Raw genomic sequence first — 72,089 nt, 5'->3', positions numbered from 1 at the left:
TATTTCCATAATGAAGAGCTCACAGCTCATGCCAAAATAACCAACAATAATATTTTTCCACAATAAAGAGCTCACAACTCCATCACAATGAGCACGAAAATCTCACAAAATATTCGGGAACAAATAACTCAACAAAATAATATTTCAAAATTTTAATACGTTGCTTCAATACCAAATTTAAAATGTCAAATAATTCATATTAATGATATTTAATTTACAGAAAATCACCCTTCAAATAATGCACATAATAAAAGAAACCAAGTTTCAACTAAATAGGTAAAACAATTAGCAGAAAAAGGTCAAGCAAATTTAAAGTATAAACATTTAAATCAATGATGAAGAATATAACAAGGTAAAATTATTTAATTAATATGCAACATCGATCTACACAATTTAAAGACATAATCTTTCACATTTAGCCCGTGTACACACTCGTCACCTCGTGTACACGACTTTCAACACATTTTAATTTATCACTTCAATACCAATTCTAGGGAAAATTTCCCCCACAAAAGGTTAGACAAGTCACTTACCTCGACTTGCTCCAATTTAACCAAGTAGTATGCCTTTTCCTCGATTGTTCGACTCCGATCGACTCGTATCTAGTCATAATTAATTCGATATAGTCAACAAAAATTATAGAATCAATTCCATAAGAAAATACTACATTTTTCAATAAAAATCCGAAATTAATTCAAAATTCGCATGTGGGGCCCACATCTCGGAATACGGCAAAAGTTACGAAATATGAACGCCCATTCAACCACGAGTCTAACCATACCAAAATGACCAAATTCCGATAACAATTCGACCCTCAAATCCTCAAAGCTATCCAAGAGGGTTTTCAAAAAGTTTCAACTTACATCATCAATTAACTAATAAAAACAGCGACAGATTTGGGTAATCTAACCAAAATTGAGTTAAGAACACTTACCCCGATGTTTTCTGTAAAAATCTCCCAAAACTCGCCTCAATTCGAGCTCCAAATCGTTAAAAATGGAAAATGGGAACGTAAACTCTCTGCCTAGGCTTTTACTTTTCGCGATCGCGAACATCCACACGCGATCGCGAAGCACAAATTTCCACTGCCCAAATTAACTCTACGCGATCGCTTATATCCTCACGCGATTGTAAAGTACAGAGTTCCCAGCTCTACGGGATCGCATCCCTCTACACGCGATCACATAGAGCAAACGTGTGACCTCCATTTCTGCTCTGTTACTCTACGCGAACGCGACCTTCTTCACGCGTTTGCGAGTCACAAAATACCAAAGATACACGATCGCATCCCGCTTTACGCGATCTCCAAGAACAAAACTCAAAAGCCCTCAATTAACCCTACACGATCGCATATCTTCTCACGCGATCGCGTAGAAGGAAACCAGAACTTGTAGAAACCAAAACTTCATCTATTAAGCCCAGTCCAAAAATGATCTGTTAGGCATCCGAAACTCACCCGAGCCCCTCGGGACCTCAACCAAATATACCAACAAGTCCTAAAACATCATACGGACTTATTCGAGTCTTCAAATCACATCCAACAACATTGAAACACGAATCACACATAGATTCAAGCCTAATGAACTTTGAAACTTTCAATTTCTACAAACGACGCCGGAACCTATCAAATCAAGTCCGATTGACCTCAAATTTTGCATGCAAGTCATAAATGACATAACGGAGCTATGAAAACTTTCGAAACTGAATTCCGGCTCCGGTATCAAAAAGTCAACTCCTCGGTCAAACTTTCAAACTTAAATTCCTATTTTATCCATTTCAAGCCTAATTTAAATACGGACTTCCAAATAAAATTTCGAACATGCTCCTAAGTCCAAAATCACCATACGGAGATGTTGAAATCATCAAAATTCTATTTCGGGGTCGTTTTCTCAAAATATTGACCGAAGTCAAACTTAGCATTTTAAAGCCAACTTAAGGAACCAAGTGTTCCGATTTCAACCCAAACACTTCCAAATCTCGAACCAACCATCCCCGCAAGTCATAATTTATGAAAGCACATATGGGGAGTTTTATTTAGGGGAACAGAGTTCTAAAAGTCAAAATGACCGGTTGGATCATTACATTACGACACATATTTGGTGGCATTGAAAATACGGCTTTAACTTTCTAGAGGCGCTTAGCAAAGCGAGCACCAATTTTTCTAGGTAAGGATACTTTGTTTCGGCCTCGCCTAGAGTTATACTAAGATAATAGATAGGAAATTGCGTACATTCCTCTTCCCGGACTAAGACCCCACTTACCACTACCTCTGATACCGCTAAGTACAGGTACACCTGTTCATCCGCCTTCGGAGTGTGGAGCAAGGGTGGACTCGAAAAGTACCGTTTGAGTTCTTCAAAATCTTGTTGGAATTATGGAGTCATCCAAGAAATATTCTTGTTCTTCTTTAATAATGATAAGAACCGATGGCTCTTATTGGAAGACCTCGATATGAACCGGCCTAGGGCGGCTATGCGCCCGGTTAGCCTCTGAACGGCCTTGACACTGTTTACCACGGTGATGTCTTCTATAGACTTGATTTTATCGGTATTGATCTCAATCCCTCGGTTGGACACCATGATTCCAAGGAACTTTTCGGATCCGACCCCGAATGCACATTTCTCCGGGTTCAGCTTCATATTGTATTTCTTCAGTATGTCAAAGGTTTCCTGCAAGTGTTTCAAATGGTCCTCTGCTCGTAGGGACTTAACTAACATGTCGTCAATATAAACTTCCATTTATTTTTCTATTTGTTCTTCTAACATCCGGTTTACTAGGCGTTGATAAGTGGCACCATCATTTTTTAGTCCAAACGACATTACGTTATAACAATAGCTGCCGAATTTAGTGATAAAGGAAGTTTTTTCTTGATAGCCCAGGTCCATCCGGATATGGTTATACCCGGAATAGGCATCGAGAAAATTGAGTATCTTGGGGCATGCCTTGTTCAAGTCTTTGTAATCTATGCACATTCTTAATTTATTTCCCTTTTTAGGCACTACTACTACGTTAGCCAACCAATCCGGGTACTTAAGTTTCCAAATGCAACCTATTTTAAGGAGTTTGAATACCTTATCTTTGATGAGTGCATGTTTTACTTCGGACCGAGGCCTCCACTTCTGCTTAACCGAGTGGAACTTCGGATCCAAGCATAGCTTATGGGTGGTTATTTCTGACGGGATCCCTGTCATATCAAGATGGGACCAAGGAAACAATCTATGTTGGTTATAAGGAGTTTAATGAGTTTTTTCCTGAGCTCGGGATTAACCCCGTGCCCAGGTATACCTTCCAATCGGGCAAGTGTTAGATCAATATGACTTGCTCCAGCTCCTCGACCGTTGATTTGGTGACGGCAGAATCGTCATGGGTGATGAACGACCTAGAAACTCCGTAATCATCATCCTCGCCTGCTTCTTGCTTCTCCGGTTCGGTCGGGGCCGGTGTCGGTGATAGCTATTTAGTTTCTTCCTTCCTAACCAGATTCGTGTTCTTTGATGCCAAGAGTGCGGACATCGAGATCACATCATCGACCGCGAATATTTCTTTTGTGACTGGTTTCTCTCCATAAACCGTCTTGATCCCTCCCGGTGTGGGGGAACTTCAGTGCCTGGTGTAGTGTCGAGGGTATTGCCCTCATGTTGTGAATCCATGGCCTTCCGAATAGAACATTATATCTCATATCCCCTTCAATCACATAAAACTTCATTTCCTGAATGATCCCGACGGTGTTCACCAGGAGGGTTATCTCCCATTTAGTAGTTTCGCATGCCATGTTAAATCCGTTTAAAACCCGGACTGCAAGCACTATTTGGTCTTGTATACCCAACTGCTCTACGACCCTCAATCTGATGATATTGGCCAAGCTACCTGGATCAATTAACACACGCTTAACTCGAGATTTATTTATGAGTACAGATAATACCAGTGCATCATTATGCGATTGCACGATGCCTTCAGCGTCCTCATCGTTGAAAGAGATGGTCCCCTCTGGTATATAATCTCGGGTTCCTTTTTCCCTTGTAATGAACACCTTAGTGCGCTTTAGCATTGGCCCCTGGGGAGGTCGATTCCACCAATGATCATGTTAATGACATGCTGAGGTTCCTCTTGTCCAGTCTATTTGTTGGAGTCCCTATTCCTAAAGTGATTTTTGGCTCGATCACTCAGAAATTTTCGGAGGTGCACGTTATTGAATAATCGGACCACTTCTTCTCTTACTTTTTGGTATTCTTCGGTCTTGTGGCCATGAGTGCCATGATATTTACACATCAGGTTAGGGTCTCTTTAGGTAGGATTGGACTACAATGGTCGAGGCCACTTGGTATCTTTGATGTGCCCGATGGCAGATACAATGCTGGCGGCATCAATATTTAAGTTATATACCAATAATCTCGTTACCTCCCTGGTCCCGGGTGGCCTGTCGAAACTGTTTTTACTCATGAGTCATCGACTATTGTGGCCTTGATAGCTTCTTTTTTCATTTCTTGTAGGGTTACGCCCGGATTCGCTACCCCTTCCGTTATATGGTTGATACCGATTTATGTTCGGTCTTGATTCATGATCAACGGCTCTTTTAGACATGTCATTAGTTATGGTGCGATAAACGGACCTGGAGGGGGTCCCGAGCTGCTCATCCTCGAATCTGATTTTTGATTGGTACCTGTTATGGATGTCAGCCCAAGTTACTGCCGGGTACTCTATCAAATTCTATTTCAGTTGCTGTGAAGCCAATGAGCTTTGGGGGTTGTGTCCTTGAGTGAACGACTGAACGACCTAATCGTCCGCAACTGGAGGTAGGTCCATTCGTTCCATTTGAAGCCTCGACAGGAATTCCCTGAGCATTTCGTTATCTCTTTGTTTAACTTTGAAAAAGTCTGATTTTCTGGTCTCGACCTTAATGGCTCCGGCGTGAGCTTTTACAAAAGCATCTGCAAGCATTGCAAAAGAATAAATATAATTAGGGGGTAAGTTGTGATACCATATCATTGCTCATTTTGACAGTTTTTCTCCGAATATTTTCAGCAAAACGAACTCGATTTCGTCATCTTCTAAGTTGTTTCCCTTGATGACACACGTGTAGGAGGTCACGTGTTCATTTGGATCCGTTGTTCCATTATACTTCGAAATTTCGGGCATACGGAACTTCTTCGGGATTGGCTTTGGTGTCGCGCTATGGGGAAAAGGCTTTTGGACACATTTCTTGGAATCCAGGCCTTTCAATATCGGAGGTGCTCCTGGGATTTGATCAACTCTTGAGTTATAGGTCTCCACTTTTTTGTCGTTGGCTTCAATCTTCTTCTCCCCCGATTCCACCCGCTTTATCATATCCTCAAGCATCTTTATTATCTCGGGGTTGGTCCCGGGCTCAACTTCACCCAGCCTTTCCATGACTTGTTCATCTCTTCGGGTATTTTCCCGGGATGGTTCAGGCTCAACTCTGCTAGGGGCGCGACTTTGGTTCTGTAGCTGGGCTATCACCGCCTGTTGAGCTTGTAACATTTTGAAGATCAGCCGTAAATTGATTCCGTCGCTTTCACTGTCATGCGTACCTCGAGTTGTTGATCGGGCTCTTCCGCGAATGCTATTCTCGGGGTCGATCGACAGGTTTACATCGATGGCTAGTGAGTTGGTATCGATTGGGTCCGCAACTGGGACTCCATTGGGGTCAACAGGGGGCACCTCAATGCTAGGTACTATATTGTTGTTTTCGCCATGGTGGCCAGACTTAGCGTCAACATTCAAGTAAGCAGATTGAGAGTTTGACATTCTTAAGTTGACCTAAAATTAAAATCTCAAAGAACAAGCGTAAAACAGAGTGTCTTATGGAAATTTGTATCAAATTACCACTATTATCCTTAGCTCCACAGTAGGCGCCAAACTGTTTACCCTTAAAAATGGATAGCAATTGAATTTATACGCGATTTTAAAGATATGTGAACTAATTCAATATAAGTTATTAATATCGTTAGATGAGTAAATTAAAGATGGAATAAATTATCAAACCAGTAGTAAGACCGAGTTCGAGCTCGGTTATGATCCAAACAATTAGCCTGCCTTCGATTTTGAGCCAAACACTTATGAAAAGCTATGAACAAAACTAAGAACTTAGAATAATCTTTAGAAGCAGAGGAAATAAATATATATTGCCTTGATATGCGTGTTACAGTGTGTCTAATTAATACTCAACTTTTCCTTTATATAGTAGGGGAGTTTTACCCTAAATACAATTCTAAGAAAGTTAAAAATCTTCTTTTTCACTAATCAGTGATCTACTATTGATATGGGTCGGGATTCACGCCGTGATATCCGGTTGGACACGGATATCACAGCCCTTTGTTAATCGTGCGTGGTCATTTGGTAATGCTCTCTGGGGTCTTGGAACTCGAACTAGACCTGGGGGCATGGTCTCGATGGCTCCGAGGGCAGATATTTTACTCGGGCCTTGATGCGAGAGGCTCCTGGCTTCGATTTCGATTCCTTGCAGTCATGTCTTTGTTTCGTTTGCCTCACCGGGAAATCGGGGTACTCATTAGTCTCGGTTTTACCCATATACAATGTTAATTAATATGAAAAGAATAATAGTTTAAAAAAAAGAGTTGTACTTAGGAATACTGAAACGTGATTAGGGGTCCAGCTATTAGGTTTAGGACTGACTCAAGATACCAATCTCTATTCTTTTTGTAAAATAAGCAGAATATCAAATTGGATCGGATCTTTATGCCTCACCTCACCTGAACTCAAAGATTTTCTGTCCCAATATATACTACTGAATCACTGATGGAATTAAGTGGCAAATGTTGGATTATCTGGCTCAATTGTTTTACTATTATAATAAAAAACTGTAACTAGCTAGATCTCATCCCCGGAAAAAAGAAAAACGTATTATATATTAAAAAAATAAAGAAAATCACAGTAATAAATTGTATGATGTGAGTTCATGTGAACTTAGTAATTCACTCGAGCTTTGTATATGTATTAAAAAATCTAATCAAAATCTAAAAATAAATATTTAAATGTGAATCAATTACTACAATATTGTATATATTAACTTGAGGTACGTGTAGGAAATCACGAACTTTAAATTTTGAATCCATCTATGATAATGTTCAACTAGTATATGAGTGTCATGAATTATGTAATTAGCTACGTCAAGTGTGTAAGCTAACCTTCCAAAACATTAGATTGTTTCATTAATCAAGGACAAGAACATTGTCATGTAACTTCGATAGACTGCAGTTTTGCATATCATATCAAAAATATTTATAACATGTTTCATGTGCCTAGTCTGTTATTTGACAACATCTGCTCTTAGTTAAATATCATCATCTTTCTATCTTCCTCACTTTCTTTATCTTTTTCCCAAAAATCTCTATTCGTGATCTCAATTCTCAACCACGAAATCAAAATCCTCATTATAATTTGACTTGTATCCCTTAATGCACTAAAACTGGCTTAATAAATAGGAGTAGTAATTTTCAATAGGAAATGCAAAAAATATAAATGAAGTTTAATGTAATTTAACGCAAGGGAGATCCAATCTAACAACACTACTTCATAGATCCTTAAACATAAAATAGATGGTATATTGTTTTTCATTTGGCAATACGCTCTAACTCTAGTACTAATATAAAGTAAATATTCAAAAGATAATTAATTTATACTGGTTACACAAATGGAATAAACTATTTCAATGGAGAAGAGATATCATGGAGTTGGTCTAGCTAGCTAGCTCCTTCAATTTGATGTTGTTTCTGTACATGCTTATAGCAAGTTTGACTAGATTTTAGTAGAAAGTAGATAAATTTCATGTAAAGTAAATTTACTATTTTGTAAATTTTACGTTGCTTTTTCTTTCTTTATTTGTGCATATAATGGGTTTTTGCTTTTGAATGTGGTAAAAAGTAACCCGAATTTCGCATTATGATATTCCTAAAAAGGTACGAACGAATATAACGTGGAGAAGGTTAAGGAAAAAAGTCAACAAAGTAAAAACAAAAACCAAAACCTATAAAACAGGACTATCTAAGCAAGACATGGATATAGATAGCAGATTATGATTTAAATGACTCATTCCGTCCTAAATTATCTGTTACTTTTTGTTTCTGGATATTCAAAAATATGTGAACTTTGAACAATATTTTAACCTATATTATTTTATCATATTAACATGAGAAGAATCACAAATTATATATAATTACACAAATTATATATAGTACTTCTCGTAAAGTTTTTTAATATAAATTTTACTTTTAAAATATTGAATTGATATAATTCAATTTAGTTTCTGTCACGATCCGGAATTTTCCCCTTTGGGACCGCGATAACGCCTAACATTTCACTTGCTAGGCAAGCCTACGTTAGAGAATCATTAAGCCAATTTTTATTCAATTCAATACATAAAGTCAAATAAGCTGAAACGTAATGAAACGAGTGCGGAATAATATAAATGCTATAATATTTACTACAACCCGGATCTGGAGTTACAATTCACGAACTTCTAGGATTTACTACAAGTAAAATTTGAAAGAAATACAACTGTTTGAACGAAAGAAACAGTAAAAACATGGGAAGATAGATGGGGACTTCAAGGTCTGAGAACGCCAACAGATCTACCTTGAGTCTCCAATGAATCAGTTCGAGCTGTTACGCCTCTCGATCAGCTGGGACCAATGCCAAAATCTGCCCAAGAAGTGCAGAGTGTAGTATGAGTACAACCGACCCCATGTACTCTATAAGTGTCGAGCCTAACCTCGACGAAATAGTGACGAGGCTAAGGCGGGTCACTCACACTACAACATGTACGCAATATATATAATAAAGACAGAAAAAGGGGTATAGAGAGCGAAATAAAGCAGTAATTTGAAAATAATGGCTACAACTTCAGGAAATAAGCGAGAGACATTCAGAATTACCAATCCTTAAGTTCAAGAGAAAGTATCGTGAAACTAACACAGCTCAGGGAAATAAAAACACATAGGTTGTTGCGGCGCGCAACCCGATCCCACCGTACATCACATAATCCTCCCTTATTTCCTCGTAACAACATTAACAACAATGAGTATATATATGTGTGTTGCGGCGCGCAACCCGATCCTACCATATCATAATATCGGTATCATAATTCACCCTTATTTCACCAAAACAATCCACCCTTATTACACTTGTTGCGGCGTGCAACCCGATCCCACCATATTAATATCAAGTACTCAAGGTGCACAGTAAAATTTACAACTCAAATCACGCAAACCCTTTACAATCCATAAATACCAAACTAAACCAAATAGGAAACCTGGTACAACATGAGGATCTACATAAGTAATACTACATAGCGAGACCAATCCAGAAATTTACAACTAGGGAGTGCAAATAAACAAACTTGAGCAAATAGTAGGAGATTATGAAACTATGAAAAGATCTAATATCATAAACAGGAGAAGACATTGATTAACAGGTAGCAATTAGGCATGGAAACACATTTAGAGCATATAACAATTAAGGTAGGGAAGGAGATAATTAAAGAAAAGCGGAAAAAACAGGGAAACAAATAATTCGGCGGTGCATAAGCACTCGTCACCTCACATATACAGAGCTCACATGAAATTCACATAACACATAATCCGAAGTCCTAATTCCCTCAAGTTAAGGTTAGACACAACACTTACCTCGCTCTAAAGGCCACTCAATGCTCAATCACAGCTTTTCCTCTAGAATCCGCCTCCAACCCACTCGTATCTAATCACAATTGACTCAATAATATCAAATATTGCTAAAGGAATCAATTAAAATGCATAAATTTAGATTTCCCAAACTTTCCCCTAAAAAGTCAAAAATCGACCCTGGGTCCGCTTGGTCAAAACCCGAGGTTCGGACCAAAATCCATTTACCCATTCACCCCCGAGCCCGATTATGTAACTAGTTTCGAAATCCGACTCAAAATTTAGGTCTAAATGCCCAATTTGCAACCCCCCCTCTAATTCTTCCTAAATCCCTAGTTTTCTACCATGAAAGAACAAAGATTAGGACTAGGAATTAATGGGTGATGTTAGAAATGGAAGAAAATGAGTTAAAGAGTATAAACCTATGAATTGATATTGAGTTTTCTCTTCAAAATCGCTCTTAGGCCGAGTTCTAATGGAAGGGTTATGAAATTTTTGGAAAATCATGCTACTGTTATGTTTAATGTCACATGCGTCAGGCCTTCTTCGCGTTCGCGAAGGGCCTGCCGCATTCGCGATGAGCAGCGGCCCGAGTGGCTTTCACGTTCGCGAGTCCTCCTTCGCGTTCGCGAAGGATGCTCCCCCCGGCCTTCGCGTTCGCGTGCCAATGCTCACGTTCGCGTAGAAGAATTACTGACTCCTCCCCCAAGTCCCTAAAGCTTCGCGTGCTTGAGAAGCTGGTCGCGTTCACGAAGGGTAAGACCCACATTGCTTCAGATTCGCGACCCAGCTACCGCGTTCGCGATTAAGAAAATCACCCTCCCCCAGTTTACTCTTCGCGTTCGCGAGAGTACCTTCACGAACGCGCAGAAGAAGACACCAGATAACAGCTGAAGCACAAAAAAAAACAGATTTTCTAAGTTTCAAAACACCCGTAGCCTATCCGAAACTCACCCGAGCCCTCGGTGCTCCAAACTAATTATGCAGACAAGTCCAAAAACCTCATACGTCTCACACCTCCTTTTTCCCGAACGGGGATATTAGGGGAGTTTTTCCAATTAAAGTGGCAATATCCGAGATGGGATTATTTATTAAATTCAGAGTCGCCACTTGGAATAAGTTATGGTGTCTCAAGTCACCGGTTTATTTTAAATCTCAAATCGAGGAAATTTGACTCTATTTATAATCCGCGAACACAGAAGACTGGGTAAGGAATTCTGTTAACCCGGGAGAAGGTGTGAGGCACTCCCGAGTTCCGTGGTTTTAGCACGGTCGCTCAACTATTAATAATTGGCCTAAGTATCTGATTTAATACATGTTTTAAAAGTCTATTGTGTATTTTTTACTTTTTAACCGCTTTTAATTGTTTATGGAATTATTTCTGGAACAAGTCACGATGTCATACACTTATCATTTTGGCACACGTCGCAAACCGTACCACATGACATTTACCCGCGACTTACGACATGCTTATTTTTTTATTATTATTTGAAGTTGTAAGGTCGAGTCACGTGAAACACACGCTCTAATTGGGGTTTACGTATCATGACTATGCCGCGGGAGCCGTACCCATAGTCACGATGATTGATTATTCGTTCCTAAAGCAAACTACAATATTCATTGGTATTTCTTTCTATGATCGGGATTAAGTGTGAAGTCTAGAATTCATGGATCTTCATATGTGGAGAGTAGTTCATTATTTTAGATTATTAACAAAGTTATTTTGGAGAAAAGCATTAGAATTACTAGAATTGCTTTGGTAGTCATTTTTATATAAAAAAAAACTCATATGCACATACAGTGATTTCAAAGAGACTTTACAATGTTTCAAAGAGTTTGGGCTTCTGTAACAAATCCACCGGTACAGAGTGCTAGCCATGGTAACCCAGACAAACACAATTCATGGTCTAAGTACTCTGTTCAACTCAAAATCACGGGGATTCAGCAATTGGCATTTATGAACTACAAGGTCCCCCAATCTAAAACTAATTTCATGTTCCTGTTATATGCTAGATAAAAGAGCTAGTTGACTTTTAGGAAATCTATGCAAACAACAGTCACCCGCGTACAAATTTCGCTAATCACTAAAACCCCAAAATATAGTCATTACAGGTTCATTTCATACTAATTTTGCATAACAAAAAAAAGACAAACAGAATTTCAAAGTTCAAAATCCAAGGAATTCGAACAATGTCCAAATAACACATACGATTATTTATGAATTCACCTCATGTCCTTATTTCTCAGTGTACTCGGTCTTTGACAGACGAAGCATTTTAAAATGACGAGGAGTGGAGACAGCTTCATCGTTATTTACATATTGGTTGATTACAACCATAAATGAACAAGCAATAAATCTATGTTTCTTCTTATGTAAACTTTAAAACAGAATACGTAAATAGGGATACAAAATACCAAAAGCAGAAACAAAGCAACAAAGCTTTAGAGCTGAACGAAACTAATTCCATTAACTTCATTATCCACATGCGTCTTCCATCAGAGATACATTTCCCATCCAACTAGCAATCCAAAGTTCAAAGAAATACCTGGACTGGAACAAAAGCAATAGGAAAATGAGACATTAGTTTTGGCAAAGTCCAGCTTAGAGCAACAAAGATAAGTAAAGGAAAAAATAAATCTTTGAAAAGAAACTAGGCAGAAGCAACAACAAGCGAAAACAGCAGCAGAAAACCAACAACACAATAGCTTCAAACTCAAACCCAGAAATCCAGAAAATGACCCAAAATCCGTATGATATGAGAGTAGAAAAAGATGAAAAAATACAGAGTCAATTCTGTGTGTGTATCTCTGTGAGTGAATATGCAAAATCCCCTTTCTTTTTTTTTTGTCCTCCCTTTAGAATGTGAGGAAGAGTCCTCTTTTATAGAAGGTAGGAGTGTCCTTTGTATGAGGGAGAGGGAGTGTGTGATTATTCTGTCAGCGTGAATTCAGGAAAAAATAACCGAGGGGAGGGAATCTTTTTTAACTGAAAAGTGCCAGCTGCCACTTCTAGAAGCAGACTATCTGCTTAGGTTTGGGCCAAATGTTATGACCTAAATGGCCCAAGACCAAGCCTAGATCCGACATTAAAGAAAATAGCCCATAAAAGAAATGAAACAACAAATGCCATATTTCAAATAAAATCAGAGATTTGACTAAGTACTTAACTTTTAATTAATCTAAATCAGTTTATTAGTTGAACAAAAATGAGCATGCAATTAACAACGAAGCTTAATCAACCAACTGGAAAAAAGAAAAAGAAGAAAAAACTACAAAACAAAAATAAACAAGAAAAACAGAGAGCCGGAATAAATGAGGAAAAAGAATACTAATTTAAACGCTAAAGAAATGAGTAAACGAAACAACCCGACGGGCAACGGGAACGATGAACTCTAGCCGCGAATCGATGAAAGGACCGGACTCCGGTAACTTCGAAACGGGTCGAGACTAGCCTAGAAAAAATGCTCTCAACAAGATTACTCGATGCATGTGAGTCTTGAACTAAAATAAACAGAAACACCAAAGTAATTTAGAAATAACCCAGACTGGGGTTTTTCTGGAATTTTAGATCTAAGATTCGCTAATTTTGGGGGGGGGGGGTTGATGAAATTGATGGGGGATTAGGGATTAGAAGGGTATGAGGGTTATAGGGTGCGAGTTTGAGAGGATTTGGAGTGGTGCCGCCGGCGTGGGGATTCTGGGCAGCTAGGGTTTATAGTGAGTTTGAGAGAGAGAGAGAGAGAGACGAGGGGTTTGGGGGCAGCTAGGGTTTGGGTGAGCGAAAGAAAAGAGAGAGAAATGGGAGGGGTCTGAAGGGTTTGGGGGGAGGGGGATCCGACAGATATAAGGGTTGGGGGGGAGAGTTACAGGCCGTTCGATCAAAGGAGATCAACGGCTGAGATCGTTGTTAACGAAACGACGTTGTTTCGGTTAAGTGACAAGGGTGGGCCGGGTGAGGGGGTTTGTAGGTGTTGGGTTGGGCGAATTTCGGGTAATTGTTTGGGCCAAAATTGTTTTGGCCCAAATTTGAGACCAAAACGGGTTTTCTTTCTTTTCCTTTCTTTTTTCTTGATTTTAAATCCTAATAAAATTAATTAAAACCTAAATTAAGTCTTAAATCAATCTAATTTGTAGTAATAAACCTAGTTATCTATTTTACCATAATTAATTAATTTAGACTAATAAAAGAAGAATTACTAATTTGTAATTTAAAGCTAAAAAAAATGTAAAAACGACTCATATTTTTCGTGATTTTGTTTAATAATGCAGTTAACTCATGCAATTAAATCCTAAATGCAACTAGACCTAAAATGTTATGCACGAAATACTTTAGATATTTTGGTATTTTTCTTATGATTTTAGCATGTTAAATATGCAACTAAATGCAAGCCACTTTTAGCCAAAATTCTTACAAATTCTATAAAACTAAAAATAATTAAGAAAAAAGAAAAAAAAAGAAAAAAAAATCTATTTGTGAATTTCTATAGGAATATTTTAGTCCGGCAAAAATCACGTGCTCACAGCTGCCCCTCTTTGCTTGGAAACACGAAGAGTTTTCGGGCAAAGATACATTGAGCAAATACGAGCGATTTTTGACCGTTTGTATACTCCATGGAAGCATTTTGAAAATGTTTGACCGAACCTTGCTTCCGAGGTTTCCTACATATCCTCGGCTATGAAGGAATCAGGTTAGTGTAGTTCTGGAAGTTTTGGTAGCTGGAACTACCGAGAAGTTGTGATTTCACTGTTGCTGATGCTGCTGCTCTTTCTTGCTGAGCTCCCTATTACACCAAAGTCAAAATGAAAAAGAAACTAACTGAGTCTATCAGCTACGAGTTACAAGATTCCTATCTATGAGTCCTCTGAAGCGTGATCTTGAGTCTTGAATGGTTCTTCATGCGGACTTTTGACTTGAACCTTGATGCTTACTAACTGCAGGTGCTAGTTCTTTCTTCTTCAGCTTTTCGGATCAAGATGGGACATGCAAAGCTTGCGACTTCAATCATGTCTTGAGCAGCCCATATCTTTTCATCTACTTCTGCATTTTGGATTTACTTCCTCTCTTTTTTCTTTTTATTCTGGATTGAGACTTCTTCCTTTGGTCATCTCGGAATGTCAGCTCGTATTCTTGAGGTGAGCTTCTGCTACTTCTAACTTGAATTGAATCCTCAAATGGCTTCGCTCGTTCTCCAGGTGGGCGCCTGATGACTTAAAACTCAAAATAAATTCCCTCATTCTCCAGGTGGGCGCATGATGTTGACTTAAAACTTGAAATGAATTCCCTCGTTCTCCAGGTGGGCGCTCGATGACTTAAAACTTTAAATGAATTCCCTCGTTCTCCAGGTGGGCGCCTGATGTTGACTTAAAACTTGAAATAAATTCCCTCATTCTCCAGGTGGGCGCCTGCTGACTTAAAACTGAAATGAATTCCCTCGCTCTCCAGGTGGGCGCCTGCTAACTTAAACAACTTGAAGTGGATCCCCTCATTTTCCAGGTGGGTGCCTGATGTTGACTTAAACTTGAAATGAATTCCCTCGTTCTCCAGGTGGGCGCCTGCTAACTTAGAAACTTGAAATGAATTCCCCCGTTCTCCAGGTGGGCGCTTGCTAACTTTAAAAACTTGGAATGGATTCCCTCATTTTCCAGGTGGGTGCCTGATGTTGACTTAAACTTGAAATGAATTCCCTCATTCTCCAGGTGGGCGCCTGCTAACTTAGAAACTTGAAATGAATTCCCTCGTTCTCCAGGTGGGCGCCTGCAATCATGACAACACAGGCAAAACAGAGAAAATTTTCTGCCCCAGTTTGTACCAGGAACATTCATTGATTGTTAGTTGCATCCCATTATCCAGGAGAGTCCTGAAATTTAAAATTAGATCCCATTATCCAGGAGGGTCCTGAAAACTTAAGACTGAACTTATCTTGAACATACTTTCCTCATGGGGGATTCCTAGCAAAGCAGACAAGATTTTTTTCCCCTGCTTAAAACAAAGAAAATTTTGTTAGTTTGAAATTGTGGCGGTTAGTTTGCGGCATCCTTGCTGAAGGTGTCTGCTTCTACCACTATCCTGCTTCATTCTGATTAGCTTCTTCGGGCTACGAAGAATTGTTTGACCTTTCAATCGGACCTCGAACACAAAACCTCTGAATGACTTGAATCCCTTACACTCAACTCATCGTATAACACTTTCATTCTGACAACTGTGGAACATTTGCATTTCCTACAAATTCACGAATCACTTGACCACCTGAACTTCAGTTACCATCGCATTGCTCATTCTAAACCATGTCACTTGGAATGTGCCTGGCCAAATCGCTTGGTGCAAATAAAAAGCCGGTAATGAGCTTTGAAGTCCTTTCTTGCTTGCTTAACAAAAGACTAATTTGACAGAGACTTAGAAAAATAGACCCAAAAGAAACGAAGCGAAGTGACTTCGAGAATTAGGAATAAAAAGAAAAACTGAGATGACTATTTGAAGAAAAATTGAAAAGAGACTTATCTGAATGAATCAGCTGGCTCTAATGATCATGACATGCATTTCGGATTGATCAGCCTAATCCATCCAACTAATCACATTTCTGTTCATGTCATGTCTTCAGACTTCAAAACCCGGGCTTTCAACGATCCAACTTTTCCGTAAAGTCACCAACCTCTTTCGACTTGTAGTGCCCCGAAGGGTTTTCACCAACGAGCCTCTCTCATTTGTCCATATCTCAACTCACCGTCGCCTTACGGTGCCCGTGAGGGTTTTCACCAATAAGACTCTCTCATTTTAAATTTTTCCTCAGCTCACCATCGTCTTATGGTGCCCGTGAGGATTTTCACCAATAAGACTCTCTCATTTATTCACTTTTCCTCGTGCCCGTGAACAAAGGTGATACCCATGATGCAAATAATACCTCCATCTCACTTGACTTGGCATCCTCAAAGTTGATCAGAAGGTCTTTCTTTGGACTGTAGTGTAGGTTTTGGACAGGGTTAGAAAGAAAGAGTGGCATGCAGGCTCAAAATAATTTAAGATGAAGGGTTTCAAAATTACAACTTTTGGAATCAGATCTTTTTAAAAAACTAAAACTTCTGCCCGAGTTTCTTCGAATCTGGGGAATTTTTGGATTCTTATTTTGATGGGACCGAAACGTGTAAGGTTGCCTACGTATCCTTAAAAGGAATCAGGTCGAACGTAGTTCAAACCAGTAAAAGTTTTTTTTTTTTGCTTCTATTTTTCTTTTTCTCCTTTCTTTTCTCTTTTCTTTCTTTTGTTTTTCTCTTTTCCTTCTCTTTTTTCTTTTGCTTCTATCTTTTCCTTCTTTTTTCTTTTCTTTTATATTTCTAATTCTGCTTCTAACTCCAAAAGAGGGGTATGAAAGAAAATAAATAAGGCTCAAAAAGGGGTAACAAATGATAAAAGTGTTTGGGATAGCAGAATAAAATGCCTTCGTCATTCCAACTTTGAACATGCCCAGTACAAAATGCGATTGAAGATAAGCAAAGAAATCATACATTATATCTCTTGACTGCATCGGAATTGATGGCCGTATCCACACATTTACCTTCTATGTCTGTTAAATACAAAGCACCATTGGGCAACACCTTCGTCACAATGAAAGGCCCCTTCCAGTTTGGGGAGAACTTGCCTTTAGCTTCAGCCTGATGTGGGAGGATGCGTTTCAATACCAGCTGACCCAACTCAAATTTTCGGGGACGCACCTTCTTGTTGTATGCTCTTGCCATTCTTCTCTGATACAATTGACCATGGCATGCTGCCGCCAATCTTTTTTCATCAATCAAACTCAATTGCTCTAGATGGGTTTTGACCCACTCATCATCATCAATTTTAGCTTCAACAACGATCCGTATGGATGGAATCTCAACTTTCACAGGTATAACTGCCTCGGTTCCATATACCAGCAAATAGGGAGTTGTGCCTATTGAAGTGCGAACAGTAGTGCGATAACCCAGTAAAGCAAAAGGTAACTTTTCATGCCATTGCCTAGAACCTTGCACCATCTTACGAAGTATCTTCTTTATGTTCTTGTTAGCAGCCTCAACAGCTCCGTTTGCCTTAGGACGATACAGAGTGGAGTTTCGATGCATGATCTTGAACTGTTGGCATACCCCTTTCATCAAATGACTGTTGAGGTTAGCAGCATTATCTGTGATGATTACTTTGGGAATTCCGAACCGACAAATGAACAAAATCTACCACTGCCTTCTTGGTCACGGACTTGAAAGTTACAGCTTCGACCCACTTGGTAAAATAATCAATGGCCACAAGAATAAACCTATGCCCGTTTGACGCTGCCGGCTCAATCGGTCCAATGACATCCATGCCCCAAGCAACAAAGGGCCAAGGTGCCGACATTGTGTGCAACTCAGATGGCGGGGAATGAATCAAATCACCGTGCACCTGGCATTGATGACATTTGCGAACAAAGCTGATGCAATCACGTTCCATGGTGAGCCAATAATAACCTGCTCGAAGAATCTTCTTCGCCAAGACATACCCACTCATATGTGGCCCGCAAACCCCGGAATGCACTTCGGCCATGATAGTCGAGGCTTGTTTAGCATCTATACACCTTAGTAATCCTAGATCTGGAGTTCTCTTGTACAATATTCCCCCACTTAAGAAAATTCCGCTAGTCAGACGTCGAATGGTTCTCTTTTGATCGCCTGTGGCATGTACCGGATATACCCCCGATTTGATGTATTCCTTGACATCATGGAACCAAGGCTCACCATCAAGTTCCTCCTCAACCACATTGCAATAGGCATGCTGATCACAGATTTAGATATGCAGAGGGTCGACATAAGTCTTATCCGGATGGTGTAACATTGACGCCAGAGTAGCCAAGGCGTCGGCAATCTCATTATGAATCCTGGGAATATGCCTGAATTCTACCGACCTGAATCGTTGACAAAGATCATGCAGACATTGTCGATACGGTATGAGCTTCAAATCACGAGTCTCCCATTCTCCCTAAATCTGGTGAACCAACAAATCTGAATCTCCCAAAACCAATATTTCTTGAACTCCCATGTCTATAGCTAGCCTCAAACCCAGAATGCATGCCTCGTATTCAGCCATGTTGTTAGTGCAATAAAATCGAAGTTGAGCTGTTACGGGGTAGTGATGCCTTGTTTCAGAAATGAGTACAACCCCTATTCCGACACCTTTCATGTTAACAGCTCCATCAAAGAAGAGTTTCCAACTTGGCTTTTCATCATGATCAGCCTCGTCAACATACATCACTTCTTCATCTTCAGTGGCTCATATACTTCATCCACCAGATTCTCGGCCAAGTGATCGGCTAGGGCTTGGGCTTTCATCGCGGTCCGAGTCACATAGATGATGTCAAATTCTGTGAGTAAAATCTGCCACTTTGCCAACCTCCTAGTGGGCATAGGCTTCTGAAAGATATACCTTAGAGGATCCATGCGAGAAATGAGGTAAGTAGTGTAGGATGACAGATAATGCTTCAACTTTTGCGCCACCCAAGTCAGGGCACAACATGTCCTTTCAAGAAGAGTATACTTAACCTCATAAGGAGTGAACTTCTTGCTGAGGTAATAAATGGCTTGCTCTTTCTTGCCCGTGATGTCGTGTTGACCCAACACACAACCAAAATAATTATCCATGACCGTCAAATAGAGGATTAAAGGTCTCCCAGGTTCTGGCGGGACCAACACAGGGGGGTTTAGCAGGTAATTCTTGATCTTATCAAATGCTTCGTGACACTCATCAGTCCACTTAATCACAGCATTCTTCTTTAGCAACTTAAAGATGGGCTCACAAGTTGTCATGAGTTGAGCAATCTGATGATGTAGTTTAACCTCCCGATAAGGCTCATCACCTCAGTTTTATTCTTTGGTGGTGGTAATTCTTGGATGGCCTTAATCTTTGACGGGTCCAACTCGATACCACGTCGACTGACTATGAATCCCAATAGTTTCCCCGACGGGACACCAAATGCACATTTCGCCGGATTGAGCTTGAGGTTGTACCTGCAGAGCCTTTGGAAAAACTTTCTCAAATCCCCAACATGGTCAGACTGCTTCTTTGACTTTATGATCACATCATCTACATAAACCTCAATTTCCTTGTGTATCATGTCATGAAATATGGTAGTCATTGCGCTCATATAAGTTGCCTCAGCATTCTTTAAACCGAATGGCATTACCCGGTAGCAATACGTCCCCCATGGCGTGATGAATGCTGTCTTTTCTACGTCTTCCTCGTCCATCAGGATCTGATGATATCCCACATAACAATCCACGAAAGACCCGATCTCATGCTTGGCGCAATTATCAATCAGAATGTGGATGTTCGGCAATGGAAAGTTATCCTTTGGACTTGCCTTGTTGAGATCACGATAATCAACACACACCCTCATCTTACCATCCTTCTTTGGTACTGGCACCACATTAGCTAACCAAGTGGGATACTGAGTGACCCGAATGACTTTTGCCTCTAGTTGCTTTGTGATTTCTTCTTTAATCTTCACACTCATGTCAGTCTTGAAATTTCTTAACTTTTGCTTGACAGGAGGGAATATAGGGTCAGTTGGCAATTTATGTGCTACCAAATCAGTGCTCAAACCCGACATGTCATCATACGACCATGCAAAGACATCTTTGTATGCAAACAGTGTTTTGATTATTTCTTCCTTGATTTGCGGTTCCAGATGCACACTTATCTTGGTTTCCCTGACATTATTTTGATCTCCTAAATTGATTGCTTCGGTTTCACTCAAATTAGGCTTGGGTTTTTCTTCGAAGTGTTTTAGTTCTCTACTGACTTCCTCAAATGCCGCTTCTTCATCATATTCTGTTTCATCATCACCCTCTACTTCTTGGATCGTTATTTCATAAATAGATCAGCTTTTAAGATTTGGCTGAAAATTCCTCATGCATGTCATGTCATTGAAACCAGCATAAAAAGAACTGTACAGAGAGAAAAAGCAAAAAACAAAAATGAAACGCTATCAGGACTAATTGGAAAATAGGAAATTGTATTTCATTAAAAATAAGAGGATAGAAGGGTTTGTACATCGAAACAAGCAAAAACTAAGAAAAATCTGGATTATAACCCTGGAATAACCCAGATAACAGAAAAGAAAACAAAGCAAACTACTAAAACTCCTTCCGGATGGGGAGAGGAGTAGTTTTCCAATTGCTAAACTTCACATTTGGCCCAACAAGCTGCACATCGGCATTACTGGAACCTTCCCCGATTTCGACCATATTAACCTTATCGAACAAACTCTGTAACCTCTTGATCAGCTCTTCATCAAAGTCGACCACAGATTTTGGGACCACTGATATTGGGCGTTTGGCGACCCCTGACTTGACGAAAGACTTGGAGATATGTGGAACAGGTTTAGGGAGTGACCATGCCTTTCCTTTCAAACTCTTATCCCTTTTCACGTCCTTCCCTATGAGTGTGAATCCCAAACCAAATGTACCGAAACTTTCGCGTGGACACACCGGATGCACAATACCCTGCAGAGATGAACCCAGACCTTTGCGCGACAGAAAACCATTCTTCAACATTTCATTTGCTACCATGACGGACGCAGATGGTATCTTCGGACCTGGAGTGCATTCTCCTTCGGGAATTTTCTCGACAGACACTGTTTCGAACATTTGGTAAACCCAAGGACCTTTATCATCTTCAACTTCAATAAATGGAATGATTGTGTCATTATAAGCAGATAAGTTCTCATCACCATGCACAACTATTTCCTGCCTATCCCATTCGAACTTTACCATTTGATGCAGAGAAGACGGGATTGCCTTGGCAGCATGGATCCAGGGCCTGCCCAACAACAGGTTATAGGAGACAACCTTATCTAGCACTTGGAACTCCATAGAGAACTCTACTGGCCCTACTGACAACCTAAGCATTATATCACCAATAGAATCTTTCCCTCCTCCATCGAAGCCTCAAACGCATACATTATTAATGTGGATCCTTTCAGTGCCAATCTTCAACTTTTGCAAAGTGGACAGAGGGAAAATATTTGCACTGGAACCGTTATCCACCAGTACCCTTAAGACAGCAGAATCCTCGCACTTCACTGTGAGATAAAGAGCTCGATTGTGTTCTGTACCCTCTATAGGAAGTTCATCATCTGAGAAAGTGATCTTGTTTGCTTCGAAAATCTTGTTAGCAATCTTTTCCAAGTGGTTCACCGTGATCTTATCAGGAACATGGGCCTCATTCAAAATCTTCATCAAGGCTTTGCGGTGTTCATCTGAATGTATCAGCAAAGACAAAAGAGAGATCTGAGCTGGTGTTTTCCTCAACTGTTCTACAATGGAATAGTCTTGCATTTTCATCTTTTTCAGGAATTCCTCAGCCTCTTCTTCGGTGACCGGGTTTTTTACTGGGATGTGGTCGTCCTTGTATGGCTTGGTTTTCCTCAATTCTTCTGGGGCAAAACATCTCCTAGAACGAGTCAGTCCTCCGGTTCCATTGACTTCTTCCTCTACTTCTTTCCCTTTGTATGTTACTATCACCTGTTTGTAATTTCACGGGACGGCCTTTGTGTCAACCATTGGTAACTGGGTCACTGGCTTAATAATAACGGGGGTAACACGAGCCCCTTCCACGATTATGACAGGCTTGCCCAGGACCCCTGGCACGACCACTTTTTTCTTTTCCTGGTTCGCTTCAACATCAACCGGAGGACCTTTCACAACCAATACAGATGGCTTCACGTTGAGCGTGCTTGGCTTCTCCGACACCCCTTTAACTGTCAAGGACATTGCTTTTGTAGAATCTAGAGATTTGATTGGATTACTTTCGCTAGCCCGGATCATCATGACAGACTTGGAAGAGTTTTTGGGCTCCCCATCATTATGAATTATCTCGATCATATGTGTCTCTGCATGGGCCGGCAAAGGATTTTGGTTGATGTTTGGCGCTTCCGGGCTCTGGACCACAATTTGATTTGTATCAATAAGCTCTTGGATCGCCCTCTTCAAATGCCAGCACTTCTCCGTGTCGTGCCCCAGGGCATCAGAACAATACGCACATCTAAGGGAGTAATCAAGGTTCCTTGGAGGCGGATTTGGTATCTTTGGCTCAATCGGCCTCAAAACGTCCAACTGCCTCAACCTATGAAACAAACTGGTGTAGGACTCTCCAAGAGGGGAGAAGGTTTCTTTCCGCTGCTGCCTCTCTTTTCTGTAATCTGGCCTTGGTCGAAAACTTGGACCAGTAGGGTTTTGGTACGGTTGTGGGGGCGTATAAAGATTTTGTGGAGTTAGAGCACGCCATTGCGGGTAGGGAGGGGGTTGAGCATATAACTGTGCGTGGTGAACATGGTATTGGGGTAGCTCGACCGAATATCGAGGGTCTTGTGGTGGGAAATAATGCTGAGATGGATTATATGGAGCTTGGGTGTAGGTTTGAGGCCGGGGTTGAGTTTGGGTGTACTGGTGAGGCGGACCCCTTGGGCCACGCCACGATCCGGTGACAAACATAGCGACATCTTCTTTCTTCTTTTTGCCTAACAGGATTCCAACGCCACTTTGAATTGCTTGTGTGGTTGCTTTTATGGCAGAGTAGCTCATGATCTTTCTTGACTTGAGTCCCTCTTCCACCATTCCTCGCATATTTACCACATCGTTGAAGGACTTACCTATGTCTGAGATCAAATGGCCAAAGTAAGTGGGCTCTAGGGCTTGAAGAAAGTACTCGACCATCTCATCTTTTTCCATCGGAGGGTAGACTCGTGCAGCTTGTTCTCTCCATCTGAAACCATATTCCCTAAAGATTTCATTGGGCCTCTTCTCTACCTTGGTCAAATATAGGCGATCCGGGACAATGTCTAAATTGTACTGAAAGTGCCGAGCAAAGGCCTGAGCCAAGTCATCCCATGTGTACCACCTGCTAGTGTCTTGGCGGGTGTACCATTCTAAAGCTGCCCCACTCAGACTCTGACTGAAATACGCCATTAATAATTAATCTTTCCCACCGGCGCCTCTCATATTGCTGCAAAAGCCTCTCAAATGGGCCACGGAATCTCCATGTCCATCGTACGGGTCAAACTTGGGCATCTTGAACCCAGCGGGCAGTTGGACATCTGAAAATAAACACAAAACCTTGTAAGCCACACTTACTTGGCTTCCTATCCCTTGCATGTTCTTCAAAGATTTCTCTAGACTCTTCACTTTCCTGAACATCTCGTCCTGCTTCACATTCCGGGATGGTTTCTCAATTTTGACAGGAGGTTCAAAGCGAGGGGCATGGGAATAAGGATCCGCGACTTTGAAAGTTGGTTCCGGAACATAATATTGGGTATCTGGAGCTTGGAACGCGGGTTCACTAGAAGATTTGTGAAGGGTAGCTCGCGGAGGGGCTACGAAAATAGGAGCGGATGTCGGAGCAGGGTATGCGATTGTTTTGGCTGGTAGAGCATGAAAGGTTTGGGACGAGGTGCCAGGGTAGTGGTGATAAGGGGTAAAGCCTGGTGCGTGCTGAGGGGATAGGTCAATGGTAATGGGATCTTGGGCTTGTGACAGTGGTGGGATGAAAGCGGGATTTTCTGGGTAGTTAGCAGGGAATGAAGCTGGAGGATGCCCCCTGACCCAGGCTTGATACATTTCTGCCATTTGATGCTTCAAGCTGTAGACCTCCTCTTTCAATTCAGACTCTGATTCTACAATCTCCCTTGGCGGGTCGACAACACCCGTGTCTGATTCTTTGCTAGTCATGACTGCCTTGCACTTTGATCTACTGTTAAAGGGGTGACTTGCCAGGATGCCAACAAACTAACCACCTAAAACATAACCTGTCTCTTGCACACACAACAACTTGGTCAGTTTTAAAGCAATTTACAGATAGGTAATCGCACATTGGGGATGCAATGCACCTGAGCAGTTAAACATTTCTAAATGCTTTGCGACGGCTCGTATGTTTCATCCCGGCTTTTCCAAATTCTCCAATCCTGACTTTTCCATCTCTCCTTCTGCTGTGTTTCGCTCTTTTAATTCTTATTCTTTTTGTTTAGTTTGGCCTCTCTTTTCTTTCTTCCCTCATTTTCTCTCTCTTCTTTTTCTATTTTCTTTTAAGATTATGATCGAATCATGTGGGGATTGCTTACGTATCATGACGCCGCATGAATCAGATCATTACGTAGTTCAGAGAAATAGATACGAAATAATTTATTTCATCAATAAAAGACATCTTTTTAGATTTTCTATTACAAGGACTAAACGTAGCGATGACTGCAAAAGGAAAAATCTACAGACTCAAAATAAAGTAATAGACAACCTTGACAGAGACGAACAAGACTCGGAGAAAGTAAAATACAGATTATTAAAGGAAATCAAAAATACATAAGAGCCTCCACTGGTACTCCGGAGGATTGCGGGACATCAGCCGGTCTCCGCACAGGCCTGCGGGCAATATCTTCTTGAATGCGGTCTAGGTCAACCATCACCTGGCGAACAAATATCATCACAGAAGCAAAAAACATAGACCTGGTCATGTCTTCATATTCATGAAATTTCATTACAACATAATCAACTATCTCTTTAATCCTCATTCTGATGACACCCTTTTCTTGAAGTAAACGTCCAATCTGTTGGGCCCGAGCCTCCAACACCTGTGCATCTGTGTTGTTTTGGTCTTGTAACTGTTGCATGCTTTCTTGTAATTGATAAATCAATGCGTAGCAATGCTCTATTTCTTCCTTGAAATCCTTTGTTTGCTTGACCATTTCATTCTCAAGGGCAACCATCATTTTCTGTAAAATTGCTGCTTCTTTGTCATAATTCTGCTTCAACTGGTGGACTAATCTAGCTTGTTTTTCCGCACCTTTGGCCAACTTTGCTTGAGCATTTAACAAGTCTCTTTCGGCCTTTGTCAAGTCAGCCGCATAGTCATGCACCTTCATCCTTAGGTTGCCGATGAGTTTTTCATCTCTCTCGCTCCTCACAGGCATTTCAGCGACCATCCTCATGTCCCAGAGTTGGGCTCGGAGCGCCTCATTTTCCCGAACCAACCTCTTCTTTTCTCCTTCATCTTCGGTAGCTTGCAAACTACTATCAAATTTGATTTTTCCGATTTGTTGTTCTAATTTGCTTATGGTGGCCCGGTATTCCTTTTCTTTGGCTAACCAAGCACACTCCTCCTGTGATGCGTCAACAAATTCTTGGATATGAGGTCTTTTAGTTGGTCGTTCAGATTCACCATTCGTCGTGACTCTCTTTCCATACCAGGAAACATAACTAGGTAAGACCTCACCGCTAGACAAATCACGTACTCGGGTGTTTGCCCTCAAATACTGGCATTCGCTCCAAATTTGGCGAACCGCTTCTTCGGGAAATTGGGCATCAGAGCGGATTTCGACCACATAAGTATCTTCATATCTAGGAACTGTCTGGCATCTTCCAAGCTGTCTCAAAACCCGGTACGGAGCATAGGGTTGGATGCTTTGGAGACCCATTAGCAAGAAGTAGGGACCAGTGGCGGGCATATAAACAATCTCATCAACGGGAAGCCAACCCAATGTCCACTCTACCTGATCCGCGGTCATAGATCGAAGGCGGGTAATCCAATCTTTGACCCCTTTCGGCATTTCGAATACCGTTACTCGTGTACCAAACTCTTCAATCCAGTTTTTCCCCGTAGACCCATAGTTCATGTATCGAGGACGATGACAAAGGTGTTCGATCATCCACATTTGCAACAATAGGTTGCATTCCTTGAAAACACTGACTCCGGCCTTACAGAATGTGAGGGCTCGGAATATATCTGATACGATCATAGGTGCGAGAGTACTCTTGGCCTGAGTAGTCAGAACGTGGACAACCCCGGCTACTCGTAAATCAATATGCCCATCTTCCCTTGGAAACACCAAAAGGCCTAAAAACGCCACCATGAAGGCAAAACATCTATGGGTCTCCCATTTTGATCGGTTTCCTTTACTGCAGAGTCCATTTTTCGGGTCTTCGAATCCCCTTAAATGCCCGTATCGTTGATATAGAAAATGAAAAGTGGAAGTTCCCCGTGCTAGACATCCCGTCTTGATTTGTCTGCTTATCTTTAGTAAGTCCAGCAACTTGTGGGGAGTAACAGTCCTTGGAGATACCAGGTACTTGTGTCTCAATCCTTCCTTGCTCCCAGTATAACCCGCCATTTCTTCCAACATTATGAGCGGGGTCCTAGAATGCCACTAATGCCTCTATCAGGTCCCTTCTAGGTTGAATTTTCAATAGTCCAGTGAGCGCCCCTAGGTATTGGTTGACCACGTCTCATCCTTGTTTTCCCAAATCCTCACACCACATGTGGAGTGCTAGTGGAATCTGATCCATAACCTTCACAGGTAAGTTCTGAACGGTGCTCATTCTGCACATTTTTAAATTAGGGTGACCAGATTAAAATTTTGTACAAAACTGACCATGAAAAGATTATTTTTTGCAAAACACAACCGAAAACAAGTCACGGCTACTTTGCAAATACGACCTTACAACACTTCGGAGGAGAAGATTTTAGGGTTGTGTTTGCTAAGTGGCCAATTTTTTTCTTTTTATGTTTTTTTTTTCTTCTTCTTCTTCTTTTTTTTTAAAAAACACAATGAGCGGCTATTCTTTGCAAAACAACCTTCCGGCGTCCCGTCGGGATATTTTTGGCTATTTGGGCAAAAATAGCAACGCAGAACTTTATTTATGACAACATTTCCCTATTTTGATTATTTTTGCAAAAATGGGACTGGACCCGATGAGGGTTGTCTACGTATCCCACACCTGGTGGGAATCAAACCCGCGTAGTTCAGTGAGTTTTGACTCGTGGAAAAATAGGACTTATTTTTTTTTTCAAAGACTCATCCCTTTCTTTTCTCTCTTTTTTTTAAAAAAAAAAAAAATTCGGCAGAGTTTCAGGATATTTTGAACACTGGTATTTTCCGGATGTTTCTCTATCCTACCTCACTTCTTGATTTTGCTTGATTTTCTTTCCCTATTCTAAAAGCCGGTCAACATACAAGCCGGTCAACATACAAGCCGAAACTGATAAATGCACAAGTAGCATGTAAAAAATGCATCAGAATGGTCTTTTAAATTGGGTACACATATCCTAGACAGACACAACCCCTGTGTTGAGTCCCTAAGGTCAAATGCACGTGATGCAAACAAACGTTCCTACTAGGAATCTAGAATGAGGCTATGTTATTCTAAATTTGAATCCTGAAGTGTGTTGTTCTAGACCTGGCTCACCCGAACGGACAACTCGAGCCGGGGGGGGGGGCAACATACCGGTAACCAAAAGGCCATCCGGCTTTGTAACTGATCCGATCCTCGTTCTAAATTAGGATATGACACTAACATAAAAGAAGTCACGCCAGCGTGCACTTCCCAAAAGATTTAGAAGACTTAGAGAGGAGAATGGATTCGTGACAGTTTATATACAGTCCAAACAATATTAAAGCAGTAAAAATAGGCATTTAGCACATTAGGCTCAAACACGTAAAAAATCAGATAATAAGTAAAAGCCAAGTATAACAGTCATCTAAGCTCGAATTCTGAACCCTGAACCAGAGATTCTGGGTTCGATCCCCAGCAGAGTCGCCAGACCTGTCACACCTCCTTTTTCCCGAACGGGGATATTAGGGGAGTTTTTTCAATTAAAGTGACAATATCCAAGATGGGATTATTTATTAAATTGAGAGTCGCCACTTAGAATAAGTTATGGTGTCCCCAAGTCACCGGTTTATTTTAAATCCCAAATCGAGGAAATTTGACTCTATTTATGGTCCGCGAACACAGAAGACTGGGTAAGGAATTCTGTTAATCCGGGAGAAGGTGTGAGGCAATCCCGAGTTTCGTGGTTTTAGCACGGTCGCTCAACTATTAATAATTGGCCTAATTATCTGATTTAATACATATTTTAAAAGCCAATTGTGTATTTTTTTACTTTTTAACCGCTTTTAATTGTTTATGGAATTATTTCTGGAACAAGTCACAATGTCGTACACTTGTCATTTTGGCACACGTCGCAAACCGAACCACATGAAATGTACCCGCGACTTACGACATGCTTATTTTTTATTATTATTTGAAGTTGTAAGATCGAGTCACGTGAAACGCACGCTTGATTTAGGGTTTACGTATCATGACTATGCCACGGGAGCCGTACCCATAGTCACGATGATTGATTATTCGTTCCTAAAGTAAACTACAATATTTATTGGTATTTCTTTCTATGATCGGGATTAAGTGTGAAGTCTAGAATTCATGGATCTTCATATGTGGAGAGTAGTTCATTATTTTAGATTATTAACAAAGTTATTTTGGAGAAAAGCATTAGAATTACTAGAATTGCTTTGGTAGTCATTTTTATATATAAAAAAAACTCATATGTGCATACAGTGATTTCAAAGAGACTTTACAATGTTTCAAAGAGTTTGGGCTTCTGCAACAAATCCACCGGTACAGAGTGCTAGCCATGGTGACCCAGACAAACACAATTCATGGTCTAAGAACTCTGTTCAACTCAAAATCACGGGGATTCAGCAATTGGCATTTATGAACTACAAAGTCCCCCAATCTAAAACTAATTTCATGTTCCTATTATATGCTAGATAAAAGTGCTAGTTGACTCTTAGGAAATCTATGCAAACAACAGTCACCCGCGTACAAATTTTGCTAATCACTAAAACCCCAAAATATAGTCATTACAGGTTCATTTCATACTAATTTTGCATAACAAAAAAAAGACAAACAGAATTTCAAAGTTCAAAATCCAAGGAATTCGAACAATGTCCAAATAACACATACAGTTATTTATGAATTCACCTCATGTCCTTATTTCTCAGTGTACTCGGTCTTTGACAGACGAAGCATTTTAAAATGACGAGGAGTAGAGACAGCTTCATCGTTATTTACATATTGGTTGATTACAACCATAAATGAACAAGCAATAAATCTATGTTTCTTCTTATGTAAACTTTAAAACAGAATACGACAATAGGGATACAAAATACCAAAAGCAGAAACAAAGCAATAAAGCTTTAAAGCTGAACGAAACTAATTCCATTAACTTCATTATCCACATGCGTCTTACATCAGATATACATTTCCCATCCAACTAGCAATCCAAAGTTCAAAGAAATACTTGGACTGGAACAAAAGCAACAGGAAAATGAGACACTGGTTTTGGCGAAGTCCAGCTTAGAGCAGCAAAGAGAAGTAAAGGAGAAAATAAATCTCTGAAAAGAAACTAGGCAGAAGAAACAGCAAGCAAAAACAGTAGTAGAAAACCAACAACACAACAGCTTCAAACTCAAACCCAGAAATCCAGAAAATGACCCAAAATCCGTATGAGATGAGAGTAGAAAAAGATGAAAAAATACAGAGTCAATTCTGTGTGTGTATCTCTGTGAGTGAATATGCAAATTCCCCTTCCTTTTTTTTTGTCCTCCCTTTAGAATGTGAGGAAGAGTCCTCTTTTATAGAAGGTAGGAGTGTCCTTTGTATGAGGGAGAGGGAGTGTGTGATTATTCTGTCAGCGTGAATTCAGGAAAAAATAACCGAGGGGAGGGAATCTTTTTTAACTGAAAAGTGCCAGCTGCCACTTCTAGAAGCAGACTATCTGCTTAGGTTTGGGCCAAATGTTATGACCTAAATGGCCAAAGACCAAGCCCGGATCCGATATTAAAGAAAATAGCCCACAAAAGAAATGAAACAACAAATGCCATATTTCAAATAAAATCAGAGATTTGACTAAGTACTTAACTTTTAATTAATCTAAATCAGTTTATTAGTTGAACAAATTGAGCATGCAATTAACGACGAAGCTTAATCAACCAACTGAAAAAAAGAAAAAGAAGGAAAAATAACAAAACAAAAACAAACAAGAAAAACACAAAGCCGGAACAAATAAGGAAAAAGAATACTAATTTAAACGCTAAAGAAATGAGTAAACGAAACAACCCGACGGGCAACGGGAACGATGAACTCTAGCCGCGAATCGATGAAAGGACCGGACTCCGGTAACTTCAAAATGGGTCGAGACTAGCCTAGAATAAATGCTCTCAACAAGATTACTCGATGCATGTGAGTCTTGAACTAAAATAAACAGAAACACCAAAGTAATTTAGAAATAAACCAGACTGGGGTTTTTCTAGAATTTTAGATCTAAGATTCGCTAATTTTGGTGGGGTTTTTGATGAAATTGATGGGGGATTAGGGATTAGGAGGGTATGAGGGTTATAGGGTGCGAGTTTGAGAGGATTTGGAGTGGTGCCGCCGGCGTGGGGATTCTGGGCGGCTAGGGTTTGGAGTGAGTTTGAGAGAGAGAAAGACGAGGGGTTTGGGGGCGGCTAGGGTTTGGGTGAGTGAAAGAAAAGAGAGGAAAATGGGAGGGGTCTGAAGGGTTTGGGAGGGGGGAGGGGGAGTTACGGGCCGTTCGATCAAAGGAGATCACCCAACTTTTATGGCAAATGACAACCAACAAATTCTAGTTGATGCAAGCAAGATACAACACTTAAAAGTAATGAGGTAACTCAACAAAGAATTCTGGCGATATAAAAGTAAGATCTCGATTACACGCATAAATCCTGTAAAATTCTTTACGCTATCAGTACAATTTAACTAGTTATAGTAACGTACTCACCATTTTTTTATATTATATATCAACCAATGCTTATTACAAAGAGTTATTTGTAATTATTTTTAAAATGAGCACATTGCTTAAAAATTTAAACTATTTTTACACAATCAGTGAGTAGAAGTTATATAGAATGTATAGTACTCCTCAAACACAATTAGACCAACAACATTCAAAACGACAATCGCATTCCTGTGATAGTCCTTTTTACGTTTGTTCAACCTAGCTAGGCGTATTTCGTCCACTCCTCAAAGCCACCATAAACACAAAACGTAAACGTAAAAGATGAAACACCCATACCATGCAAAATACATGAACAAAAAGAAATACTTGAATAATGTTTTAATGCAAATAAAAAAATTGATGATTGAACAGACATTTCAGAGAAAAACTCAACTTTAATTAACAATGAGAAATGCTTACTTGAAATTTGTGTTTTTTTTCACCTTATGTTGGCTGACAAATGCAAGTGTTGAACTGCACAAGAAGAAGAATCATGGCTCAAATCCTATGCTGAAGAGGTATCAAGATTGGCTACAACGACACAGTCGAAAATATGGAAGTAAAGATGAATGGAATATGCGATTTGGAATATATCAATCAAGTGTTCAATTTATCGACTTCTTCAATTCCCTCAACCTTTCTTACAACCTCACTGACAATGCTTTTGCAGACATGACAAACTTGGAGTTTAAATCTAAGTATTTAGGTTATAAGAAACATAAACATTCAAAGCAATTAGCAGCACCAAATATCACGTGTGACAGATCTAGTTTGCCTATCAGTGTCGACTGGAGAAAGAGTGGAGTTGTTACACGAGTCAAGGATCAAAAAAATTGTGGTATGTTACACAGCTTTAATTTCTCTTCTTCTTTTTACAACCTCTTTGTTCTAGTTTAGAATATGAGCGGTAGCTACGGTGTTGGTTGCGGGTTCGGCTGAACCCAGTAGCTTTTGTTCAAATTCTGTATTTGTATTAAAAAATCCAATAAATATGTACAAATTATTAATTTAGAACCTGATAACTTAAAAGGATTATAATTCTGAACCTATTATGCTCAAATGCTAACTCCACTTTTGATTATTCTCACATAAGATAATATTAGATTATTTCGTATTAAATGTTTAAGTTAAATTCTACACATTGATGATATCAAAAATATCTCTACGTATAATTAGGTAACTTACAAGATCATTGCATTAGGTGCCACCCAAGATATCAAAGGCCCCAATTTTTGCTACTATTAGATATAATAAAACTATGTAATACATACAATTATAATTTTAAATTGTACATTTTTATTTTTGAAATTTGATTGAGGTTATTCAAATAAGAGAACAAATTATACTAAGTTTTATCTCTCACTACTTTAATACATCCCTATTGATTTTTTATTTTTCCTCCTCTGAACATATTCTTTTTTTTTTTTTCCAAAACGATTTTCCCAAATAAGTTATATATGAATGAATTGCAAATAAACATATGAATTATAAATACATACGATTTCCACGATTTTATTTTGCACTTCAAAAAACTAAAAGAATGAGCTATAAATAAAAATACATATGAATTGAATAAGTTAAGGCCACTTATTGAAATTTAGCTTTAGGCCACCAATTTTGTTGAGCCGTTTGTAGTCAATCATAAGGTAATTATGGGCAAATCTTTATAATAAATATCAATTAGTAACCTAATAATAATAATTAACCTGTAAAAAAATTATATTGTCAATATACATAACTTAAAAGTCCATGTTTCCGACTGCAGGAAGCTGTTGGGCATTTTCTGCAGTAGCAGCAGTTGAAGGCATAAACAAGATTAAAACAGGGAAATTAGTGTCACTATCAGAACAACAACTAGTGGACTGTGATGTTTACTCAGACAACCAGGGATGTAACGGAGGATTTATGGAAAAAGCTTTTGCTTTCATTAAGAAAAACGGTGGCATTACAACTGAAAAAAATTATCCTTACGTAGGAAAAGATCAGAGATGTAACACTACCAAAGCAAAACAACATGCAGTTACAATAAGTGGCTATGAAATGGTTCCTAAAAATGAGGAATCTCTTCAAGCTGCAGTTACCAAACAACCTATATCAGTGGCCATTGATGCAAGTGGCTATGATTTTCAGCTTTATGCTGGTGGGGTTTACTCTGGTTTTTGCGGAAATAGCCTAAATCATGGAGTGACGTTAATTGGCTATGGTGTAGATGATGGTGAGAAATATTGGCTAGTTAAGAATTCATGGGGTACTATGTGGGGTGAAGATGGTTATATCAAAATGAAGAGGGGGTCAAATGACCAAAAAGGAATATGTGGTATTGCTATGGAAGCTAGCTACCCTCTTAAGGAGGAGGAGTCTTGAACCATCAATTTGCAAAAGAAGCCATATGTCCTTCAAAATTGGGCCATATCAGTAATAGCTCTGTTGTGGTTACATTTATTTACTTTCAATAAAAGATTATGAAGAACTGCTATCAAATGTTAGGTTTACAATAGAGCACTAGTATAAGGACATGATCTAAATGAAACATAGGTCAGTAATTGTGACTTGTATCTAATTAAGAATTAGAATTGATTAATGAAAAATCTATGATTAGCAAGAAATCCAACTTTCTTCTTTTTTTTTTTTTTCTTTGCTCTCATTTGAGATGCCGTGATGCGGGTACCGAATGGGAAATTAAAACTATTATTAGAAAAAAAATATCTCTGCTTTTTCTTTGCTTCACCTTTAAACGTGTACCATTAGTATTAATCATTTTATTCACACCCTTAAGTTTAACTATTAAAAGTTGAGGATCATTCCGTTAGTGTTGGACCTAAACCGACCATAAGCTTATGGGACTATGAATGCCTAAAATTTTACACTCTAGTCACTGGATTTTGTGTTGTCTTTTAACAACTTTTACACAGATTCTTGAATAATTAATCTTTGTTCTACTTTCTAATAATTACAGTCGATACCATTCATCAAAATTTTAATTATACCTTGTAATTGTTCAATTAATATTACAGTAGCACAAATTATTAAGGGAAAACAGATTTTTGACCAAATAACAATGGAGCATGAGATGATTTTAAAAGAATATAATACAAAAAGAAAAGTAATCCTCTCGCTCTTTCTAATAGATCTTTCTAATTCTTAATTTTTTATCAGCCCAATTTTTATTTCTCTTGCGATTCTTTTATTGACTACCTAAATTCCAAAATCTATATGTTATGGTCGTTTAGGAGAAATAATGACAAAAAATAACGTCATACTCATGTTAGCATGTAATCCATATTTACTTTACTCGTAACGGTTTAAAAAAGTAAAACAACATATGTTACTAAGGTCTTACATACTCCCAACAACTACCTATAAATTTTTACACTCACCATCATTAATAATGATTTCATCTCTAAATCACAATCATTAAATACTAGTTTCTGTGGTTTCCTATATAAAGTGAAGTGATGGTCCTTCTTTCTACACAAACAAAGAAAGAAAAAACACTAAGTGAGAGAAATTGTGAAAAATGATGTCCAAAATGTTGAAAGAAGCAGTAATTCTCATGGTAATCACAACAATTGTGGTTTCTTTGGTTTCAGCACAAGATGATCCATATCATAAGTGCGTTGATGAATGTTATTCAACATGTTTTGCTGACATTGCTGGCTGCTATGAATACTGTAAACAAGAATGTAAACATCCCAATTTTTCTGCATCCAAATTTCATCAATGCTCTGTCGATTCTTGTCTCAAGCTTAAAGGAGGTCTCTCTTTTCTCTCCCCATATTTAATTTTATCAGTCTTTCTATCTATCTATCTCTATATCTCTCATACACAGTGGCAGAGCTTGGGGGTGGAAGGGTTTCGTCCGAACACCCTTCGTCGAGAAATTACACTTTGTATATAAGTTTAAAGAAAAATTTACGTAAACAAGATGTTGAATTCTCTTGACTTCTCCGCATGTTTAATTTTATTTTATTTTTTGAACCCCTTAATAAATTCCTGTCTTCGCTACTACTCACACACTCATTCGCTCTAACTGTGGAGTTATGATTTTGGAGATCTAATATTAAGCTTATTATGATTTAAATTATCTTTGTGCTACTATTAACAAAAATTCTTTATATGACAGATAAGAAGTTGATGGAGGTTTGCCTTAACGAATGTAGAAAGAACATTGATAAAGTCAAAGGTTGAGAAGTACCTCTGACGCTAGATTTATATAGCTGACCGCCAAAAAGAGAAAAACTTGTAATAAGATCCTTTGATTTGATGTAATAGAAATGATGTTTGCGTTCCTACTAAAGGTTTTACCTTTTAAAATAATGATTGCCTAAATTTGCTACTATGTGTTTCTTATTTTTGTTTATCTTCTTTTCCTTTAGTAGAGAAAATTAAACTTAACTCCCATAATGCTTTTAGTTTGGAAAACAACTTCTTCACTTTTTAAATGGACAGCAAATCCCTTTAATTTAGATCAATGACAAAAAATGCACCTGCCATTGCATGTATTTCAAATTTACAAAGACCTTTTAATTATGATGGACTATTATGATTATACTTTTTTCTTGAAAATGAAAAAGAAATACCTAGAAACACCCGAAAATATTGTATAGAAAATATTTTCATCTAACGGCCCTAAAATTTGAGATAAGGAAATAATCCATCATTCATCTTTTACTTGAAATAAAAATTTAACAAAACTCCTTTTGATTAACATTGGTTTTTAAAACTTTGAAATATAGCATATTACTTATAAACTGCATTAACCTTTTAATTTTTATACAATTCTACCCCTTCATTATTGATTACTGAAAAAATAATTTTATAATTTATTCATATTAATTAAGCCTTATTTCCTGACTTTTTGAAGGGAGATTTGTAGCCGTACCCTATATTTGTGTCACTTTTTAACCTGTATCTTATTTTTAAAAATTATTGATTTGGTAGTCAGCCGACAAAAAATTCGTAATAATATGACAATTATACCCATGACAAAAGATATAAAACTTGCATCACGCATTAATCGCGTGATCTGCAACCTCATTCGTGAAAATTTTCACATTGAAGCTAAAACTTCATGCTAATGCATGCTGAAGTTATTTATCTTGCAGTCTACAGTTTTTGTCATGAGTTTTATCCGAAACTTCAGTCTAAACATGTTGAAGTTTTTTAGTTCATTTGCTAAAATTTCAGACTAAACATGCTTAAGTTTTTGTCCTTGCAGTATGTAATTTTCTAAAGAGTTTTTGCTAATGCATGCTAAAGTTATTTAGTTTATACCAAAACATGTTGAAGTTTTGTCCTGCAGTCTACAGTTTTGTCATGAGTTTTATCCGAAACTTCAGTCTAAACAAGCTGAAGATTTTTAGTTCATTTGCTAAAACTTCAGACTAAACATGCTTACGTTTTTGTCTTGCAGTATGTAATTTTCTAATGAGTTTGTGATAATGCATGTTGAAGTTACTTAGTTTATTTGCTAAAATTTCATACCAAAACATGCTGAAGTTTTGTCTGACAGTCTATAGTTTTGTCATGAGTTTTATCCGAAATTTCAGTCTAAACAAGTTGAAGTTTTTTAGTTCATTTGCTAAAATTTTAGACTAAACATGCTTAAGTTTTTGTCTTGTAGTATGTAATTTTCTAATGAGTTTTTGATAATGCATGCTGAAATTACTTAGTTCATTTGCTAAAATTTCATACCAAAACATGCCGAAATTTTGTCCTACAGTCTACAGTTTTGTCATGAGTTTTATCCGAAACTTCAGTCTGAACAAGCAGAAGTTTTTTAGTTCATTTGCTAAAACTTCAGACTAAATATGCTTAAGTTTTTGTCTTGCAGTATGTAATTTTCTAATGAGTTTTTGTTAATGGATGCTGAAGTTATTTAGTTCATTTGCTAAAACTTCATACCAAAATATGATGAAGTTTTGTTCTGTAGTCTACAGTTTTGTCAATAGTCTTTTATTAAAGAAGGGCAAAATCGTCTTTTTTAAAATATTTTTAACAAAAAAACGGGTACAGATGCATACGAAAAAAAATAGGTACAAGTTAAAAAGGGGCAACCAAATAGGGCGCCCTATGCAATTTCTACCTTTTTGAAGATTCGGTTAGTAACTATATCATTTGGCCTTTTGAGTTTGATGTTAATGAGGCCCTTTATATCACTCAATAGGTGGGGGGAGGGGATGTTATTTTCCTAACTCAAAATGTTAAAGGGATCCTTAAGTAAAATTTACTCCTTTCTACTACTATATATGAGAGGGTATTTATGTATTATCCAAAATCTAACCAAGAAAGTTGTCATACAAAACATATACTATTAAGAATCAAATGTTATGTTTGAGGAATTGTTGTCCTTTTACAACAATATTAATAAAATTATAAGTTGTCCAAATAATAAATTTGAGATAAGGTGTTGAAATGAACATTGTGGCAGTCATTAATGGGATGGAATCTCGAGCAAGGAGAAGAAGAAATTGACAGCTAAGAGAGAAAGAAAGAGGCAGTTGAAAAGAGAGATATTTTACAGTTTTTTGAATTTATGTTATATGTCCAAATGTACAATGCACACACATGTATATAATTATACAATCTAAAACAATTCACTAACCGACCTTACTCCTATTGTGCTAACCGACTAACTAACCCCACTAACTAACATTTCTTCTAGAAGGGTACTACCATAATTACATGGTGTACAACTATGTATTTCAACACTCCCTCTCAAGTTGTGAATGAAAAATATTTTCCATTCCCAACTTGGATAAAAGAAACATGTGTTGCTGATGCCCCCAATGCTTTTGTCAGAACATCTGCAGGTTGACATTGAGTAGCAATATGAGTTGTTCTAATGATACCCTGCTGAATATTTTTCCTAATGAAGTGACAATCTATTTCGATGTGTTTTGTTCTCTCATGGTACATGGGGTTAGCTGCAATTTGCAATGCAGCCTTGTTGTCACAGTGCAACTCCATAGGCAACCTTAGATTCACTTGCAATTCCTTCAGCAGCCCTTTCAACCAAACTAGCTCGGCTACTGTATTTTCCATACTCATGTACTCTGCTTATGCAGAGCTTCTTGAGATAGTGTTTTGCTTTTTAGCCTTCTTGTAAATGAGTGAGTCTCTCAGCTTAATACAATACCCTGTCACTGATTTTCTTGACATGGGACATGAAGCCCAATCAGAATCACAAAATACACATACTTGTTCTTCACTTTTACTCTACATAAGCAATCCCAAACCTAGCTGCTTCTTAATGTACTTTACAACATGAAATGTTGCTTCATAGTGTGATCTTTTTGGTACATGCATGAACTGACTTAGGCATTGGATTGCATATGAAATGTCTGGCCTGGTAATTGTGAGGTATAATAGCTTCCCTATTAGTCTCTGATAACTCCTTCTGTCTACTAATGCCTCATCATGATTCCATGTATTGGTGCAACTATCAAACTCCATACTTGTGAGCTTCAGATTCTGTTCCATGGGTGTGTCTTCTGGTTTGGAGCCTGCTAAGCCTGTTTCTGAAATCATCTCAAGTGAATACTTCCTTTGTGACATCAGTATTCCTTCCTTTGACCTAGCAAATTCAATACCTAGGAAGTATATTAGCTCTCCTAGGTCCTTCAGTTTAAAGTTCTGTTGAAGTGATGCTTTAGCTAGGTTGATTTTTATTAAATCAATCCATGTTATTAGGATGTCATCCACATATACAAGTACTAGAACAAACTTGTCTTTGATCAGTCTAGTGAACAATGAATAGTCATGTTTGCTTTGTTGAAAACCAGCAGTTGTGAGGGCTTGTGTGAGTTTAAGATTCCACTGTCTAGAAGCTTGTTTCAACCCATAGAAAGATTTGATTAGTCTGCACACTTTGGACTCCCCTTGGATACCAAATCCATGGGGTAATGTCATGTAGACCTCCTCATCAAGGTCCCCATTTAGGAATGCATTGTGAACATCTATTTTGAAAATAAGCCAATGCTTTAGTGCAGCAATAGTACAACAGTTCTAACGGTAGTAAGCTTTGCTACAGGTGAAAAAGTATCATGGAAATCTAGCCCTTCCTGATGTGTGTACCCCTTAGCAACTAGTATTGCCTTAAATCTTTCCACTGACCCATCAGCATTATACTTAATCTTATACACCCACTTACATCCAATGGAAAATTTTCGAGCAGGAGATCTACTACTTGTAACGATCCGGCCGGTCGTTTTGATAGTAATAGCCATGATCCCCTATTTACTATTTCTCACATACCCTTTTCTGCTTAGGTGACTTACCAGGAGGTTTTGCTTTTGGTTTCAGAGTGTTTTGGGACACTTAGCCCCTAAATGAAGGTTTAAACCTTAGGATTTGGATCGTAGTCAGAACTGTGTGAAGACGACTCCGGAATGGAATTTCATCGGTTCCGTTAGCTCCGTTAGATGATTTGGGATTTAGGGGCGTGTCCGAATTTTATTTTGGAGGTATGTAGCTCATTTAGGCTTGAAATGGCAAAATTCGATTTTTTTGAGTTTCAGGTCAGTAGTGAAATTTTTTTATATCTGGGCCGGATTTTGATTTTGGAAGTTGGAGTAGGTCCGTAATGTTGAATATGACTTGTGTGCAAAATTTGGGGTCAATCGGACTTGGTTAGGTTGGTTTCGGCATCGGTTGTCGAATTTGGAAGTTTCAAGTTCTTTAAGTTTGAATCGGAGGATGATTTGTGATTTGAGCGTTATTTGATGTGGTTTGAGGATTCGACTAAGTTCGTATGGTGTTTTAGGACTTGTTGGTATGTTTGGTGGAGGTCCCGGGGATCTCGAGTGTGTTTCGGATGCTTAACGGATGAATTTTGGACATAGGAAAGTTGTTGAGTTTTTTTGCTGGTTCTAGTGTTTTGCACCTGCGGAGGGGAGACTGCAGGTGCGGGCTTGCACGTGCGGAAGACCAGGCGCATATGAGGAATTTGGAGGCTTGACTAGGGATCGTAAGTTCAAGGAATTTCCGCATCTGCGATGCCCGCAGATGCCCCTAAGGACTCGCACACGCGGAGAAAGACACCAGAAGCGGACAGTGTTCTGCAGGCACGCACGCGCAGGTGTGGCCCCCTGCCGCAGATGCGGACCCAGCCCTCTTAAGTGATTTCTGCACTTGCGAGGGATTTTCCGCAGGTGCGACCCATGGCCCGCAGGTGCGAAGATCGCTGGGCAAAAAAGGGGCAGAATCGAGGGTTGAGGTTCATATTCACAAATTTGATTTTTGAGCTCGGGAGAAGGCGATTTCTTGAGGGATTTCAGAGAAAACTTTGGGGTAATGATTCCTACCTGGTTTTTTGTTGTATTTCATTAATTTATAGTCGTTTTCTCCATTTAATTTCGGATTTAGATTGAAAAGTTGGGAAGATGGGGGGAAAAGTTCCCCAATCGAATTTTTGAGTTTTGAATGGGTTTTAGACATCGGATTTAGATGATTTTTGTACCAGTGATCTCGTGAGTGTATGGGTGTTCTTAATTGGTAACTTTTACCCGATTCCGAGACGTGGGTCCGAGTCGATTTTTTAGGACGGATTTCGGAATTTTTATTAAAATCGTGATTTCATAAATTAAATTAGTCTATTAAAGTTGTATTTATGATATGTAATTATTTTGGCTAGATTTGGGCCATTCGGAGTCGGATATTCGTGAAAAAGGCATTTTGACCTATTGATTAAGCTTGGTTCGAGGTAAGTGGCTTGTCTAACTTTGTGTAGGGGAAATCCCCTTAAGATTTGGAACTATTGTGATATGTGAGCACCGTGTACGTGAGGTGATGAGTACGGGCTAGTTATGGAAAAATCCGATTTTCTTTCTGAGCAGCAACATATTTTCCTTTTTTCTTTGAGTTATACAATTTTAATGAGTATTAATCTATTTTTATTCTTAATTGAGTTATTCCAATATGTGTAGCTATCATGTTTAGTCTAATACAACATGTCTACGTGTCTTATCTGCTTATGTGAATTCTGTGCAGCATGCTTAGTGATTTTCCTACTTCTTCCTTGACTAGTACTTAGTCTAAATCGTAAGATTTCGTGATGTAGTTGTATTTCTATTGTTTGCGCTGCATATTTACTTTGGGACTACAGAACGGTATTCTGGGAGATTCCCTTGTACTGTATATTTACTTTGGGACTACGGAACGGTATTTCGGGAGATCCCCTTGTACTGCATATTTACTTTGGGACTATGGAACGGTATTTCGGGAGATCCCCCTGTCTTGGATATTTACTTTTGGACTACGGAACGGTACTCCGGGAGATCCCCCTATACATTTACGTTTGGGACTACGAGGCGGTATCTCGGGAGATCCCCTGTTATATTTCTGTGTATTGAGCTGTTACCTTCTATGAATTCTTTCTTGTTAAATTTCAGTCTTTATTTTACTGCGATATTTCATTTTTGCCTTACTTCATTATCATATTCCAGTAGGGCCCGGACCTGACCTCGTCACTGCTCTACTGAGGTTAGGCTTGGCACTTACTGGGTACCGATTGTGGTGTACTCATGCTACTCTTCTGCACATATTTTGTGTGCAGATCCAGGTACTTCTTATCAGCCCCGCTACTAGCAGAGAGCATGCTGCGGTACGGAGACTTCAAAGTATATTTGCCGCATTCACAGACCTCGGGATCCCCCTCTATTCCCTCTTATGTCATTTACTTTCCTAACTTCTGTTATTAGACTCTGGTGTATAGAGATACTAGTTTCCTTCTGTAGATTGTGACTTATGATGTTCTGAGTTTTGGGATTACTGTGTATTTTGAACAGTTAGTTATTTAATTCATGTTTTCATTTCATTATTCCCACCAGAATTATCTCATTTCTTAAAGCTCAACGAATAGTTGAAAAGGGGTGTGACGTGTATCTAGCTTATGTGCGGGATGTCAGCATTGATACCCCTACAGTTGAGTCAGTTCTAGTAGTGAGGGACTTTCCAGATGTGTTTCCAGCTGATCTTCCAGAAATGCCTCCCGACAGAGATATTGATTTTGGCATTGATTTGTTGTCGGGAACTCAACCCATCTTTATTCCTTCATATCGTATGGCTCCTCCTGAGTTAAAGGAGTTGAAGGAGCAGTTACAGGAATTGCTTGATAAGGGTTTCATTTGGCCTAGTGTGTCACTTTGGGGTGCTCCTGTCTTATTTGTGAAGAAGAAGGATGGTTCTATGCGGATGTGTATTGATTACCGTCAGTTGAACAAAGTCAGAGTGAAGAACAGGTATCCATTGCCTCGTATTGATGACTTATTTGATCAGTTATAGGATGCCAGAGTGTTTTCCAAGATTGAATTACGTTCAGGCTATCATCAGTTGAAGATTTGGGAGCCAGATGTCCTGAAGATTGCTTTCAGGACTCGGTATGGTCATTACGAGTTCCTTGTGATGTCTTTTGGGCTGACCAATGCCCCAGCAACATTTATGCACTTGATGCACAGTGTGTTCCGGCCCTATATTGACTCATTCGTCATTGTGTTTATTGACAACATTCTGGTATACTCCCCGAGTCGGGAGGATCATGAGCAGCACCTGAGGACTGCACTTCAGACCTTAAGAGAAAAGAAGTTATATGAAAAATTTGCAAAGTGTGAGTTCTGGCTAGACTCAATGGCATTCTTGGGTCATATAGTATCGAGTGAGGGGATCCAGGTGGATCCGAAGAAGATTGAAGCAGTGCAGAGTTAGCCCAGACCGTCCTCAACTACGGAGATCCAGAGTTTTCTTGATTTGGTGGGGTATTACCGTCGATTTGTAGAGGGTTTCTCATCTATTGCAGCACCTATGACCAGGCTGACCCAGAAGGGTGCTCCGTTCAGGTGGACAGAGGAGTGTGATGAGAGCTTTTAGAAGCTCAAGACAGTTTTGACTACAGCCCCACTATTGATATTGTCTTCAGGTTCAGGGTCTTATACAGTTTATTGTGATGCGTCGCGAGTTGGCCTCGGCGCGGTGTTGATGCAGGACCGTAGGGTGATTACCTATGCATCCAGACAGTTGAAGGTGCATGGAAAAAACTATCTTGTCCACGACCTTGAGCTAGCAGCTATTGTTCATGCCTTGAAGATTTGGAGGCACTATTTGTACGGTGTCCCTTGTGAGATCTATACCGATCACCGGAGTTTGCAGTATCTGTTCAAGCCGAAAGAGCTTAATTTGCGTCAGAGGAGGTGGTTAGAGCTGCTTAAGGATTATGACATGACCATTTTGTACCATCCTGGGAAGGACAATGTGGTGGTCGATGCTATGAGTCGTCGGGCAGAGAGTTTGGGCAGTTTAGCATATCTACCAGCAGTAGAGAGGCCCATGGAATTGGATGTTCAGGCCTTAGCCATCCAGTTTGTGAGATTGGATATTTCTGAGTCGAGTCGAGTATTGGCTTGTATGGTCTATCGGTCTTCTCTTTATGATCATATCAGGGAGCGTCAGTATGATGACCCACATCTGCTTGTCCTTAAGGACACGGTCCAGGCTATGCTAAAGAGGACACTATTGAAGGTGATGGTGCATTGAGGATGTAGGGCAGGCTATGTGTGCCCAATGTAGATGTTTTGCGTGAGTTGATTCTTCAGGAAGCTCACAACTCATGGTACTCCATTCATCCGGGTGCCGCGAAGATGTATCAGGACATGAGGCAGCATTATTGGTGGAGGAGGATGAAAATGGACATAGTAGAGTATGTGGCTAGATGTCTAAATTACCAGCAGGTAAAGTATGAACATCAGTGACCGGGTAGGTTGCTTCAGAAGATAGAGATTCCGGAGTAGAAATGAGAGCGGATCACTATGGACTTTGTTGTTGGACTCCCACAGACTCAGCAGAAGTTTGATGCAGTTTGGGTGATTGTGGACAGGCTGACCAAGTCAGCTCATTTCATTCCTGTGATGACTACCTATTCTTCCGAGCAGCTAGCTCGAATCTACATCCGTGAGATCGTCAGGCTTCATGGTGTACCAGTATCTATTATCTTTGACCGGCGTACGTAATTTACATCATGGTTATGGAGAGCTGTACAACATGAGTTGGGTACTCAAGTTGAGTTGAGCATAGCATTTCACCCTCAGACGGATGGACAATCCAAGCGAACTATTCAGATATTGGAGGATATGCTCCGCGCTTATGTGATAGATTTTGGGGGTGCTTGGGACCAGTTCTTGCCACTTGCGGAGTTTGCTTACAACAACAGTTATCGGTCCAGCATTCAGATGGCACCGTATGAGGCTCTGTATGGTAGGCGGTGTCGGTCCCCAGTAGGTTGGTTCGAGTCGGGCGAGGCCAGATTATTGGGTACAGACTTGGTTCAGGATGCCTTGGAAAAGGTTAAGGTGATTCAGGATAGACTTCGCACAGCCTAGTTCAGACAGAAGAGTCACACGGACTGAAAGGTTCGCGATGTTGCATTCATGGTTGGAGAGCGGGTCTTGCTCCAGGTGTCGCCTATGAAGGGCGTTATGAGATTCAGAAAGAAGGGTAAGATGAGCCCAAGGTTCATTGGTCCTTTTGAGGTGTTGTGGCGTGTTGGGGAGGTTCTTATGAGCTTGCCTTACCTCCCAGTCTAGCAGGAGTTCATCCGGTATTTCATGTTTTGATGCTCCGGAAGTATCACGGTGATCCGGCTCACGTAATGGATTTCAGCTCAGTCCAGTTGGACAATGATCTATCTTATGTTTAGGAGCCAGTGGCTATTTTAGACAGGCAAGTCAGGAAGATAAGGTAAAAGAACATTACTTCTGTGAAGGTTCAGTGGAGGTGACAATCGATCGAGGAGGTGACTTGGGAGACCGAGCAGGATATGCGCAGCCGTTATCCTCATCTTTTCACCACTTCAGGTATGTCTCTACGCTCGTTCGAGGATGAACGATTGTTTTAAGAGGGGGAGGATGTAACGATCCGGCCGGTCGTTTTGACTTGCCGGGAGGTTCTGTTTTTAGTTTCGGAGTGTTTTGGGACACTTAGTCCCTAAATGGAGGTTTAAGCCTTAGGATTTGGACCGTATTCGGAACTATGTGAAGACGACTCCAGAATGGAATTCCGTCAGTTCCATTAGCTCTGTTAGGTGATTTTGGGTTTAGGGACGTGTCCGGATTTTGTTTTGGAGGTCCGTAGCTCATTTAGGTTTGAAATGGCGAAAGTCGAATTTTTAGAGTTTCGGGCCGGTAGTGGAATTTTTGATATCGGGGTCGGATTCCGATTCCGTAAATTGGAGTAGGTCCATAATATTGAATATGACTTGTGTGTAAAATTTGGGGTCAATCGGACGTGGTTTGGTTGGCTTCGGCATCAGTTGTCAAATTTGATAGTTTCAAGTTCTTTGAGTTTGAATCGGAGGATGATTTGTGATTTTAGCGTTGTTTGATGTGGTTTGAGTATTCGACTAAGTTCATATGGTATTTTTGGACTTTTTGGTATGTTTGGTTGAGGTCCCGGGGGCTTCGGGTGTGTTTCAGATGCTTAACGGGTAAATTTTGGACTTAGGAAAGTTGCTGAGTTTTTTTGCTGGTTCTGGTGTTTCGCACATGCAGAGGGGAGACCGCAGGTGCGGGCTTGCACGTGCGGAAGACCAGGCGCATATGCGGAATTTGGAGACTTGACCAGGGGTGGCAGGTGCGAGGAATTTTCGCATCTGTGATGCCCGCAAATGCGCCTAAGGACTCACACGCGCGGAGGAAGACAGCAGAAGCGGACAGTGTTCCGCAGGCGCGCACGCGCAGATGCGGATCCAGCTCTCTTAAGTGATTTCCGCACCTGCGAGGGATTTTCTACAGGTGCGGCATCGCAGGTGCGACCCATGGCCCGCAGGTGCGAAGATCACTTGGCAGAAAAGGGGCAGAATCGAGGGTTGAGGTTCATATTCACAAATTTGATTTTTGAGCTCGGGAGAAGGCGATTTCTTGAGGGATTTCAGAGAAAACTTTGGGGAAACGATTCCTAACTTATTTTTGGTTGTATTTCATTAATCTATAGTCGTTTTCTCCATTTAATTTTAGATTTGGATTTAAAAGTTGGGAAAATGGGTAAAAAAGTTCCCCAATCGAATTTCTGAGTTTTGAATGGGTATTAGACATCGAATTTAGATAATTTTTGTATGAGTGATCTCGTGAGTGAATGGGTGTTCTTAATTGGTAACTTTTACCCGATTCCAAGGCGTGGGCCCGGGTCGACTTTTTAGGACGGATTTTGGAATTTTTATTCAAATCTTGATTTCATTAATTAAATTAGTTTATTATAGTTGTATTTATGATATGTAATTATTTTGGTTAGATTTGGGCCTTTCGGAGTCGGATATTCGTGGAAAAGGCATTTTGACCTATTGATTGAACTTGGTTCGAGGTAAGTGGCTTGCCTAACTTTGTGTGGGGGAAATCCCCTTAAGATTTGGAACTATTGTGATATGTGAGCACCGTGTACGTGAGGTAACGAGTACGTACACGGGCTAGTTATGAAAAAATCCGATTTTCTTTCTGAGCAGCAACATGTTTTCCTTTTTTTTGAGTTATACCATTTTAATGAGTATTAATCTATTTTCATTCTTAATTGAGTTATTCCAATATGTGTAGCTATCATGTTTGGTCTAATACAGCAAGTCTACGTGTCTTATCTGCTTATGTGAACTCTGTGCAGCATGCTTTGTGATTTTCCTGCTTCTTCCTTGACTTGTACTTAGTCTAAATCGTAAGATTTCGTGATGTAGTTGTATTTCTATTGTTTGCGCTGCATATTTACTTTGGGACTATGGAACGGTATTCTGGGAGATCCCCATGTACTGCATATTTACTTTGGGACTACGGAACGGTATTCCGGGAGATCCCCATGTACTGCATATTTACTTTGGGACTCCGGAATGGTATTTCAGAAGATCTCCCTGTGTTGCATATTTACTTTGGGACTACAGAACGTTATTCCGGGAGATCCCCCTGTACATTTACGTTTGGGACTACGAGACGGTATCTCGGGAGATCCCCTGTTATATTTCTGTGTATTGAGCTGTTACCTTCTATGAATTCTTTCTTGTTAAATTTCAGTCTTTATTTTACTGCGATATTTCATTTTTGCCTTACTTCATTATCATATTCCAGTAGGGCCCGGACCTGGCCTCGTCACTGCTCTACTGAGGTTAGGCTTGGCACTTACTGGGTACCGATTGTGGTGTACTCATGCTACTCTTCTGCACATATTTTGTGTGCAGATCCAGGTACTTCTTATCAGCCCCGCTACTAGCAGAGAGTGCTTGCTGCGGTACGGAGACTTCAAAGTATATTTGCCGCATTCACAGACCTCGGGATCCCCCTCTATTCCCTCTTATGTCATTTACTTTCCTAACTTCTATTATTAGACTCTGGTGTATAGAGATACTAGTTTCCTTCTGTAGATTGTGACTTATGATGTTCTGAGTTTTGGGATTACTGTGTATTTTGAACAGTTAGTTATTTAATTCATGTTTTCATTTCATTATTCCCACCAGAATTATCTCATTTCTTAAAGCTCAACGAATAGTTGAAAAGGGGTGTGACGTGTATCTAGCTTATGTGCGGGATGTCAGCATTGATACCCCTACAGTTGAGTCATTATCATATTCCAGTAGGGCCCGGACCTGACCTCATCACTACTCTACCGAGGTTAGGCTTGGTACTTACTGGGTACCGATTGTCGTGTACTCATGCTACTCTTCTGCACATATTTTGTGTGCAGATCCAAGTACTTCTTATCAGCCCCACTACTAGCTGAGAGTGCTTGCTGCTGTACGGAGGCTTCAAGGTATATCTTCCACGTCCGCAAACCTCGGAGTCCCTCTCTATTCCCTCATATGTCATTTACCTTCCTTACTTCTGTTATTAGACTCTGGTGTATAGAGATACTAGTTTTCTTTTGTAGCTTGTGACTTATGATGTTCCGGGTTTTGGAATTACTATGTATTTTGAACAATTAGTTGTTTAATTCATGTTTTCATTTTATTATTCCGCAAATATTAGGCTTACCTAGTCATAGAGACTAGGTGCCGTCACGACGTCATACGGAGGGAAAATTGGTTCGTGACACTACTTCCCAAGTATGGCTGTCCTCTAAAGCCTTAATCTCAAGCTTCATTTCTTAAACCCATCTATCATATTTGGTTGCTTGAGAGAAAGTGGATCGTTCAGAATCAAAAAAGAAAGAGGCAAGAAAAGATTGATAGTGTAGAGGTAGGTGAGCATATGTGATGAATATGATAGTTGATGCAATTAGAGGTGGAAGGCAAGGGTGGATGGACATAGTCTGTCAACCAAATAGAAGGTTTAGTAGTTCTTCCTGAACTTCTAAGAGGGACTGGACTAGATTGAAGGAGAGGTGAAGAAGTAGAAATAGAGTTAGAGGGAACAAAAGGAACTGTAGGAGATTGTGATTCAGAAGAATCAACATATTGATCAGATAAAGAGGATATGGGAGAGGTGTCAAAAATGGAAGCTTGTTGAGGTGAGTGGTTAGGTTGTTGAGGTGAGTGATCGAGTGGTTGATCAGGTAAGGCAGTGTTAGGTAAGTCTGTGGATGGCAAGAAATTCAAGTCTGGAGCTGTAAGGAACTGGATTTTAGGAAGTTTGAAGGGAAAGACATATTCTTGAAAGACAATATCTCTGTTGAGAATAAAAATTGCTAGACTCAATACGATATAGTATGTAGCCTTTTGTGTAGATGAGTACCCCTTGAAGATTGCATGAATGGACTTAGGGATAAATTTGCCATTGAATTTGGGCTTTGTGGCATATCAAAGGCATCTAAGGGTTCTCAGATAGTCAACCTTGGGTGGCTGACCATGAAATACTTCATAAGGTAATTAACCCTTTAATGTTGGACTAGGTAATCTATTTATGATGTATGTAGTTGTTAGGATACAATTCCCCCAGAATCTTAATGATATATGGGCTTGAAACCTTAATGCTCTTCCTATCTCAAGAATGTGCCTGTGTTTTCTTTCCACCACCACATTTTGTTGTGGGGTGTGAACATCGCTACTTTGGTGGACTATACCTTTGGATCTAAACATAGTATAACTTAGAGAATTAAAAAATTCATGCCCATTATCAGATCTGAAAACTTTCACGAAAGTAGAAAACTGATTGTGTATTAACTGCAGAAAGTCAAGCAATACAACATAGACATCACTTTTCAATCTTAATAGGAATGTCCATGTCATTCTGGAGTAATCATCAACAAGAGTAAGGAAGTACTTAAAGCCATTATAAGTGGACGCTCTATATGGACCCCAAACATCCATATGCACAAGAGTAAATGGAGAAGTTGCCCTAGTTACACTACTAGGAAATGGTAATCTGACTTGTTTGGCTAATGGACATATATGACAAGTATTATTTGACTTAGACACATGACCTTTTATTGTAGTTATTTTCTGTAGAACAGTAACTGGGGCGTGGCCTAGCCTTTGATGCCACAAGCCATCAGAATGGCTTTGAATTGAAAAAGACATACATTTTGAAGAAAGAGAGAGAGCAACAGTATGTGTGAATGAATTAAGGATGTACAGGCCACCCCTGAGTCTACCAATCTATTTCCCCATGCCACTGAAAAGGTCCTGAAACAAGCAGAAATCAGGATAGAAGTTAACTAAACACTACAATTCTCTGGTGTACTTAGAAATAGAGAGGAGATTATACTTAAAGTCAGGCACGTATAACACATATTGTATAGTTTGTGTATGAAGTATAGGGCAGGATCCAGTGTGAGTGATTTTGGTGTAATTTTCATTAGGTAATTGGACACAGTTGGGTTGGTTATTTGGTACAGTCTTAGGATTTAACAATAGGTTCAAAGATGAAGCCATATGATTTGAAGCTCCAAAGTCAACAATCTAGTAATTTTGAGTAGTATTAGATATACCTGCCATGTTTACTATTTCAGTTGACTCATTCTCCTTGCTCAGTAATTTTAGAATCTATTGGTACTGCTCTGAAGTAAACACTGGTACTGTTGGTGATATTATGATTTTCAGGTTTTCAATTGCATCTCTATTTTATCAGTCATGCTCACATTATGAGCTGTAGGCATTTGATTATGGTTCTCAAATCCACCTCTTCTTCTATTGTCAAACCTAGAATTAAAGGGGTATCTAATTAGCTTATAATAATTTTCCTTCATATGGCCCTTCATGTAACAATAGTCACAGCAAAGATTAGTGTTTCGCATAGGACTTATGTTGGTTGCATTAGCTGCAGCTAAGGAACTACTGGCACCTTTCATAGGTCCACTCCTGTAACGACCCGACCGGTCGTTTTGAGCATTCACGCTCCTTTCAACTATTTAAAGTCTTGAATAACTTCCTACGAGGTATTATGACTTGTGTGAATTGTCGGTTTTGTTTTGTAAGGTATTTCGGAGTTAGCTTCGAAGAATGAATTTTCATGTTGGAAATTTAGTTGAAAAGGTTGACCAGATGTTGACGTATGTGTAGTGACCCATAGAATTTTTGCTAAGAAAATTAAGGTTTTGTGGTGTCGAGGTAGATCAATTAGTACAAAGGTTGTAGAAATTTCAAGGTTGAACTTTTTGGGTTGAACAATGCACCGGCAAGTAAAGGAAATTTTTCGGCTGAAAAACATATTTCTGCGGCCCATTATGTGACCGCATAATCACTCTGCAGGCCGCATAATGGCCGCAGAAGTGAGTCAGAAGAGGGCCAGTTTGGATGAAATCTGCGGTCGACTATGCGACTGCATAACTGTTATGCGGTCACTATGCGACCGCAAAACAGGTATACGGGCCGCATAGTGACCGCATACACAGACAGATGTTTGCCAGCATTGGACACAGATTATGCGACCGATATGCGGTCCGCACAACCATTATGCGGTCGCATATGTGATCGCAGTACCTGTTCCGGAGCTTTATTTTTCTGGTTTCATAAATCTGACCTCATTCTTATAAAATACTATTGGTTTTCATCTGATATTTTATAGAGAGGTGAGAGCATTTTAGAGAGACAAAGTGAAGACTTAGTCATTTATCCATCAATTCTTGTTCAAGGTTTGAAGATTTCACAAGGATCTTGCTAGGGCTTCAAAGAGGTAAGAATTTCTTTCCTCAATTCTTCAATTTCGAGTTTGGAATAAAAACGGGTGATTAATAATATGGTTCTTGGGTGTAAAAATATTATGTATACATACCAATAAGATTGTGGAAAGATTGTTAAGTTCAAATGGGTAAGGATTGGGTTGAAAATGGTGGAAATCTTCATAGACTTTAATTGAAGATTTGAGGGTCAAGTTGGTGTCGGATTTTGGTGAAATATGTATGGTTTGACTCATGGTTGGATGGGCGTTCATATTCTGTAACTTTTGTCGGGTTCCGATACATGGACGAGCGATTTTTGAGTTAATTTTGGATTTTATTGGAAATTAGTATTTCCTTATGGAATTAATTATAATAATTTGTATTGACTGAATCGAATTAATTGTGTCTAGATACGAGGCTTTCAGAGACCAATTCTCGTGACAAGGGCATAGCGGAATAAAGAATTACACGGGTTGAAGTAAGTAACAGTTTTAAATTTGGTCCTAAGGGTATGAAACCCCAGATAGTTGTATCATGTGATTATTTTGGAGGTGACGCACATGCTAGGTGACAGGCGTGGGCGTGCACCGAGGGGATTGTGACTTGGTCCGTCCCGAGAAACTGTAAAATTGAATAATTTGTTGTTAGCTATATGCTCTCTATGTGTTGATAAAATTTGACTGTAAATCATGTTAGAAATCATGCTTAGGCTATGTGATAGTAATGTTGGGACCCACAGAGGTCACGTACTTGTTGAATTGCCTGCTAAATGTTATATGTACTTAGTCTCAATTTTTTACTTGCACATTTTATCTCAATCTCTGTTATTATTATTGATATATCATATCATTGTTGTTTGGGCTGATTTCATGATTATTGAAAGCCTGAGAGACTGGAGAGATTTATGATTGAGTGAGGTCGAGGGCCTGATTATGAGATAATGATACTATAGCACGTGAGTTGTTCTTGCAGCACGTGAGTTGGCCGTGCAGATCCTTATATTATACTATAGCACATGAGTTGGTCGTGCAACATGTGAGTTGGCCGTGCGGATCCAGATATTTATATTATGGCACGTGAGTTGTCCGTGCATCGCGTGAGTTATCCATGCAGATTATAGCGCTTGGGCTGTAGGAGCCCCTCCGGAGTCTGTACACCCCCAGTGAGCGCGGGTACCCATTGAGAGTGAGTGATGAGGGCTGGGAGCCCAGTGAGTGATGCGGGCTGGGAGCCCAGTGAGTGATGAGGGCTGGGAGCCTAGTGAGTGATTGTTGTCCTAAGAGGTTGCACTTGATTTCCATTTGTTGTTGCACTTAGTTGTTATCTGTCATTGTTGTGAAATCTCTGAAAGATTTTTATATACGGATTACATGAACAGGAACTGTATTAAAATTGATTTGATAATAAACTACCAGATTTGATAGCAGGTCTATTCTTTGCTGGAATTACTGGAAATGAACCATAACTGTGTAGCTCGTTACTATCTTCAGTTCCTTATTTATTATTGTTACTTGCTGAGTTGGTTGTACTCATACTACACCCTGCACTTCGTGTGCAGATCCAGGTGTTCCCGGACATAGCAGGTGTTGATTCTGTTACTCGGCTGATTTTTCGGAGATTCTGAGGTAGTTGTCGTATTTCGCTGACCTTGCCTCTCCTTCCATATCTTCTTATTTACTGTATTTGGTCTCAGACTGTTACAGACCGTATTTTTCTGACTCGTATTCATAATTAGATACTCATGTACTCAGTGACACTAGGGTTTGGGAGTGTTTGTATCGAAAATTGTGAGGCCTTTTATTAGATTCAAATTATTATATTTTTTTTCAAACTTAAAGGAAATTGGGGGTTATTGATGTTATTGGCTTGCCTAGTTTAGAGATAGGCGCCATCACGACGGGTCAGATTTTGGGTCGTGACAACTCCCCAGAATACCACTCTGTGACATTGAAGTCCCAGTCATTCTCTGGCTTTCTTCCTGTATGATCATCGAGTATGCTTGATCAAGTGTGGGAGTGGGACTCATCATTAAAATTTGGCTCCTTTGAGGTGCGTATGTGTCATTTAATCCTATCAAAAATTTCATCAACTTCTGTTGGCGTAGGAAATCGACAAACAACCTAGATCTCATACAATCACAACTAGGAAATAGTATAATTGACTCGATTCAGCCCATAGATCATTTAACTTAAAGTAATATATCGACACACGGGAGATTCCATGCATTAGACTACTTATTTCTTTGTTCATATGATAGATTTTTGTTGCATTTACCTTACAAAACGCTCCTTGAAAGCTTCCCATACCTTTTGTGCATTGGAAGAATACACGATTCCTTTCCTTAACTTCTGTGCTACAGAGCTCATTATCCATGACTGGACAATGGCATTGCACCTTTCCCACTTGTGCAATCAAAAGTTATCACCCACATAAGTGTATCTAGCACACGATCCATCTATAAACCCAATTTTGTTCTTCACAAGCAGCGACATCTTTATCGATCTACTCCACTCCGAGTAGTTTTCCGTTCCAATTAGTAATTGTGGAACTAATGCCACACCTGCGTATCGAACGGATACACATAGAGGGGATCATTGCAATCAAGTTGTTGAGAACTTTCATGTGAGGTTCTTGTTATGTTCTGAGGTGTATCAATTGTCATTTTTGGGTTTTAGTGAAGTTTTGGTACAAAATTCAGCAGTAGAAGTAATTCGAATGAAAAATTGGGGAAATTGAATCAGATAAGAGAAATATCAGATCTGAGCTTCCTACGAGATTGTTGTCACCGATCGTTGTGAGCCTAGCTCTGATACCATGTTGAAATGAACATTGTGGCAGCCATTGATGAGATAGAAGCTCGAACAAGGAGAAAAAGAAATTGACAGCTAAGAGAGAAAGAGAGAGGCAGTCGAAAAGAGAGATATTTTGCAGTTTTTGGATTTTCTGTTATATGTCCAAATGTGCGATGCACACATATATAATTACAATCTAAAACGATCCACTAACCAACCTTACTCCTACTGTGCTAACCGACTAACTAACCCCACTAACTAACATTTCTTCTAGAAGGGTACTACCATAATTACATGGTTTACAACTATGTATTTCAACGTAAGGAAATAATCCATCATTCATCTTTTACTTGAAATAAAAAATTAACAACTCCTTTTGATTAACATTAGTTTTTAAAACCTTGAAATATAGCATATTACTTATAAATTGTATTAACCTTTTAATTTTCATACAATTCTACTCATTAATTATTGATTACCAGAAAAATAATTTTATAATTTATTCATATTAATTAAGCCTTATTTCCTGACTTTTTGAAGATTTAGTAACTATATCATTTGGCTTTTGACTTTGATGTTAATGAGGCCCTCTTTATCACTCAAAAGATGAAAGCGATATTATTTTCCTAAATCAAAATGTTAAGGGATCGTTAAGTGAAATTTAATCTTTTTCACTACTATATATAAAAGGGTATTTATGTTTATCCAAATTTAACCGGGGAAGTTTTGTAATACAAAACATATACTCCTTAAATGTTACGTTTGAGGAATTGTTGTCCTTTTACAACAATGCTAATGAACTATTAAGTTGTCCAAATAACAAATTCTAATAATTATTGTTGTCCTTCCACAACAATACTAATAAAATAATAAGTTGTCCAAATAACAAATTCTAGTACCTGTTGTCCTTCTACAACAATACTAATAAAATAATAAGTTGTCCAAAAAACAAATTTCAATTGACTCGATGAAAAATACGTCTCCTTATTAGGAATATTCAACTGGCCTTCTATATATAATAATACCTCGTGAGAACCCAATAGTAGCCGCCTTGAAACTTCGAAAATCCAATACTGGTACGTTGCATAAGATCTGTCATGGGCTGCTTTCCATCATCGACCCATGACCCCTTGGACGCGCCCCGTGGCGTCCCGGCAAGCCTCCCAACGCCTAGCGCCACGGTCGGCCCCGTGGTCTCGGCAGCGCCAAGTGACAAGCGAGCATGCGCCTCTGTCGCCCCACCGATAATCAATGCCAGCGCCCAGCGGCTGGCCAATGCCATCAGTGTCGCGCGCACCGACAATGTCGCGCGCCCCAATCATCATGTTGCCATCAGCGCCGCACACCCAGACTGTGCCCTGCGCGCAGACCCAATGCCAAGCACCAGCGTCCCGCCGCTGGCAGATCCAAATAGTGTCGCGCGCGCCCACAGCAATGCGCGCGCAGACCCTGCTACTCCAGACAAAGTTGTTGCCATCGGACTTGCTTCCATAGAAGACTAAGTCCTTTTCATTGTAATTATAGAGTAGTTTTACTTCATTCATTTTCAGTGTGCTTCTACAGCATTCTTAGGTCAACTCATGTAACTTTGATTTATTTTTTTTAAGCATTATTAAGGGGGACCAAAGCATTCAAACATTCAAGCATTCAAACAATTCTCTGTACTGGTGTCTCTCTCCCCCGACACCGCATAGCATCTTGTAATAGCTTTCATCATCATCATCAATACAATCATCAGCTTTCATCATCAATTGCTCATTTTCCGCTGCTCAATTGAACACGACATTGGTTTTCCCGTACGGCACTGACAATCTAGTCTAGCGTACGGCGAGGACCTCAGTTGGCGCATAGCAACCGCACTGACATCGGTTGCTTAGCCTTACGTCGCCCTTCCAAAGATCATCAGGAAGGCGCCGCGTAACAGTTGGTATCAGAGCCTAGGCTCGACATCGGACGAGGGAACTCATTGGCATCATCATCACCATTTCTGACCATGGTGAATCATGGGGATCGACTCACGACCCTAGAAGAGACGGTTGACGCATTACGGCCCATCGTGGATACGTTGCCTGATCTAAAAACCAACCTAGTGCAAAGGTTGGACGACCTGGACCGTAGAATGCGGCAGGCCGAAAATGACATTGCAAACATCAGTTAAGACTCTGAGGAAGACCGACAAACGGCTGCCGTCGAGGCAACCAACATTCATGGCAAATTCGAGGACCTCCAACAGGAGCGTGCCGAGGATTTAGCCCATCGAGAACTAGAGGCAGACAGACTAACAGTCATGCAGCAAACCATAGACAACTTGACAGGCCAGCTCAATGTTGTCAATGCTGCACTACAAAGCCTGCTCAAAGGGGGCGAAAATCACATCAGGGGTGCCATGAACATTGGCCCCATTCCACAAAAGCTCAAAATTCCGGAGCCCAAGCCATACAACGGACCCGGGATGCTAAAGAAGTGGAAAACTTCATCTTCGATATCGAACAATACTTCGAGGCCGTTGGACATTTGGAAGAATCCAAAAAGGTAGCAACTGCTGCCATGTATCTTCAAGGCGATGCAAAACTCTGGTGGCGAGTCAAATACGAAGCCATCAGGGCCGGTGAAGATACTCTCCAGACATGGGCAGAACTGAAGGCCGCCATACGCCTGCAGTTCTTCCCCGAAAATGTGGAATACAATGCACGGAGAAAGTTGCGTGAACTCCGCCACACCAGGTCGGTGCGGGACTACGTGCGTGAATTTTCCGCACTCATGCTAAACATACGGGATATGGGGGACAAAGACAAACTGTTCGCATTCATAGAAGGTTTGAAACCTCATGCTCGTATGGAACTGCAAAGACAACGGGTAGATACCCTACCCAAGGCCATTCAAGCTGCTGAGTGCCTTGGGGATTATCAGTTGGAAACTCAGAAGGATAGGACCCAGCCGCCTGTCCGAGGGGGATACAACGGGAGCCAACCTAGCAATGGTGGCCCCAACAGAAACGGAGGAGATCGAGGTGCATCCAGATCCAAGACTCCTACCTCAAGCAGTAACACTACTGCATCAGTCAACAACCATCAGGGGAGAAATCCCCCATCAGAATGCCGTCATTGCGGCGGGGAACATTGGAACAATCAATGCCCCAACATACAAGTCAATGCTCAACAAACTGTTGACGATGACGAATCAGATGCCGACGACCCAGACAGCACCGATCAAGTAGGTGCCTTCAACGCATTTGTTGGCTCCATTCATGATACCTTGGCGGGAACCAGCACTGGCAACCCCAAGAAGAAGGCATTCCCAATCGACAAGAAAGGGAAAGGAAAGGCGGACGAGAGGCCTCCCACATCACAAAAGAGGACCTTAATGTTCGTTGACATGAAAGTTAACGGCCGACCTATTCGGGCATTGATAGACAGGGTGCTAGCCACAACTACCTGGCCTCAACTCAGGTGCAACGCCTCGGTCTTGCAGTGCAAAAATGCAAGGGTCGCGTCAAGGCTATCAACTCTCTATCTCAGCAAGTGAGTGGAATAGCCAAAGAAGCGCCAATCCAGCTTGGCCCATACAAGGGAATATTCGACCTACGCATAGCTATCATCGATGACTTCGAACTGATAGTAGGATTGGAATTCCTCAGGCAGACCAACACCATCCCGGTACCATATGCCAACATGCTCCTAATGATGGGAGACAAAGGGGCCAAACCCCACACCATACCATGCATATCCAAGAAGATGGCCGCTGGAAACATCACGGCCATGCAGTTTAAGGAGGGAACCAACAGACCTGAACCCACAGTTCCGGCTGCCCTCAACATCATCAAACAGGCATCACATCATCGGGGCCCAACAGCTCATGGCGCCCCTCATTGTGTGAAGACTGGCCAAGCATTCCCAAAGGCCAAGTCGGATCACCCAGCAAAAGCGGGACTCTTGGAGCCGCTACCAGTCCCACAGAGACCTTGGGAAAGCATTTCCCTGAATTTCATCACAGGGTTACCCAGGGTCAGAAATCATGCAACCATCATGGTGGTAGTAGACTTGTTTTCCAAGTATGCCACCTTCATCGCAGCCCCGCAGAACATGTCGGCAGAAATAACAGCTCGACTCTTCTTCTCCTATGTTGTCAAACATTGGGGTATGCCCAACAACATCATCAGTGACTGCGACACACGCTTCACTAGCAAGTTTTGGACCCAACTCTTCAGTTGCCTCGGATCCAAAGTGAGTTACAACTCAAACCATCATCATCATCATCAAACACATGATCAAACAGGCCGGTTCAATGACATGCTGGAGGAATATCTCCGCCAATTTGCTACCGGGTCACAAACTCATTGGGTGAAGCTTCTGGATGCTGCTCAGCTGTGTTTCAATTCTCAAAAGTGTGCCCATACAAACAAAAGCGCTTTTGAAATTGTTACCGGACAGCAACCTCTTCTCCCACATAATGTGAATGCACCAACCATACCATCACATCATCGAGCTGCCAGTTTCTCCACAGAATGGGAACACACTTTGAAGATAGTGCGGAGCTATCTTATCAGGGCCCAAGACAGGGCAACAAGGCATGCCGAACAAAACCTTCACTTTGCCCAACATCAAGCAGGGGACAAAGTAATGGTAAGAACCCCGAGGCGGAACTTGTTTGCAAAGAGGACCCAAGATCCTCGCCTATTGCCAAACCTCATCGGACCTTTCTCCATTGAAAGGCGCATCGGGAAATCCTCATACCAGCTGAACACACCAGCCTGGTGGAAAATTCATCCAGTCTTCCATGCCATCCGCCTTGAGCCAGCTCAGAAATGCATGGAAGATCATTCAGAAAGACATCTCACAGCACCGAGGGGAACAGACCTCCCAGCCGTCAAGAGCCTGACCAATCATCATCATCCTGCAGGTAAGGCTCCGAGGACGTCGCCAACTCAGGTGGGGGAGAATGTCATGGGCTGCTTTCCATCATCGACCCATGACCCCTTGGACGCGCCCCGTGGCGTCCCGGCAAGCCTCCCAACGCCTAGCGCCACGGTCGGCCCCGTGGTCTCGGCAGCGCCAAGTGACAAGCGAGCATGCGCCTCTGTCGCCCCACCGATAATCAATGCCAGCGCCCAGCGGCTGGCCAATGCCATCAGTGCCGCGCGCACCGACAATGCCGCGCGCCCCAATCATCATGTTGCCATTAGCGCCGCACACCCAGACTGTGCCCTGCGCGCAGACCCAATGCCAAGCACCAGCGCCCAGCCGCTGGCAGATCCAAATAGTGCCGCGCGCGCCCACAGCAATGCGCGCGCAGACCCTGCTGCTCAAGACAAAGTTGCTGCCATCGGACTTGCTTCCATAGAAGACTAAGTCCTTTTCATTGTAATTATAGAGTAGTTTTACTTCATTCATTTTCAGTGTGCTTCTACAGCTTTCTTAGGTCAACTCATGTAACTTTGGTTTATTTTTTTTAAGCATTATTAAGGGGGACCAAAGCATTCAAACATTCAAGCATTCAAACAATTCTCTGTACTGGTGTCTCTCCCCCGACACCGCATAGCATCTTGTAATAGCTTTCATCATCATCATCAATACAATCATCAGCTTTCATCATCAATTGCTCATTTTCCGCTGCTCAATTGAACACGACATTGGTTTTCCCGTACGGCACTAACAATCTAGTCTAGCGTACGGCGAGGACCTCAGTTGGCGCATAGCAACCGCACTGACATCGGTTGCTTAGCCTTACGTCGCCCTTCCAAAGATCATCAGGAAGGCGCCGCGTAACAGATCTCATGCAAACGAAAGCTCCAAACTGTGAATCTTGTTTATAAAGTAATTACTCTATGTGTATATGTGTAGATTAAGACTAGTATTTTTACATCCAATAAATAATTAATTATGCTGCATAACGTTCATGTGATTTACCTAAAAGCAATTAATCAGCCAATTATGCTTTATTCTGATCTTGTCTTTTGTTTTACCATAGTCATCTTTTCATGCCCTCGATTTATATTATGTAAGCAAGTTATTTACTAGTGTAAGGCAATATTTTTACTTGTATACTTTCCTGATCATCTCACAATATAATCAAATCATCACACAAATAAACAAGTCTATTGATTATTCTTTTTCTTTGATTGATATAGAATTTGCAAGTTAGATTTAAGATGCAGAAGATTAATAGTAGAGACACAGCTGCATGTGCATCGTGTAAACATCAACGAAAAAAGTGTGCGGACACATGCATAAGAGCAAAGCTACACATGCTTGTGCTACTTTGCTCGGTGTAATTTCTTCTGAAACATGGATTACTGTTCGCCTTATAGTCGATCCGAAAAACACCTTACTATTCACTTTCCACTATGAATTCATGAGATAACGAGTGAGATTTCTTTCTTTTCAGGTTCTCTTAGAGTAGATTGTATTGACCTCTAATGTCTCTTAGACTAGAGTGCATTAACCTCTATTATCTTTTAGATTATAATTATTCACATTGGATGCCTTTGTAGAAACAATACTGGTGATTGGCTCTCTAATGATGATATTGACAATTCGTTGTGAATGAAATCAAACAACATTATTGTATCTTTTGCTTCTTGTAACAAAATCCCAATTCTATTACACTAGTATTCTACCTGTCCAAAAGCTTTGCTATTTGAAATTCTTTTCCTAGTTAGACGTATATTCTTTTTTTTATGCAAGATATACATCGGCATGGTCACTATTCATTAATCTTTGATAGGACTTGCAGTAACATTAGATGGCTTGGACTCGCTAATTTGATGCCAAGTTTACTTCCACTTTTTTTCTTTTTTGGATAAAAGACTTATTTGATGAAATTTTAATGAAATTGTATTTGCGAATGAACTTTACTCAGGAATCATTGCGTTTATTTCTCACCTCTAGGCATGTGGCATGATTTATGCTTCATCTTCTTTCTTGATATTGCAAGCTTCTTGAATAGTTTTCTTAACTATTGGAATAACATAATATTAACTATTCTACACATACTTTGACATAGTCCCGAATGGGGTGGGAATGTAACCCCTGTACGTAGTTGATGCGAATATGCTTGAGATTTGTTATTAAGAAAACTCTGTAAATACTTTTCAAGTCCTCTGTTTTCTCTGAACGTTTTACGGGTTGAATCATGTATATTGGTTGGTCCTTTGCTACTTCTACAGATCATATACCATTGGAGGATGATAGCAATTTGGCCTGACATCTTCCTTTCGCAAAGTGCTTTGAGATCATGTATTTAAAAGATTCACCATTATACGCATTTAAATCATCAGTTTGTTTAATATATAACTCAATACTAAAAACATGAAGGTACGCATTTACTTCAGCTCATAATTGTTTTTATTTCACTTCATACACAACATAAACATGGATACGAAATCGATTAGCACTATGAATACATATCAGATAACCTCAAGTACTGCTTCATTGAGAGGAACAAGTTCCATTTTGTCATTCATCATAAAGAAAAGGCTTTTTGGTGCAGGTTGAAATTGGAAACTACAATTCATTCTATGAGTTGACATTGGTCTTTTCTCCTAAGAGGTATTTACCTTGCAACTGTTACAACATTTGCAAAAAGTAGCAGCAACATTCACCTCTTACGTTGGTAATAATGCTTTCTGGATTCTGAACCTAACAAAGGAGACAGGAGATTTCCATCGGTGTTGAATGACAAACTTCCTCTTTCCATTTCTACATTCCGGTGAAATAGCTTGTAGCTTTTATTTTGTTGTACAATGTTGTAGCTGTTGGGATTTTAAGCTTGTATAGCTTAAAGAAGATGAATGAGAAATGGAGGAAAAATAAAATATTTGAGTTTCCCTTGGGAAAGGGATATTGTCCCATATCGGAGAAAGAAAAGGCTTTTGATGGGTATATATATAATTGCTCTTCTTCTAGCTCTTAAAGAGTTAAGAAAAAAGGCAAACCCTGCGCTGTCGTCGTCGCTCGGCTCCGGCATCGGCTTCGAATTTGGTCAATGATTGATTGATTAATCTTTTTGGACAAAATTCCTTTCAATTATTTAATTAATTAATTAAATAATTAACGAAAAATTCAATCTGGAATAACTCACGACCCGCGACCCGGTTCGGACAGGCCCGTTTTCTTTTTCGGATTATTTTAAATATATTTTTTTTCGCAATATTTCAAACACCCCTTTTCCTTGCAAACCTTTTCAGAAACAATGCCAGCAACTCTATTAATAGAGTTTGAATCCCAGAATCTTTCCTTACGAAATTTTCTGAGCTTCTTCTTCTTCTTCTGCACAATATTTTCTAGTGTGTTTTACGACCATTGAGTGGTTCACAGTTCATCAGAGTTTTGGTACCAATACACTGATGAGTTAAATCGTTCTATCCTGGGAGGATATATTCCAGCACCTCAGGTACTTGAGGGGAATAATTTCCTTAAGGACACACTGTGTATTCAGTGGGCTTGATTTATTCCCATACTGTTTTTTATTTTCCAGAATCTATTTCGTTAAACAAGTATTACTAACTTTCTATTTTATTTTTTTAGAAAGTTTAATTGTTTATTACAACAATACAGAATAATAACAATCTTAAGGAAATTAATTTTTTTTTTATATTCTGTATTTTGTTTGTGGAGATTAAAACCTTTGTGGTTTTCTACTCCTTCTGAATTTTACTATTCTGATTTGAAGATATAAAAACTTCATCAGAGTATTGAAATTCGTAAGACGATTTGAAGAACATAAAAACTTCATCGTTTTTCTGTAAAACAGTATATAAAAACTTCGGTTTTATTTATTATACATACTATTGTTTTTGTTAATAATAGTATTGTGTATTGTTCTGATTTTGTCATTAATTGAACTCTTCTGTTGTTTACAGTGAGAAATGGCAATTGATAACGGAAATTCTTCTGTGACTATTGCGGCAACGACGATAGCCTCGTCAAGCCGGACTGTTGTTCCACCGGCAGAGAAACCGGAGAAAGTTTTCGGAGCCAACTTCAAAGGATGGCAGCAAAGGGTGTTCTTCTGGCTTACCACACTTGGTATGCAGAAATTCACTAGTGAAGAACCTCCAGTGCCTGCTGTGGACATGTCGGACAACGAGAAATTCATGATTGTTGAGGGGTGGAAGCAGGCAGATTTTCTTTGCAAAGGCTATATCTTAAGCGCTTTAGAGGATGACTTGTATAATGTGTACAGTGCGATGAATACTTCGAAAGAATTATGGGACGCACTTGAGAAGAAGTACAAGACTGAAGATGCATGCTTGAAGAAATTCGTGGTTGCCAAGTTTCTAGACTATAAAATGATAGACAGTAAAACTGTTGGAACCCAAGTTCAGGAGCTTCAACTTATTTTTCATGACCTTATTGCTGAAGGTGTGGTCGTGAATGAAGCATTTCAAGTGGCTGCAATGATTGAAAAATTGCCTCCTTCGTGGAGAGATTTCAAGAACTATCTTAAGCACAAGTGCAAAGAAATCATGGGAGCTAATATCGTTGAGGAGACTGCTCCAAAAAGTAAGAAGAGAAAGAGGTCTTCTGGACAGACTAAGGAGCAGAACAAAAAGAAATTCAAGGGCAGCTGCTACAATTGTGGAAAAACCGGTCACAAAGCCCCTGATTGTTGTCTCCCGAAAAGTATAAGAAGAAGGGACAGGTCAACATAGTGGAGAAGAATTATGACATTAATGATCTGTGTGCAATGCTTTCGGAATGCAACCTAGTTGGAAATCCGAAGGAGTGGTGGATTAATTCTGGAGCCACTCGACATGTTTGTGCTGTCAAGGAAGCATTTGCGACTTACTCTACTGTTGGTCCCGAAGAAGAGCTTTCCATGGAAAATACTACAACAGCCAAGATTGAAGGTTATGGGAAGATATTCCTGAAGATGACTTCCAGCAAGGTGTTAACGCTCAACAACGTTCTTCATGTTCCTACTATTAGGAAGAATTTAGTTTCTACTTCTTTGATTGTTAAGAACGGATTCAAATGTGTATTTGTTTCTGATAAAGTTGTTGTAAGCAAGAATGAAATGTATGTTGGAAAGGGCTACCTCACAGAGGGCCTCTTCAAACTAAATGTAATGGTTGTTGACAGTATGAATAAAATTACAGTTTCTTCTTATTTATTGGAGTCAAATGATTTATGGCATATTCGTTTAGGACATGTCAATTACAAAACCTTACGGAAGTTAATTAATTTAGAAGTGTTGCCTAAATTCGAGTGTAATAAATCAAAATATCAAATATATGTTGAGTCTAAGTTTGTAAAACATCCTTATAAGTCTATTGAAAGGAATTCAAATCCTTTAGACTTAATTCATACTGACATTTGTGATATGAAATCGACACCATCTCGAGGTGGGAAAAAGTATTTTATTTCTTTTATTGACGACTGCACTCGATATTGTTATGTTTATTTGCTTAATAGTAAGGATGAAGCAATTGAAGCATTTAAGCAATACAAGAATGAAGTGGAGAATCAATTGAATAAAAAGATCAAAATGATCAGAAGTGATAGGGGTGGAGAATATGAATTTTCATTTGCAGAAATATGTTCGGAATATGGAATTATCCATCAAACTACTGCACCTTACACACCTCAATCCAATGGAATTGCGGAAAGAAAAAATCGAACATTAAAGGAAATGATGAATTCTTTATTAATAAGTTTCGGATTACCGCAGAGTTTATGGGGCGAAGATATCCTTACAGCTAACCGAATACTCAACAGAGTACCCCACAGCAAAACGCAATCTATTCCATATGAAAAATGGAAAGGAAGAAAACCCAACTTGAAATATTTCAAAGTGTGGGGGTGTCTAGCAAAGGTACAAGTTTCTTTACCTAAAAGGGTTAAAATCGGACCAAAAACTGTTGATTGCGTTTTCATTGGATATGCTACAAACAGTAAAGCATGTCGGTTTTTGGTTTATAAATCTGATAATCCCAAAATTCACATTAATACGGTAATGGAATCAGATAATGCTGAATTCTTTGAAAGCATCTATCCATATAAAACTGAATGTGAGTCGTTAAGTGAAAGACCTAAACGACCTCGGGAAGAACCAAAGGAAAATACTCCAAGTATAGAAGATCCAAGGCGTAGCAAACGCCAAAGAACATCTACCTCCTTTGGACCAGATTTTGTGACATTCTTGCTTGAAAATGAGCCTCAAACTTTTAAAGCAGCTATGTCATCTTCTGATTCAGCATTTTGGAAAGAGGCAGTCAATAGTGAGATTCAATCAATTTTGGATAACCATACATGGGAATTGGTAGATCTTCCTCCAGAAAATAAGCCTTTAGGTTCGAAATGGATCTTTAAACAGAAAGTGAAAGCTGATGGCACTATTGACAAATATAAGGCAAGACTTGTTGTCAAAGGTTATAGACAAAAGGAAGACCTTGATTACTTTGACACTTACTCGCTAGTAACGAGGATAACATCTATTAGGGTGTTAGTGGCAATAGCGGCTGTGTATGGTCTTGAAATCCATCAAATGGATGTTAAAACAGCTTTCTTAAATGGAGAATTAGAGGAAGTGATTTACATGGAACAACCTGAGGGTTTTGTGGTAACTGGTAAAGAAAAGAAAGTGTGCAAACTTGTTAAGTCACTTTATGGACTTAAACAAGCACCGAAATAATGGCATGCCAAATTTGACCAAACAATGTTGGCAAGTGGGTTTAAAATCAACGAGTGCGACAAATGTGTTTACATTAAAAATACTCCAGGTCATGAAGTCATTGTTTGTTTATATGTTGATGACATGTTGATAATGAGCAAAAATATGGCAGATATAAATGCTACTAAGCGCATGTTGGCTAGCAAATTTGATATGAAAGACTTAGGAGTTGTTGATGTGATCTTAGGAATCAGAATTCACAAGACTCCACAAGGTCTAGCATTATCACAGTCTCACTACATTGAAAAGGTACTTGACAAGTTCAAGTATTTGAATTTCAAAATTGCCAAGACTCCTATTGACGTGAGTTATGCACTTCAAAAGAATGAAGGTGAAAGTGACTCACAATTGGATTATGCAAGAGTATTGGGAAGTTTGATGTATATCATGAATTGTACACGACCAGATATAGCATGTGCTATTAGTAAACTGAGTCGGTTTACAAGTAATCCCAATCACATACATTGAATGGCAATGAAATGGGTTTTGGGGTATCTCAAACATACCCAAAATTACGCTTTGCATTATAACAAATATCCCTCTGTGATCGAGGGATATAGTGATGCAAATTGGATCACTGGATCATCTGAAGTTAAATCCACGAGTGGATATGTTTTCACAATTGGGGGTGGAGCAGTGTCTTGGAAATCATCCAAACAAACGTGCATCGCCCGTTCTACAATGGAATCTGAATTCATAGCTTTAGATAAGGCCGGTGAAGAAGCTGAATGGCTCCGGAATTTCTTGGAAGATATTCCATTTTGGCCCAAACCTTTGGCACCTATTTGTATACATTGTGATAGTCAAGTGGCAATAGGCAGGGCAAGGAGCGTTATGTATAACGGAAAATCTCGTCATATACGATGGAGACACAATACCGTTAGACAACTACTCTCTAGTGGTATTATCACAATTGACTACATAAAGTCAAGAGATAACGTGTCGGATCCACTTACAAAAGGCCTATCTAGAGAGGCAGTTGAAAGATCATCAAAGGGAATGGGGTTAAGGTCTAGGACAAGTCATCATGACGGTAACTCTACCTAGAAGACTGGAGATTCCACGAGCTAGGTTCAAAGAGATCAAACAAAGTTATGAATGACGGTTCAACATTGTCAAATAACTCAACCCATTCTCGTGATGAAGACAATGTTCAGAAATCGAGGTAAAGCATTAAGGCTTTTTGATGAGTCAACAAAGCTTAAAAGTTTTTTAATGATTTGCTAAGTCTGGCAGGATATGACCAGATAGTGTGTCTGTAGGATTACACGTTTAGAAATCACCTATGTGAGTGTGAAGTGTAAGCCGCTTCAAGGGGAATGAAAGTAAAGGCCCATTCTCTAAGCACTCATGAAACCATGCGGTGTTCATGGCTGAAACGAACACAACCGTGAGAACCATAGATGGTTAAGGATTGATTGTGTGACTTATGTTGTCTAGGTATACAACAAAGCTCGACGGTTCAAAGATATCAAATCTACCGATTGACCGAGTATATCCGATATAAGTTCACTACGGAAAGTTCAAAGGGAAACCTACTTATCCAGATGCAATTAATTCTTGCATGTAAAACACACACGCGTCAGTGCATTCCTTTATTTTATAGCCATTCCCCATTCATGGGGGGATTGTTGGGATTTTAAGCTTGTGTAGCTTAAAGAAGGTGAATGAGAAATGGAGGAAAAATGAAATATTTGAGTTTTCCTTGGGAAAGGGACATTGTCTCATATCAGAGAAAGAAAAGACTTTTGATGGGTATATATATAATTGCTCTTCTTCTAGCTCTTAAAGAGGTAAGAAAAAAGGCAAGCCTCGCGCCGTCGTCGTCGCTCGCTCGCTCGGCTCGGCTTCGGATTTGGATTTGGTCAAAGATCGATTGATTGATTAATCTTTTTGGACAAAATTCCTTTCAATTAATTAATTAAATAATTAACAAAAAATTCAATTCGAAATAACCCATGACCCGCGATCCGGTTCGGTCAGGCCCGTTTTCTTTCCCGGATTATTTTAAATATATTTTTTTTCACAATATTTCAAATACCCCTTTTCCAACAGCCATGGTTGTTTCTGAAAGGTTGCAAACCTTTTCAGAAACAATGCCAGCAACTCTATAAATAGAGTTTGAATCCCAGAATCTTTCCTTACAAAATTTTCTGAGCTTCTTCTTCTTCTTCTTCTGCACAATATTTTCTAGTGTGTTTTACGACCATTGAGTGGTTCGCAGTTCATCAGAGTTTTGGTACCAATACACTGGTGAATTAAATCGTTCTATCCTGGGAGGATATATTCTAGCACCTCGGGTACTTGAGGGGAATAATTTCCTTAAGGACATACTGTGTATTTAGTGGGCTCGATTTATTCCTATACTATTTTTTGTTTTCCATAATCTATTTCGTTAAACAAGTATTACTAACTTTCTATTTTATTTTTTCAAAAAGTTTAATTATTTATTATAGCAATACAGAATAATAACAGTAGCAACATTCCATTATGTTCGCCTATTTGTATTGTACCCTTTGTATCAACTGAGTTGATGTTTTGCGTGTAAATTTTGTGTTACCTTGGTTAGTATCAATATAGTTTGATAAGGATTGGAATTTTTTATGTTTGTTTTTATGATTATTTGTAATGGAATAATGCTACAGTTCATTAGATATTTTTTTTATACAATGAGATCATATTATGGGGTTATAAGGCCCCACAAATATTTTTTTAAAATCAGTGGGATCATATAGGTTATAAACATCGCTAATTGTCTTTGAAAATTTTCACAAATTTAAAATTCAATTTGTGGGAGTCGTCGTGGAGGTTTCAAAAAACTGTCGCAATATAGCTTGTGGCAATCATAACTGTGGCATTTTTAAAAACCGCCACAATTCATGTTGTGGGGTTGTAAATTGCCACAAATTATCAAAATAACCCCCACAAAATAAGCATTTTCTTGTAGTGAACCTGCCTAACTATTGGGAGCAATACAACCCCGGGTAATTCACTGTGCTTCTCTTTAGAGGAGTAGCATTCTGAAAAGAATCAGTCAAGGACATAAAGTCATCGAATTCTTTTTTAATTAAATAAGTCAAAGAGACCATTGAGCACTCAAGAGATTGCATTTTGACGCATCAAATTCTTATTTGGCCAATTTTATTGGTCGAGCTATTAAATGAACGGATTGAATAAACTCACTATGATTTCGTCAAATCAAATTTATTCAAATCTAGATGAAATTGTAGATGTTAGCTTGATGCTGAAAAAGTTTTGAAAACCGAAAGAAATCCGGATAACTGAAAATGAGAGGATCTGATTAAGTACATTAAGTCACATGAAGGATCTACATATAACATTGTTCAATTCAATGCTTTGAAATTGTGACGGCTGGTCCATGTGAAGAGAAGCCTTCCCGCATAGTTCAGGAGCATTGATTTAGAATGAAAGGTTTATCACCACTAAGGGGAGCTTGCTGGATTTGCAAATTAATCAGACTCGTAATTTATTTTTAATCCCTCTTTAATATCCCAAGATTGGTGATGTTGTAGTTATATTCAATATGAGTACGTTTGTCCATCTTCATTACAAAATGACAAATTTTGACATGCAATGATTTCTGTTATTATTCGGGGATAACTGACATATAAAGCATCATTTGTTTTCTAGTGCCCTTCGGATGCTTTTAACATGGAAAGCACCTCATTGGAGCTAATATCGATACTACTCTGACAACTCACCCATATAATATAGAGTGTAATGTAAATTTGCGAATCATTGTAACAATGAGTTGGAATAAGGAAAATCAAAAAGATATATAACAGGATTCAATGAATCATGATATGATATATAATAGTCCAATACTTGCATAATAAGCGAGTAACTAACTTAGATCTAATAAATAGTAAGCAATCAAGGGTACAACATACAAAGCCAAACTTACAGGATTAATTTGGTAGAAGACCAATGAGGTACGAGTTATGTTCTTCCATGATATCATCCAATTCCTATACATGCAATAGATATCAGAAACATCAACTAAAGCCTAAGTTTATACAATTATAAAATATATGTTTCCATTTTTGCTATTTGATAAAGATATAGAATATGTATGATCAGTAAACACCTAAAAGTCCAAGTACGTGTTCTATTTTAACTAAAAAATTAGCAAATAAGTGATATGGTCATAATATGATACAACAAAATAGAGCACTTCTCATAGAACACTAAAGCAAATAGAAACACGAAAGCAACTAAAATGTTTGTCAAGACAAAATAAAAAAGCAGATCATCAAAAAGAACGAGAAAAGTGTTATACTTTCCACAATAACACGTTATACAACAATCCCCTTGAAAATACAGTGAAATCGTCATTTTCTGAGAAATTACAATAAAAACATTTCATGATTTTTTTTCTTACATATTTCTTTTGATTTCTTCGTACATAATAATTCTACTTTATGAAATATAGTGATGACTGATAAAGACGGATCATTACTAAGGCTTTTGCTTATGTCCAATACATAATGGCTGAAGCTAACTTTTGTTGGTTAGTCTGATCATGATCCAAATCATGATTGTGCGTGTACTTTATGCGTATCTCACTAATAGATTTAAAAAACCTCACGAATCGACTTAGTTTCGATCCTTAGCTTCAAGATTTTGTGGCATTTAAAGAGATTATATAAACGATTACAGGGAACAATATTCTTGTAGAGCTGCTAGATTGTATTTATGAGTTGTCAAGGTTCAACCAAAATGCAATTGTAAAACTTAAATTTATGAAATCTCAAATAAAAGTTTAGTTTATCAAAGATGAAAAAATATATTTTAGTTCAATAGGTTTATTTGATTGAATCCTATTCATATGATAAAAGAGATAAGAAGGAACCAGCTAACGGTAGAAAGGGTAGGCAGGGATTATAACTATATGAGAGGCAAAGTGCTCAAGTTTGGGCTCTATTTGATGTACCATATTGACATTTATATTTAATTTATGTTGTTGGATTAGTTTCTTCAAGACTGTAAGTATAAAATATTATATGAATTAAAGATATAATTGGAACATATAACAGAAAAATATTTGGCACAAACTTAACTTCTTCGTCGCAAGCTAACATCAAAACATCTTGTCCTAGCTGGATTGAATTTTAATTTTTATATGTGAGATTAAAGTTTTATATAACAAAACATCTTATCCTAGTTGGATTGGATTTTAATTTTTATATGTGAGACTAAAGTTTTATCTTCATGTGCACTCATTGGACTTCAAATCCTAAACTCACCTATTTTGACAGCTAGTATGTTGACAAGGTGGGTTGCTCTGATGGTAAGCACCCTCCACTTCCAACCAAGAGGTTGTGAGTTCGAGTCACCCCAAGAGCAAGGTGGGGAGTTCTTGGAGGGAAGGATGTCGAGAGTCATTTGAAAATAGCCTCTCTACCCTAGGGTAGGGGTAAGGTCTCTGTACACACTACCCTCCCCATACCCCACTAGTAGGATTATACTGGATTGTTGTTGTACGTTAAACGTTTACATAACTAGTTAAAGTTTCAATTAAATTCTCTAGTGAAATCTCGGTCATTTAACTATAACATCCAATAGCACATGGATAACTTAAGAAGTGCCCAAATTGGTTATGTTATTTATTTGACTTTAGAAAATATTAGCGTAGCTATTGTAATGACCCGACTGGTCGTTTTGAGTTTAAAGATTATGTTCAGTGGTTTGGGGTCTTGAGTGGCTTCATATTGTATATTATGACTTGCGTGCATGGTCGGATTTGATTTTCAGATATTTCAGGATGAATTTGGATGGGTAATTCTCATTCTAGAAGCTTAAGTTGAAAATGTTGACCGAGGTTTGACTTTTATAAAAAAAAAAAAAGACTCTGAAACGGTATTTGATGACTCCGGTAGGTTTGTATCGTGATTTTAGACTTGGGCGTATGCTCGAAATCGAATTCGGAGGTAAGTAGTGTGATTTGTGTGGTTATGCCAAAAGTTGACAATTTAAAGGCTTAGAATTTTGATAAGTTTGACCGTAGGTTGACTTCATAGCTTTCGTGTTTGGATTTCTGTTTCGAGACTTGGAATAGGTCTGTTTCATCATTTAAAACTTGTTTGCAAAGTTTGGCGTCATTCCAAGTTGATTTAATAAGAATCAGACGTGCAGTTGTGTTTTTAGAATTTCTGGAGTTTCATGTTGATTTCATGTGTTTTGGAGGTCCGATTCATGGTTTTGGATGTTATTTTGATGATTTGATTATGCGAGCGAGTTCGTGTTATATTTTTAGACTTGTGTTGATGT

General features: G+C 39.4%; 2 protein-coding genes and 1 long non-coding RNA gene across 3 annotated transcripts; 2 read left to right on the top strand and 1 right to left on the bottom strand.

Moving 5' to 3' along the window:
• Nucleotides 1–20,789: 20,789 nt before the first annotated feature.
• LOC138895379 (uncharacterized) lies at nucleotides 20,790–24,380 on the bottom strand. The gene is made up of 4 exons (XM_070180062.1): nucleotides 23,787–24,380; nucleotides 22,233–23,462; nucleotides 21,967–22,178; nucleotides 20,790–21,555 (listed from the first exon to the last, which is right to left on the bottom strand). Exons 1-4 carry the CDS (start codon nucleotides 24,378–24,380, stop codon nucleotides 20,790–20,792), a joined length of 2,802 nt encoding a protein of 933 aa, XP_070036163.1.
• A 7,260-nt stretch (nucleotides 24,381–31,640) lies between these two features.
• Nucleotides 31,641–33,847, top strand: LOC104103204 (KDEL-tailed cysteine endopeptidase CEP2). Its single transcript, XM_009611088.4, has 2 exons — nucleotides 31,641–32,116; nucleotides 33,044–33,847. Exons 1-2 carry the CDS (start codon nucleotides 31,684–31,686, stop codon nucleotides 33,640–33,642), a joined length of 1,032 nt encoding a protein of 343 aa, XP_009609383.2. The 5' UTR covers nucleotides 31,641–31,683; the 3' UTR covers nucleotides 33,643–33,847.
• A 22,054-nt stretch (nucleotides 33,848–55,901) lies between these two features.
• LOC138896451 (uncharacterized) lies at nucleotides 55,902–59,910 on the top strand. Its single transcript, XR_011409596.1, has 2 exons — nucleotides 55,902–55,964; nucleotides 59,810–59,910. It is a non-coding gene; the product is annotated as an uncharacterized lncRNA (long non-coding RNA).
• The last annotated feature ends 12,179 nt before the right edge of the window (nucleotides 59,911–72,089 follow it).

The sequence above is a fragment of the Nicotiana tomentosiformis genome, chromosome 7, assembly GCF_000390325.3.
Source record: "Nicotiana tomentosiformis chromosome 7, ASM39032v3, whole genome shotgun sequence".
Classification (NCBI taxonomy): domain Eukaryota; kingdom Viridiplantae; phylum Streptophyta; class Magnoliopsida; order Solanales; family Solanaceae; genus Nicotiana; species Nicotiana tomentosiformis.
The sequence above is the reverse complement of the archived record's forward strand: the minus strand, read 5'-3'. Positions and strand labels throughout refer to the sequence as shown.

Bases quoted from the DNA above. Each gene is read 5' to 3' on its own strand.
- LOC138895379 (XM_070180062.1), bottom strand. From the start codon at position 24,380: ATGACTAGCAAAGAATCAGACACGGGTGTTGTCGACCCGCCAAGGGAG. The intron at 22,179-22,232 runs GTGACCCAGTTA...AATTACAAACAG, and splicing joins CCCCCGTTATTATTAAGCCA to GTGATAGTAACATACAAAGG. The intron at 21,556-21,966 runs GTTGAGGAAAAC...TATAATGCTTAG, and splicing joins GACTATTCCATTGTAGAACA to GTTGTCAGTAGGGCCAGTAG.
- LOC104103204 (XM_009611088.4), top strand. From the start codon at position 31,684: ATGAGAAATGCTTACTTGAAATTTGTGTTTTTTTTCACCTTATGTTGG. The intron at 32,117-33,043 runs GTATGTTACACA...TTCCGACTGCAG, and splicing joins CAAGGATCAAAAAAATTGTG to GAAGCTGTTGGGCATTTTCT.